Source organism: Ovis canadensis, chromosome 4 (genome assembly GCF_042477335.2).
Source record: "Ovis canadensis isolate MfBH-ARS-UI-01 breed Bighorn chromosome 4, ARS-UI_OviCan_v2, whole genome shotgun sequence".
In the NCBI taxonomy this organism is placed as follows: Eukaryota; Metazoa; Chordata; class Mammalia; order Artiodactyla; family Bovidae; genus Ovis; species Ovis canadensis.
In genome coordinates this window covers 34,886,294-34,947,241 of record NC_091248.1, presented here as the reverse complement: position 1 = coordinate 34,947,241, position 60,948 = coordinate 34,886,294, and the positions used below count along the sequence as shown (strand labels likewise).

At 37.5% G+C, this 60,948-nt stretch overlaps 1 protein-coding gene across 2 annotated transcripts; it reads right to left on the bottom strand.

Moving 5' to 3' along the window:
• Positions 1–13,326: 13,326 nt before the first annotated feature.
• On the bottom strand, positions 13,327–35,569 carry TMEM106B (transmembrane protein 106B). 2 transcript variants are annotated; one of them, XM_069586626.1, is made up of 8 exons: positions 35,226–35,569; positions 32,765–32,986; positions 29,625–29,688; positions 24,228–24,387; positions 16,800–16,940; positions 16,496–16,545; positions 15,141–15,194; positions 13,327–14,395 (listed from the first exon to the last, which is right to left on the bottom strand). In XM_069586626.1, the coding sequence occupies exons 2-8, from the start codon at positions 32,982–32,984 to the stop codon at positions 14,257–14,259; spliced, it is 828 nt and encodes a 275-aa protein (XP_069442727.1). In that variant the 5' UTR covers positions 32,985–32,986; positions 35,226–35,569; the 3' UTR covers positions 13,327–14,256. The 2 variants fall into 2 exon arrangements, with proteins under 2 accessions (XP_069442727.1, XP_069442728.1); XM_069586627.1 differs by having other exon boundaries at positions 35,084–35,433.
• Between the last annotated feature and the right edge of the window lie 25,379 nt (positions 35,570–60,948).

Genomic DNA, 60,948 nt, shown 5'->3' with positions numbered 1-60,948 from the left:
GGTAGTCCATAGGGTCACAGAGTTGGACACAACTGAAGCACGCATACGATCTTACTTGGGTTTCTCTTACCTTGGACGTGGGGTCCAAGCATCTGAATGCAGAGTTCCAAAGAATAGTAAGAAGAGATAAGAAAGCCTTCATCAGCGATCAATGCAAAGAAATAGAGGCAAACAACAGAATGGGAAAGACTAGAGATTTCTTCAAGAAAATTAGAGATACCAAGGGAACATTTCATGCAAAGATGGGCTCGATAAAGGACAGAAATGGTATGGGCCTAACAGAAGCAGAAGATATTAAGAAGAGGTGGCAAGAATACACAGAAGAACCATAAAAAAAAGATCTTCATGACCAAGATAATCACGATGGTATGATCACTCACCTAGAGCCAGACATCCTGGAATATGAAGTCAAGTAGGCCTTAGAAAGCATCGCTACAAACAAAGCTAGTGGAGGTGATGGAATTCCAGTTGAGCTATTTCAAATCCTAAAAGATGATGCTGTGAAAGTGCTGGACTCAATATGCCAGCAAATTTGGAAAACTCAGCAGTGGCCACAGGACTGGAAAAGGTCAGTTTTCATTCCAATCCCAAAGAAAGGCAATGCCAAAGAATGCTCAAACTACTGCACAGTTGCACTCATCTCACATGCTAGTAAAGGGATGCTCAAAATTCTCCAAGCCAGGCTTCAGCAATATGTGAACTGCGAGCTTCCAGATGTTCAAGCTGGTTTTAGAAAAGGCAGAGGAACCAGAGATCAAATTGCCAGCATTTTCTGGATCACGGAAAAGCAAGAGAGTGCCAGAAAAATATCTATTTCTGCTTTATTGACTATGCCAAAGCCTTTGACTGTGTGGATCACAATAAACTGTGGAAAATTCTGAAAGAGATGGGAATATCAGACCACCTGACCTGCCACTTGAGAAACCTATATGCAGGTCAGGAAGCAACAGTTAGAACTGGACATGGAAAAACAGACTGGTTCCAAATAGGAAAAGGAGGACGTCAAGGCTGTATACTGTCACCCTGCTTATTTAACTTATATGCAGAGTACATCATGAGAAATGCTGGGCTGGAAGAAGCACAAGCTGGAATCAAGATTGCTGGGAGAAATATCAATAACCTCAGATATGCAGATGATACCACCTTTATGGCAGAAAGTGAAGAGGAACTAAAAAGCCTCTTGATGAAAGTGAAAGAGGAGAGTGAAAAAGTTGGCCTACAGCTCAACATTCAGAAAACGAAGATCATGGCATCCGGTCCCATCACTTCATGGGAAATAGATGGGGAAACAGTGGAAATAGTGTCAGACTTTATTTTGGGGGGCTCCAAAATCACTGCAGATGGTGACTGCAGCCATGAAATTAAAAGATGCTTACTCCTTGGAAGAAAAGTTATGACCAAGCTAGATAGCATGTTGAAAAGCAGAGACATTACTTTGCCAACAAAGGTCCATCTAGTCAAGGCTATGGTTTTTCCTGTGGTCATATATGGATGTGAGAGTTGGACTGTGAAGAAGGCTGAGCACCGAAGAATTGATGCTTTTGAACAGTGGTGTTGGAGAAGACTCTTGAGTCCCTTGGACTGCAAGATCCAACTAGTCCATTCTAAAGGAGATCAGTCCTGAGATTTCTTTGGAAGGAATGATACTAAAGCTGAAGCTCCAGTACTTTGGCCAACTCATGCGAAGAGTTGACTCATTGGAAAAGACTCTGATGCTGGGAGGGATTGGGGGCAGGAGGAGAAGGGGACGACAGAGGATGAGATGGCTGGATGGCATCACTAACTTGATGGACGTGAGTCTGAGTGAACTCTGGGAGTTGGTGATGGACAGGGAGGCCTGGCGTGCTGCGATTCATGGGGTCACAAAGAGTCGGATGTGACTGAGAGACTGAACTGAACTGACTGAAGCACTCACGCACGCATAACTTTCCAAAAGCACAGCTCCTTGAGGGGTAGAGTAAGTTCTAGACCTGTAGTCTTCTAACAACCAGCCCAATACCCTAACTCAATTTCCCAAAGTGTGATACTTTTGCAAACAGTGGAACAGGACAGTGTTTCTCTATACATCAGTAGATTTAATGACTGTATAATTTTAAAACACTACGACTTCTCCACCAAACTGTGATGTCATGGAAATTGTTGGTTAGGAGAAGGCTAGCACAGATAGAATCTGTGGCTGAGGGTCAGTGGTGTCAACAACAAATTAATCAGTCAATTGAAGAAAGAAACAGAAAATTTTATTTGAGACAAATTGAAGATTATAACTCAAGGGTAGCATCTCAGAAAGCTCTGAGAAGCTTATACCCATTAGAAGTCAAGACAAAGTTAAATAACTTTTTGAGGCAGAGGCTGCTGCTGCTGCTGCTAAATTGCTTCAGTTGTGTCTGACTCTGTGCTACGCTATGGACTGCAGCATACAAGGCTCCTCCATCCATGGGGTTTTCCAAGCAAGAGTACTGGGATGGGTTGCCATTGGCTTCTCCATTTGAGGCAGAGGGCCCTACATTAAATGTTGTATCAACAATTTATACAATCCTGATCTGAGCTAAGCATCATCTTTGCCCCTCATAAGATAAAGAAGAAATGTTATCTTTTAAGGAATTGTCTTGATGTTGCCAGGACAATGTTGCTCTGTTTGGTGGGCAGACATTTCTGCTGATGAGGAGGTTCAGTTGATGCATAATGCACATGATGCCAAGTAGGAGAGAAGAGGCCAAAGGGCAGGGAAAATTTTTTATGTGTAGTTTTCTCATCTTTCCATAAAATATGAACTTTATTTCATAGACGGAACGATGACAATTGCCTAAAGTTCAAGAGATCTACTGTGTACCATTTTCACAGGCTTTGTTTAAAGTGGGGGCTATGGTGTAAAGGACAGTTAGAGGAAAAGAATGAAGAGAAGAAGGAGTGGTAACTCTAGCTTTAGTTTTTGTTTTATTTGCTTATTTCCTGATTTAAAAGTATTCATTTGTATAACTCACCATTTTCCTTTTCCAATGAAGTTATACTAATGCCAAAGGTAGAGTAGGAAATGATGAAAAAGTGCACTGCTTTGAAGATGATCTCCCTCTGGCAGTTTCCTTAACTGTGAGTCCCAAGATTTCTTATTCCAGGTATTGGTGTTCACTTCTTGGAAACCCTTACAGAAGGTCTGTGGCACAGTGGGCCTGGGTGCGGAGATTCACAAGTGAATTCCCAAGGGATATTCCCAACTCAGCACTGTCTTCAATGACCTTTCCTTCTCTTGTGTGTGTTACTCACTCAGTCTTGTCTGACTCTTTGCAACCCTATGGAATATAGCCCATTAGGCTTATCAATCCATGGGATTCTGCAGGCAAGAATACTGGAGTGGGTTGCCATGTCCTTCTTCAGGGAATCTTCCTGACCCAGGGATCGAACTCAGGTCTCCTGCATTGCAGATTATTTACCATCTGAGCTACCAGGGAAGCCCCGGGTGAAGGATCTATCCGTCTCTAACGTTCTTCTTTTCTTTATGTAGATCTAAGTTTTTGACCTGTACCTTCTCTTTGAAGAAATCATTTGAACATTTCTTGCAAGGCAGTTCCTATTGGCAACGAATTCTCTGTGTTTGTTTGTTTGAGCAAGTCTTTATTTCTTGTTTATCACCTTCAGTGTTGATTTCTAATTCATGGTTCCTTCATAATCTGAAAGAGCCACTAGAGTTCCTGTCCTTTAGTCTAGGTTCCATGCAATAGAAACGAGGATAGAGGAGGGCCTTTTCCTTCAAAAACTACCCATGAATCTCATATGCAGTGCTTCCACGTACATATAATTGGCCTAGATTTAGTCACGTGCCACATCTAGCCACAGGGCGGCTGGTAAAGGCAGTGTTCTCCTTGTTGGTCAGTGCAAGCTTGTGTGCTCCGTCACGTCTGACTCTTGGCAGCTGCATGGGCTGTAACCTGCCAGGTTCCTCTGTCCATGGGATTTTCCAGTCAAGATTACTGGAGTGGGTTGCTGTCTCCTCCTCCAGGGGATCTTCCCTACCCAGGGATCGAATCCACATCTCTTGTTTTTTTTTTGCATTGCAGGCGTATTCTCTATGGACTGAGACATTGGGAAAGCCTCACTTGTTGACAAGGGACCCACCTAAAACTCAGAGCTCTGTAAAAGAGGAGAGTGGATATTCTGAGGCAACAAGACGTCTCCAACAGAGGAGAGTAACATTATTTCTGTGAGGAAATGTGCCATTAGAATCATGAGTCCCAGTAGATAGATGACTAATGCATAAGGAAGCCATTCACACAAAGGGCAGCTAATTTACTAGTACTTTAGCTGCTCTGTTCTTTGAGCACACATAAATCCAAATACTATAATCACCTCTACTGTGTCAGCATGATTCACCTACATTACCCTGTTTGTATATAATTCACAAATGGCATATTTGTTCAGCAAGCATACTTCATATAAAGATTGGCTAAACAGTATCAAGATAATTTCCATAATCTTAAGTTATCTAGGAAGATTTTTGCTCCATGAAATCCACTACTATGGAAAATGAAACATTAAACTGTCTTCATTTAGAAAATAGATTTTATAATAGGTATGCTTTATGTTCTATATTGCACTGAATAAAATGAAAATGTAGAACCTAAGTTTAAGAGACATATTAAATATCTCTATTGCAAAGATAATATAGACTGTCTATATGGTACATTTTAATTTGCTCTCAAAGTAATCATTAGCGATTATAAAATTAAGTGTATAGTTCTTTTTTCTGTAATTAAATGACATCAATTGTATAATTAAAACAAGAAAGATATTCACACAGTAGGAGTCAGAATTGTACCAGAGAAAGATATCTGAAGGGTTAGGAATATCCCTTAGAGAAGGGAAAGTGTACCCACTCCAGTATTCTGGCCTAGAGAATTTCATGGACTGTACAGTCCATGGGGTCACAAAGGATAAGACATGACTGAGTGACTTTCACTTCACTTCATAAATAAAGTTGAGGAGGAAGAAATTTTCCTCTACCCATCTAGGTTCTCTCGACTTAAAAAAGTACACAATGTGGGCCTCTCTGGTGGTTCAGGGAATCCACCTGCCAATGCAGGAGATGCGAGTTTGATCCCTGGCCTGGGAAGGTCCCACATGCCAAGGAGCAGCTAAGCCCGTGTGCCACAACCACTGAGCCTGCAAGCTCTAGAGTCTGTGTTCTGCAACAAGAGAAGCCACTGCAATGAGAAGCCTGCTTACTGCAACTAGAGTATCTCCCGCTTGCTGTAACTAGAGAAAAGCCCACAGAAAACATAGACCAGCACAGCCAAAAACAAAACAAAACAAAACAAAACACCCGCCAAAATCAACAAAACGTAATGTGCAGATTGTGAGTTAAGTTTTACTGGGTGCATGAGAACTACAGCCCGGGAGACAGCACCTCAGATAGCTCTGAGAAACTTCTCCAAAGAAGCAGGGGGGAAGGTCAGTATATATCAGATTTTGGTGATGGGGGAATACATGCAATCAAGACATATTTTTCCAGAAGATTTCTGCTAGTCTCATGAAGCTTTTGCAAGTAATGACAAACAGTTGTCACCATGAAAAGGAGTTTAGTACTTTTCTAGATATGGGGCAATATAAGAATTAGGCTCATAAAATCAGCTCCTGAAAAAAAAATCCAACTATCTAAAGACGTGCTGTCAGTCCCCACCGCACCCTTTGCCCAAGCAGAGTGCCTCATTTCTGCTCTCCACCCTGAACTCCTTTCAGGGGTTGTGGAAAGTAATTGGAGTGGTAGATGAATGAGTACTACAGCAGTTAATTTAATAGGCAAGAATCCCTCTTCTCATTATACTTATACAGACAATAAGCAAATCAGTAAATATGTATAATATTTCACATAGAGATAGATGCTATGCAAGAAAGTAAAAGGCATGGAAAAAAATGGGAATTCCATGGTTCAAGGGTGTTGAAAGCGCTTCTACCTTTTTAAACCTATGCACAGCTTATCAAAGAGTCAGCAAGTATTTTAGGAAGGAAAAGATATCGAAGAAGGCAATGCTTTTAACATTGTGATAAGTAACATGAATATTCAAAATGTAATTTTAGGAAATTCCATATTACTTAACTCAAAAAACACAAGATTATCTACAAGAACAAAATTAAAATTAACATATAAACAAGTAAGAGTGTAACTTAAAAAAATTATACTTTGTATATGAACAAATAACTTCTGGAATAAAAGACTTTATTTCAAATTCATGAAAGCTTACATTTGAGTGAAAAATGAAAGTATTAAGTCACTCAGTCATGTCCAACTCTTTGTGAACCCGTGGACTGTAGCTGGCCAGGCTCCTCTGTCCATGGAATTCTCCAGGCAAGAATACTGGAGTGGGCTGCCGTTCCCTTCTCCAGGGGATCTTCCCAATCCAGGGATCGAACCCGGGTCTCCTGCATTGCAGATCGATTACCTTATTTTTAAAAATCTGACTTTAAGCTCATTCTTGACTTTTTATAAGTTTTTACAAATAACATTTAATTCTGAAGTTATTCACAAATTATTAAGACAAAAAAGTCAGTTTTATTTAGAGGGTACCCTTTAATACTTAAGAATTAAATACCTGAAACAGATTTGTTATTAGAATTCTTGGTGGTTCTAATCTCTTTGTGGAAATTTTTTTTAAATGTTATTATCAATATATTCTATTAGAATCTGAAACTCATAAAATGAAAATAAATGTTCAACTTTTCATTACAAAATCACTTTAAGGTACAGTTCCCAAACTTTTTAAAAAGTTTCCTTTGAAGACTAACCATTTGAAATATATTTTTCCCTTGTCATTTTCAAAGCTATTTTAAAAATATAAACATAAAACATAAATTTAAGGTTTTATTTACCCAGTTATGAAATATGTTTCAGTCATTAGCCAGACAGCTTTGTTGAACTGCAGTTATCATTAAAGAAGTGACTGAACATCACACTCTAGACCAATGGTTTCAGGGTCCATTGTGGAAGATGGGTAGCGAGGGATTGTGGGTCTTCCCCCAATGACATCAAAGTGGCTGTTTTGCCACTTATTCGAGTTCTACATAAGACTTTGTATAAAAAATAGGTTTTGTAACTTAAAAAATAATTCTGAAAGTCACTGAGCAAAAAACAGACATCTATCAGGGAAAAAAAAAACAAAAAAACACCTCATGAATTTGTTCTTCTTTCTTGAGAAATTGGCTAGGAAATACACATGCACATAATAAATCTTTTTTCCACCAAGATACTACAGATCACATTTCATCTAACTTCAGATCATGCGACTTGATACAAGATTTTTAAAACCTTTAAAAACACTAATTCTAAGCTAGCAAAATGCATTTGAATAATGATTAAAAGTTTAAAACACGTTTTAAGTTCAGTTCAAAACAAAAAGTTAGAGTTCATAAACAAAATAAAAAATATTCTTTTTGATTAGGCAATTCTTTTAAAAGTACACAAGTGGAAAAATGTCACCAAATATTTCAGTAAGTTTGGAGGAAAAGAAGGAGAGCACGGTAGGACATCTGAGCTGGCTGTTGGAAAATAAGTTTGGGAGACTAAAGAAATGGTTAAATCATGTTCTAGGAAAAAAGAATGAGCAATACACAATGGAGTGTTACTCAGCCGTTAAAAAGAATTCATTTGAATCAGTTCTGATGAGATGGATGAAACTGGAGCCAATTATACAGAGTGAAGTAAGCCAGAAAGAAAAACACCAATACAGTATACTAACACATATATATGGAATTTAGGAAGATGGCAATGACGACCCTGTATGCAAGACAGGAAAAAAGACACAGATGTGTATAACGGACTTTTGGACTCGGAGAGGGAGAGGGTGGGATGATTTGGGAGAATGGGAATTCTAACATGAATACTATCATGTAAGAATTGAATCGCCAGTACATGTCTGACGCAGGATGCAGCATGCTTGGGGCTGGTGCATGGGGATGACCCAGAGAGATGTTGTGGGGAGGGAGGTGGGAGGGGGGGTCATGTTTGGAAACACATGTAAGAATTAAAGATTTTAAAATTAAAAAAATAAATAAATTAAAAAAAAAAAAGAAAAAAGAATGAGCAAAGTGTGGACAAAGGAAAGGAATGTTTCCAAGGAATGGGAAATATCTCAGTTTGCCGGGGAAATAAGGGAGGGGCAATGACAGGAAATAAAGACTGAATTGTAGGTTGTGGCCAGATTAAAAAAAGATTCCCAACACCACAGTTGGGACTAGGGCTTTATTCAGTAAAAAAATTAGGGACTAATAGCAACAGAGATTTCAACTACAAGACAGATTTCAGAGATATTAGTAGACTAGACAGTATTAGGCAACAAATTAGAAGCGAGGCAGATGAAAAAAATCCATTTCAAAAGCATAACCAAGACACTTGACTGATACAAATTTTATTTTTCATGCTAAAATTTTTACAAATTTGATTTTGTCATACACAATTACAAGAGGAACAGTTACAAGTGAATTAAAAAATAGTATTTGGGGGCACTTCTATTCATTTTCCTGTCATAAGTATGTTTTGTTACAGGTACAGCAACAATAGTTATTAACTACAGAACTGCTCAACTTGGAAATTTAGTAAGTATATTATAATGGAGGCTAATACCTAATATAAACAAATAGTAAGTGCCCAAACACAGTCTCACACTCTATTATTATTTATTGCACAATTAAAATCACTGGTTAGAACCTACCCACCAATGCCAACAATTTCTGACCAAGCATGTCAAGTCAGAAAGCATTTTAAAATCATTTCCCCAAATCTTACTTAATTTAGTTCTATGAGGAAATATAAGACAAAACACACAAGACAAAGCTTCCTGATATTATATGCCTAAAATAAATCATTATACAATGAAATTATGCATCTTTTGCAATGTGGCATTTTTTCCATCTCACACAGTAACAAAAGATGAATACAGCTTACAGCATTTAGAGTCAACCGACTACAGCGGATATAGCATCTCCCAGATTTCTAGTTTCTAAAACTCTGGGTGGAGTGGGACAATTTGAACTGTAACAGTCTACACGGTAGTAACATTACCTCTTGGCCATTGGCCCAATACTAACCCCTTTTGTTTTTTAGTATACAAAATATGCTGAAAACATTTCTCTTAAACACATTTCAATTAATGTAATTAAATAGAAGGCAATAACTTCCTTCTAGAAGAATTAGATTTAGCTATGAAAAACTTGCCATATATTTAATTTATGGAATATTTTTTGGGTCAATACAGACCACAGTGTATTTTTAACTGAAAAGCCTATACTAAACATGAGTAAAAGGAACTAAAAACATAATCACACCGGTAGTTTTTTAAAAATGAAAATTACCATTTTTATCCCTATAGTATACAAATATATTACTTGCTTTCATCCTAATTAAAGTTCAATTTCAAAAAAATCCACTGTGAAATTTAAATTCTAAGCACAAAAATATACAAATATCAGTTCTAATCAGAAATTTCAGCTGACAAGTGAACATTTTTACTTTGAAATATGTAGATCTGGGATACAGTAGTGAATTTTTTGATTGAACACATCACAAATATATCTAGTTTTCATGTAAAAATAATTTTTTTAAACAAATAATGTTTAAGTCTTTTTATCCCACCTCAAACATATTTTTTCCTTAAAATAGTTTAACATCTCATTTAAAATCTGATATTACAAAAAAAGAGAAATAAAATTAATTCTTAGATGTATTTGAGCCAAGTAGTTACTGTTTTCAGATATTATGAGCTAAAATATCATAAAATGGTGAGTAACCTTTGGCTTACAATCTCACTAGTGCCAACTGGGAAGCCCAATCAAGGAAGACATATGTACTTGTAAATTTAAAATTTTTTATCTTTTAAAAGAAACCCTAACAGATAAGCATTAATTAAAGATAAACATTTTATACTAAAGATTTATAAAATAATAAAGTATCTTAATAGTATTCTTAAAAATACTATCAAAAGCCTCAGTCCTACATATCACGTGGAACATCCAATACATTTTTATGAATAAAACATTTTCAAAGGCTAGAAAGAAAATATGCTTACAGTAAGAACAATGATGCTTGAGTAAAACAGACCTGTTGTGAATCTCTAATCTGCCACTTTAAAGCTTATGTATATTTCTTAACCTCTCTAAAACCCAATTTCCTCAGAGATAAAATGGGGAAGGGGTAATGACAGTAACTACCTTAGAGGACTCTTCTGAGGGGAAGTGAGAGAAGTTAGCACAGTACAGTATGTGACACAGAAAGTAATCAATAAACATTAGCTATACTGAGAAGTGACTTACTTTGGGGTCAAGTATCTAACAAATCATTTTCTTAAATAAGACATGGCAATTACAAATAACTATTTTAAAACTAAAAAAAAAAAGTCAAATGGCATAAGAGAAAGTTTGGGACATGTACTCCAATTAAACATCCAGAATTATATTCCAATAATAAGGCTAAGAACCACAAAGATTCATCAGGCTGACGTTTGAAGTCTTTAAGTCACTTTCATTTTGTTTTGGCAATCACTTCCTATCTATTTGAACACCACACTGTATTATTCCTAAGCTACGAGTCAGAAGATCTAAAGTGAATTTTATTTTCTTGTCATGAATTCTTTGAGAAAATGTCATTTTCTTAAACAAAAAAGCATGGAAAAAATGCACACAAATAAAACCATGGTCATTTACATGTTACATGGTACAGTAAAGATGGCTATTTAGAAATTGCAAGCAGTTTATCTGGTGTCTAATATTTTCAAACTGTTATTTCAAATCTCAAATCCATTAATCTCTTCTTTATAATTAGTCTGTTATCTTTACCAGAATAATCACAGATTTAACAGAAAATTAAGCTACTTAAAAATATTAAGTTATAGATTATGCTCCAAAATATCTTACAAGTGTTCATTTCCCGTTGAAAATATTTAAGGTACTAATTTCAAGATATCCAAAACCTTAGTTCATTAGTATTAATTGGACTGTCACTATGTTACCTATGTGAACATTTTCTCTGATTTTTACTTGTACTAACCTGAGTCAACAGGGCTTTCCAATGGGTGATTTCATTGACCAAGCACAGATATGGCAGACAGAAAAGATCGGTCTGGCGTCAGTTAAAATATTTATTAAATATTCAGCAAGTCCTTCAAATTCTCCATGCCTCTTTTTCCTTTTCTAAAAGATGGGGCTCCTACCACCCTCCTTTTCTGACTCACAGGACTCTGGCAAATGACAAAACAAGAGTTCTGCAGAGGGCATGGTGCTATATAAATGTAATATCAAAACATGTAGGCTTGGTTAGAATGACCAGTCTATTAAAGGTGCAAGGAAGTTATTCTTGGAAATATCACCAAAAAAAAAAAACTAACATCTTTACCATGTTTGTTGAATAAGATCTGAGAATAGTTTTTAAAAAACCCTATTACCATGTAAGAAACTGCATTGGACAATGACCTAAAAAAGGTTAAAGCCTCATCTACTCTTTCCAGATTTTTTTTTTAATGGCTACAAGTCTGCATCACCGGAATGTGCTTTTGTAATTGTATTAATTTACAGCCTACTTTACTCTAGGGTTCTCTGGCAGTTACTTAACCCTCTGTGAAAATAGTCACAAGTGATCTTTATTTCTCTACTACTTTCTTTTTTTAACTTATTTTAAATTTCAGTTTCTTTCTGACTTGAACGCCAGAGAAAGCAGGAATAATAAGGAATTTTTCCTGTAAAGAATGAATAATATTCAGAACTAAGTCAGTAAAAGCCAATGTTCTCTAACCCTCCTGACTCTTCAGCAGATGTTCTGCATCCACTCTACAAGCATATTAGAGCCACACATCAAAAGAAAAGTCCACTTAGTTTACACTATATAGTTTTCCAAGGTTAAAAGATACAAAGTAGGAAAATAAATTACGATTGATTTTTGAAGAAGGCATATCTAAAAGGATGATTTTGAAGAAATGGGATGAAACAAAATATGACATTTTTTTTAACATTTTTTGCTTTTACACAGTCACTGAAATACTATTATCTCTAAAAGCTGTTAGTCATTCAGTTGTGTCCAACTCTTTACAACCCCATGGACTACAGCCCGCTAGGCTCCTTTGTGCATGGAATTTTCCAGGCAAAAATACTGGGGTGTGTTGCCATTCCCTTCTCCAGGGGATCTTCCCAACCCAGGGATCGAATCTGGTCTCCTACACTGCAGGCAGATTCTTTACTGTCTGAACTACCAGGGTTGTCTAACTCATTAACTAAATGAGAAACTAGATAGGTTACTGGTCAGGGATGTAGAAACAGATCTGGATGCACTAATGGAAGTGATTGTTGAAGACAAAGAAGTAGAAACTTTGAGGCAGAAGAGGGTCTGGATACTACTCATTAAAACATCAGAAGATAGTAGAGTGAAAAAATGAAATGAGAACAATATGAAAAATACAATTAGAACCCACACAGTAGTGAAGTGTGCAGTTTCAAAGAGACAAGGGGTGATCAAAAAACATGGCAGAAAAAATATTAAAGATTGGGTTGGACCACAAAATCCACAATTAATTTAAAGGGGTGATTTTAGTTTAATAGTAAGGAAAGATGAGTTAGCAATGGATTAACGGGAGACTAAGTAGTTAAAAACAAAAAAAGAAGATAGTACATTTCATCATTAAAATGGTTCATTGAGGAAAACTTAGGGAAGAGGATATGAAAGCTAAGGGGAAACCTGAGTAGGTTTAAAGGCAGAAAGGAGGGCTTCATTAGCTCTAATTACTTATAATTAAATAAAGCTCACTTTTTCGAGTTGAGAGAGTCAGACTTACAAATAAGAATGTTTCAGACCTATGTTAGGCACTTTTTGGGTAGAGAGAGGGGTAATCTGATTTTCACTAAGGAACTAAAGGAAATTAATCTCAAGCCAATGACTGTTTTTGGTATCAATAGTCAGCCCCTATGCTTAGTAGCATGTATTTAAAAGGTACTCTGAACTTGGGAAGTGAAAAGGCCAAAAGTCCAAATGCAAAATGGTATTAAAAATATAAAATAGTAAAATAATTTACACTTGAGAACAACTTTAAACAAAATCCAAACCAAAAGTAGAAAACTTAAAAAATGTAACTCCCAGAAGCCTGATATCCACAATGTGCAAAGTAATTAAATTTAAAAACAGTATAGTATAGGTTTTATTTTGCTATAGCCACCATAATTTATAACAGGATTTCCTGGATAATTTTACCAAAGTAATAATTTCACCTCTAAAACATTCATAAAATTGATGATCTGAGTACCTAACAGTTGTGAAAAGTATCTTCGTAATTCTTTAGTATGAAAAGCAACATTAAAAAAAAGTGGATCACCAAAATATTTTATTTCAAATCTATGTTATACCTGATCAAATATGTATTTGGAAACATATTCACATTCTAGAGGTTTCTAAATTTCATTTTCCTGTGTTTTTAATTTTTATGAGCAACTTACTAGATTTTAAATCTGTACCACTTTAACATTTATTACAACTATTTAGAATCCATGCATAATTTATTTACAATACTGTACATTAAATGGTTATATTTGAATATTACACAAAAGTTTCACACAACTATAACATGGAAAGACATGTGAAACACATTATATAGGAGTTTTTTAAAATTTTCAGGTACAGAATTTTGCAAACATTATTTTGGTTTATAAGTGTTAACGCAAACACTAGCTTGAAATAACACTGACAAAACCATGCAAATGAGTGGAATTTCAAAATGAAAAAGTAAAAATATTTAGCTAAAAGCTAAAATAGCATACAGTTTAAATACTACCAAGTAGCAATGGGAGTTTATAAAACAGGAAAAAAGAAAAGGTATTCTTTAAATGTCTTCATCAGTAATAGGCCCTCGGTAATTTTCTATAAAAACATTCAGAAATAAAGTTTCTCAAATTATGTTCATCACCAAAATTATGTTTGCAGTAGTGATTAGAGCTGTGAATTTTAAATAAGTATCTGTTATCCTGAAGGAGAAGTCTTAGTTTTCCCCTTTGGGAAATGAGCGAAGAACATCAATCAGTAAATTTAGGTTCAAATAAAAGATCCTGGTACAAATATCACAAACACAGAGCGGAGAGTTGTAATAAACTACAAGTCCACATATTCTTAGATATACTCTTAAAACAGAAGTGTAAACTTTAGGTTGCTCAATTTAAGATCTCCTATCACGAAGTACCTCATCCTTCAAAGTTTGGAAAATATCAATAGGTACTTTTTTTCTCCAGGTGCATCTCGAGTTTTCATTGTTGTGGCTGAAGTACATTTAGATATTCAGATTGCCCCAAATGATACGTGGTGTTTCTTCCACAATCAACATACTGGTACCTTTCCTGGGATATCTGTTCTGAATGTCCAAAGTAAGTTGTTGTTACAGTAACTCTGAAAATAAAATAAATGGAGAGAAGCACTGAATAGTTAATATATTAAAAACATCTTTTTAAAGTGGGAACACTTTATATATTAAAATTCTTTTCAGGGAGAGGTTATTTGATTAACGATAATTTAATGTTGTAGACATGGGTCTCTTAGGGAGTATTTCCCCAGTAGACAACAGGAATGCTGGCTGAGCAAACCCTATCCAATTAATTATATACAAAAAAATGTAATTTTTTTCAAAACACCTATCTTTGGCTAAAAATATCTTTAGTTCATTGCACTCTTTAAAATAATCACACAGTTCTCTCATCAGAGGAAAACGGTTAATCAGGTGTTAGCTAATGGCCTAAAGACCCAACCTATAACCTACAATGTTTTCATTGCTTAGGGAAACACCCAACTTGCAAACCAATAACATTATTTCTCATCACTACTGTTCCTGCCTTTACCACAGGGAGCAAGGAATTGGCTGTTGAGCTCATCCTTCTCTCTGTATCAACTTCTACTGTTTTCCTGAGTTCTTGGAAGGTCCAGGTTCATTATTTAGCAGCCATGTGGTCCTTCACTACTTCTCTGAGCTCCCATTTCCTCATATGTAAAGTGGGTAACTATTTACTTCACCTCACTGCACTCATGTAAGGCTTAAAATACAAATGAGACAGCATTTATAAAGATGTGTATACTCTACGCTAATGTTACACATCCAAAGTTGAAACAAAGAAATTCTTTCCAAAAAATTCATACTCACTGCATCATGAGCACTATGTTATGAACTTTGATGGTTATCAGTGTGCAGAAATCACTGTTAAAGAAAAAAGCAATGTAAATACACACAAACTATGACATTATACATTTATTAATAAAATAGTTTAATCACAATTCCTCTTCCTATGTTAAAGCCAATACAAATACTATTAAGAAGATATAATAAACAGCCATTAAATGGTTGAGCATTTTCTATATCTCAAATGATTAACATTTTCATGGCTTCTTATTCTATGCTTTCACACTACAGCAGCTGTAGAGTTGTCTACTAACTACTTCTACTTTTTTTCACCTTTTGAAATTTTAGTAACCAGATTATTACCCACTCAGAAATTCTGTATCAGGCTGATATCAAAAGAGGATAAAAAATTATCACAGATTTTTACTTAACAAGAGTTAATAATCATTTAGACCTAATTTACAAGTTTCACAACTTCAAACCAGAATAGAATATTAAACATCATTAGCATTTGTGGTCCTCCTATACAAAAACAAAACAATTACAAAATATGAGAATATGATTTTATAACATAGTAAATAAAAAGTGACATGGTATGCATGATCCTAACTGTGGAAAAAAAAACTATGTGTACAGGTGTATGTATGTTAATGTTACACGTTTTGAAAAGAGAGGATGGAGATGATCAAAAGTCAGAAGGAATATGCTAAAAATGTGGTCTTGTCTCTGCTAAAATGACGGAAAATTATACATATATATTCATTAAATGGGCTTCCCTTGTAGCTCAGTTGGTAAAGAATCTGCCTACCATACAGGAGATCTCGGTTCAATTCCTTGGTCAGGAAGATCCCCTGGAGAAGGAAATGGCAATCCACTCCAGTATTCTTGCCTGGAGAATCCTATGGACAGAGGAGCCTGGCAGGCTATAATCCATGGGGTTGCAAGAGTTGGATACGACTTAACGACTAAAGCACCACCACCACCATTCATTAAATATATATAGTCACACATGTATGTCTGACTCTTTGTGACCCCATGACCCCATGGACTGTATATGGAATTCTCAAGGCCAGAAACTGGAGTGGGTAGCCTTTCCCTTCTCCAGGGGATCTTCCCAACCCAACGATCGAACCCAGGTCTCCCGCATTGCAGGCAGATTCTTTACCAGCTGAGCTGCAAGGAAAGCCCAAAAATACTGGCGTCGGTAGCCTATCCCTTCTTCAGTGAATCTTCTTGACCCAGGAATCGAATTGGGGCCTCCTGGATTGCAGGCGGATTCTTTACCAACTGAGCTATCAGGAAAGCCCTATATATTCACACATACCCACACTTATTCCTTATAATTTAATGAGAGAAAATAATTAAAAATCAGAACTTACAACATATAACTCATTTCCTCTGCTATGACAGTAGGTACTGTATAATCAATCTGAAAGGCAAAAAATGAAAATAAACCAACAGAGAATAGTATCAAAATATCAAATATTTCAGATAGATTTCATAACTTAAAAGAGTTTGGAAATCTCTCTTTTTATGGGTTTGATTCTATGACTTTCTTTTACATATGTATGGGATACATTTCAAAGTTTAATTTTTTAGGAAAACCCCCATCTCCTGAAAGTTAATATTATATACAAAGTTGAGATGCATACTCCTCCAAAGTATTTTCTGAATGAAGCTTACTTGTTTCATATCCAGTGGACCAATACTGGTTATGTTGTTTAAGCGTGCCTTTCCAATAACTGTTTTTGAAAACTGAACTTGTGCAGTGATGTTTTCAACTTCAACAGAATAATAGTTATTGTTCGTTATATTTAGTGTATTCTGAAAAAGAAAGGAGGTAGAAAATGTGCAAGTTATTTTAGAGTAGGCATAATAAAGAAGTATTTAAAATAAATAGAGAAAATGACTCCAGCTGTGGCTATGCTTCATTTACCAGGAGGAAGTAAATTGTCCCCCAAAACATCAAAGAACATTCATTGAACCAATTATTTGGGTTTTGCATGAGTGCTACGTATATAAAATGCATACAATGAACATACACTGTTAAAGAGTAGGCCCAGGAAATGTATAGTACCAGAACATAGAAAAATCAATGTTATAAAACGCATTTGTGGCCTTAGCAAAAAGTCAATAAAAGTTGTTGTTCAGTTGCTAAGTTCTGTCCAACTAATCGCAACCCCATAGACTGCAGTATGCCAGGCTTCCCTGTCCTTCACTATCTTCTAGAGTTTGCTCAAACTCATGTCTGTTGAGTCAGTGATGCCATTTACCATCTCATCCTCTGTGGCCCTTTCTCCTCTTGCCATCAACCTTTTCCAGAATCAGGGTTTTTTCCAATGAGTCAGCTCTTGGCATCACCTGACCAAAGTACTGGAGCTTCAGCATCAGTCCTTCCAATGAATATTCTCAGTTGATTCCCTTTAGGATTGACTGGTTTGATCTCTTTGCTGTTCAAGGGACTCTTAAGAGTCTTCTGTAGTACCACAGTTTGAAAGCATTAATTCTTCAGCACTCAGCCTTCTTTATGGTCCAACTCTCACATCCATACATGACTACTGGAAAAACCATAGTTTTGACTCTACGGACATTTGTTGGCAAAATGATGTGTCTGCTTTTTAATATGCTATCTTGGTCTGTCATAGCTTTTCTTCCAAGGAACAAGTGTCTTAATTTCATGGCTGCAGTCACTGTCTGCAGTGATTTTGGAGCTCAGGAAAATAAAATCTACCATCTTTTCCATTTATTCCCCCATCTATTTGCCAGGAAGTGATGGGACCAGAGGCCGTGATCTTTAGTTTTTTGAATGTTGAGTTTTAAGTAAGCTTTTTCACTATCCTCTTTCACCTTCATCAAGAAGTTCTTTTAAGTCCTCTGCTTTCCGCCATAAGTCTGGTAACATCTGAGGTTTTTGATATTTCTCCTGGCAACCTTAATTCCAGCTTGGGATTCATCCAGCTCAGCATTTCATATGCTATACTCTGCATGTAAGTTAAATAAGCAGGGTGACAATATACAGCCTTGATGTACTCCTTTCCCCATTTTGACCAGTCCATTGTTGCATGTCCAGTTCTAACTGTTGCTTCTTCATCTTCATATAGGTTTCTTATCAGGCAGGTAAAGTGGTCTGGTATTCCTGTTTCTTTAAGAATTTCCCACAGTCTGTTGTGACCTACACAAAGGCTTTAGAGTGGTCAGTGTAGATGTTTTTCTGGAATATCCTCGCTTTTTCTATGATCCAATGGATATCTGCAATTTGACCTCTTGTTCCTCTGCCTTTCCTAAATCCAGACTGTACATTTGGATAACCACAACATATTGGTTATCCAGTTTATTAAGACCTTTTTGTATAGTTCTGCTATGTATTCTTGCTACCTCTTAATCTCTTCTGCTTTTGTCAGGTCCCTGCCATTTCTATTGTTTATTGTGCCCATATTTGTATGAAATGTTCCCTTGGTATCTTCAATTTTCTTGAAGAAATCTCTAGTCTTTCCCATTCCACATTTTCTTCTATTTCTTTGCACTGTTCACTTAAGGTTTTCTTATCTCTCTGTGCTATTCTCTGGAACTCAATATTCAGTTGGGAATATCCTTCCCTTTCTTCTTTGCCTCTTGCTTCTCTTCTTGTCTCAACTATTTGTAAGAACCCCTCAGACAACCATTTTGCCTTCTTTCATCTCTTTGGGGAATGGTTTTGGTCACTGCCTCCTATACAGTGTTATGAACCTCTGTTCATAGTTCTTCAGGTACTCTATCAGATCTAATCCCTTGAATCTATTTGTAACTTCCACTGTATAAATGTAAGGAATTTGATTTAGGTCATATGTGAATGGCCTAGTGGTTTTCCCTCCTTTCTTGAGTCTGAATTTTACAATAAGGAGCTCATGATCCCAGCCACAGTCAGTTCCAGGTCTTGTTTTAGTGGATTGTATAGAGCGTCTCCATCTTTGGCTGCAAAGAATATAATCAATCTGATTTTTGTACTGACCATCTGGTGATGCTCACGTGTAAGAGTCATCTCTTGCATTGTTGGAAGAGGTATTTGCTATGACCAGTGCATTCTCTTGGTGAAACTAGGTTAGCTTTTGCCCTGCTTCATTTTGTACTCCAAGGCCAAACTTGCCTGTTACTCCAGGTATCTCTTGACTTTCTACTTTTGCATTCCAATCCCCTATGATGAAAAGGACATCTGGTTTTGGTGTTTGTTCTAGGCCTTGTAGGTCTTCATAGAACTGTTCAACTTCAGCTTCTTCAGCATTAGTGTTTTGGGACATAGATTTGAATTGCTGTGATGCTGAATGGTTTGCCTTGGAAAGGAATAGAGACCATTCTGTGGTTTTTGAGGCTGCACCCAAGTACAGCATTTTGGACTCTTTTGTTGACTATGACAGTTACTCCATTTCTTCTAAGGGATTCTTGCCCACAGTAGTAGATATAATGGTCATCTGAATTAAATTTGCCCATTTCCATTTTTGATCACTGATTCCTAAAATATCGATGTTCACTCTTGCTATCTACTGCCTGACTACTTCAAATTTACCTTGATTTATGGACCTAACTTTCCAGGTTCCTATGCAATATTGATTTTTACAGCATTGGACTTTACTTTCACCAGCAGACACATATACAACTGGATGTTATTTCTGCTTTGGCTCAGCCTCCTCATTCTTTCTGAAACTATTTCTATACTCTTCCCCAGTAGCATATTGGACACATCAACCTGGGGAGCTCATCTTTTGGTGTCATATCTTTTTGTCTTTTCATACTCTTCATGGGTTTCTCAAGGCAAGAACATTGAAGTGGTTTGCCATTCCCTTCTCCAGTGGACCACATTTTATCAGCGCTTTCCACCATGGCCCATTCACCTTGGGTGGCCCTGCACGGCATGGCTCATAGCTTCATTGATTTACACAAGAGTATGATCCATGTGATCATTTTGGTTAGTTTTCTGTGATTCTAGTTTTCATTCTGGAAGCCATGGGACTGTAGTTCTTGCTTCTTCTGTCTGCTCTCTGATGGATGAGAATAAGAGCCTTGTGCAAGCATCCTGATGGGAAGCACTGGCTGTGGGGAAAGCTAGGTCTTGCTCAGGTGGGCAGGGCCGTGCTCACTAAATATAATTTTCAGGACCTTGCTCCCTAAATCTAATTTTCTGCTGATGGGTGGAGCTGTGCTCCCTTCCTGTTAGTTGTTTGGCCTGAGCAGCCCAGTCCTGGAGTCTGCAGGCGCTATGGTAGGGCTGGTGGCTCAGATGGTAAAGAATCTGCCTGCAGTGCCGGAGACCCAAGTTTAATCCCAGAGTGTAGAAGAACCCCTGGAGAAGGGAATGGCAACCCACTCCAGTATTCTTGCCTGGGAAATCTCATGGACAGAGAAGCCTGGCAGTCTACAGTCCGTGGGGTCACAAAGAGTCAGATGCAACTAAGTGACTCCACACACAGGCTCTATGGTGGGGCTAATGGCTATCTCCTCCAAGAGGACTTATGCCAACATGCTATGCCTCTCAGGGCTACTGCTGCCAGTGCCCATGTCCCCAAGGAAAATTACTTTTTTATTTTTCAATAAAAGTAACTCTAAAGTTCCATCCAAATTTTTCTAAATGTTAATATGTACATGTTTTCACGGGCTAAGTTATTTCTGATTCTACTGAATACAAAGACAACCTTTTAAAATGTTAAGCAAAACTTTAAACTATTTTTTACAAAACTGGTATTTTATCTTATACATGAGTAGAGCTTTCCAACAGGTCACTTTTAAGAGGAACTGGGACAGATTCAAGACTTGATGAAAAGAAATACAGTTGCATCATTTCCACACTTAATTAACAGCCGGGCTGAACTTCCGCAATTCGAACTTAAACAACGGTTTCAAATTACTTTAGAAAACAGTCAATGAAAAGAAAAACTGTTAAACTGGGAAATAACAAAACATCTAAAATAGTACTAACAAAAGAAATCATAAACAAAATCACAAAACATTAAATAAGAAATCTTGAAGAAGTATTTGTAAGGCAGATAGTAATGGTTATCACCTATACTACGAGGCCTTACAAAGTAGAAAAAAAGACATAAAGCCTCCTGTTAAAAAAAAATAAGAGCAAAGGATATGAGTAAAGAAATCAGAAGAGTATAAATATAAATGGCCAAGAAACACTATTTGTCAAATTAATTTATTGTCAAAGAAAGGCTGATTTAAATAAAAGTGGATACTGCTTTATATCCATTAAACTAGTAAAAGTTATAGAAAATGACAGATTCTATTTCTGGCAGGGATATGGACCAAAGGGTGTATTTTTGCATTCCTGGAAAATACATGAAGGATTATAGCAATATTCATTGAAATTTAAATTATGTATTATCCTTTGACCTAGCAGTTCTACATCTGAGCAATTATTCCACAGAAATAAAAACATTAGGATGTTAATGACAGTGTTATTTGTAGTGGCAAAAAACAAAACAAAACACAAATCTTGAAAATAAAGTGAATGTCCAACATAAAGTAGAATGCTTGAAAAATAATATTATGTCATTACATGGAATAATATGCAGCCATTAAAAAGAACGAATGAACTCTAAGCAGAAAATCAGGAGTGATTCCTGCGAAGTATTAACAACTGAGAAAACCAAGATGCATAAAAGTATGTACAAAATATTATTTTTAGAACTAAATAATGATTTAAGAAAAACTGAATATGTGAGTTTATAAGTTAATATGAATATGGAAAAGATATGGAATGAGGCAACATGGGATAAGTGACAAGATAGAAAATGGTCTTAGAATAAAAATGATGGGAAAAAAAAAAAGAATGTGCTAGCAACCAGCAATTTTATGATCATGTTTATGCATTCATTTTGTTAAATGTAGAGAAATGTTTTAAAATTCTATAAAATAGTAGAAATAACCTTTCTCTAAATATATAAACATCTTCACCTACTTGGCTCTTAATACCAGTATCATTTTATTTCTAGCTGCCGCTGCTGCTAAGTCACTTCAGTTATGTCTGACTTTGTGCGACCCCGTAGACGTCAGCCCACCAAGCTCCTCTGTCCCTGGGATTCTCCAGGCAAGAATACTGGAGTGGGCTGCCATATCCTTCTCCATTTATTTCTAGACACTACAGTAAAAAATTGTAAATTTAAGGTCAATGGACCCTCTGATATAGACCAAGGAACGGGATCCAGGAAAATTTTGGAGTTCTATTTAATATTGGTACACATTTTTTCTGATGAGGTGTCCATACTTTTCATTAGAATATTAAAAGGGTCAATGATGCAAAACAGGCTGGAAACAAAAATACTTATAAGAATTACAGAAAAATAAATTGGTAGTTATAAAGATAACACAAAGATGATGCAAAACAGGCTGGAAACAAAAATACTTGGAAGAATTACAGAAAGATAAACTGGTAGTTAAAAAGATAACACAAAGATAAACATCAAGAGAGACAACAAAAAATAAGACAGGACAAAATAGTATGAAAAATAAAAAATTTTACTGCTGAAAACACTGAGAATCCATTTAATTTAAAAGCAAGGGACTGCAGTCATGGCTTTTAAATAATGATGATTTATTATCAAAGGCCTTAAACTTATGATCTTTAACTGCAAATTTACTTTCAGGAATTTATCCTTAAAAAATAACCTGAAATAGACGTACAAAGTTTAAGCACAAAGATGTTTTTGGAATAAATATTTATAATATCAAAACTAAGCAACTATTAAGAAGGTTGAGTAAAAATTGTAATATGGCCATGTAAAAGACTACATACAACCACATAATATGTGTAAATGCAGTGAGATCAATTAAGTGAAAATGTGCATGTATATACACTCACATATATGTGTGTACCCTTTATATATAATTCCATTTTAAAATGTATTATGTGTAAATATATGCATGGAAATGCTTATATACAGAGTTAGCACATGTATGTTTAGTCATCTCTTGGTATCCATGGGGTATTGGTTTCAGGATCAACTATCCCATCCACTCAAGGTTCCATCATACCAAAATCTGCAGATACTCAAGTCTCTGATATAAAATGGTGTATATTTGCATATAACTTACACACATCCTCCACACAACATCTCTAAATTACTTCTAATATCTAAAATAGTGTAAATGCTACATACATAGTTGTGAATATAATGTAAATGGTATGGAAATAGTTGACAGAGTATAGCTAATTCAAGTTTCTTTTTTAAAAAGAAGAAGGATAAATGAATCCATGTGAATTCTTTTTTTCCTGTAATTAAGGAGTAATTCTACCCAACACACATTTCCTTTTCAGTCCCTATGTCTCTCAACCCCCCTCCAGCAACACAGGTGCATCTACCTCAACCTCTAGCACACCAAACAACTCTTCAAGGAAAACGAATGAAGTCTAATATTACCCTTCCAAATAAATCATTGCCACATAGATGTACCTTAAAGCCAGAAGCAATGTATCTTCCTCATTAATAATACAGTGATTTGCAAACCATGCTTACATAAATGTAGAACAGGAACAAGACCTTCTCTGAGGCTTTTGTTTGCTTGTTTTCAGGTGTGAAAGGCTGCAGAATCCTAAAAACTATTGTCCTGAGAAACAAACATTTTCACACATACTAATTTACAAGAGAAATCAATCACTTGTTCACTGCCTTTGAAAACAAAGTAATGGTCTGTTAAAGATGGCAAAAATTGTGTTTCACAAAACACAAGGACATGAAAATGTAACATGCATAACACCTATTCAATCAACTATATTAACATCTTGCTAGGAGCAACTGAGAGTCTAATGTTGAAAAGTAAACAGATTGTAAAAACTTTTCGCCCAGCAATTATTTTATTTTACCCTACCAAAGGCAACTTCAAATGTTAAGGATTCTGAATACACAGAATTTGCCATTTTCAGCAGAATCAAAGATGATAAAAAAGGTCAATACATCTTTGTTACCTTTCATGTTCTCTCAATAAGGACAAAGGTGTTGCTTAACATGATAAAGGAATGACGTCTTCATGTTGATGTATGGCAGAAACAAGCACAATACTCTAAAGCAAATTCCTCGCAACAAAAAATTTTTTAAAATAAAGGAATGAAGTCAAATATTAATATAAACATGTTCTTACCGTAATATTTAAATATATTGTGCGTTTTTGAACATCATAACTAACATATGCTGATTTGATGCCAATGTATTTCACGTCAATAGAACGAGGGAAAAGGAAAAACACAGCCAGTCCAGAAAGGAGCAGACAGACAAACACAGAAGCCATCACATACAGTTTTCTGGAAAAAAAAAAAAAGCAAAGTGAGATATTTAAACATACATGCATCAAAAATTACATAATGAAACATTCAGAGAAGACATTTTCATTTCAATTTTTTCCCTATTATACCAATAGGAAAAGATGTATGATTTTTTTCTTTTTAACCATCTTTTTACATTATAAAAGTATTGAATAGAGTAGGTTTGAATCTATTAAGCATTAAAATATTCTTCTTATTTGGAGACTAAAATTTCAGGCTTATTATAGATAGAACATTTACTGTGGTGATCCCAAAGCAGGCTGCTCATTAGAATCAAACTGCAGAGCTTTATAAATATATACATTTCAAGACTCCCTGACGAATTTACTGAAGTGGAATTTTCACATGTGTGTGAAAATCTGTGGTTATTTTATCAACCAGATATGCAGTTAGAATCAATTGTTTCAGTTTATTTCAATTTTTAGAAACTGCTTTTTTTTTTTTACTTTTAATACAATCTTTTAAGTGATATTAAAAAAAGGACATGATCTAAAGTCTAAGCAACAGAAATATATACATGTACACACAAATACCTAATTTGCTTACCTGCTTCCTCTTCAAAGCTCTGTCCCAAACTCTGAAGGTAATCAGTTTTGTTAGTCTATAGTTTATCATTCTATTGTGTCTCTCTCCTTGTGCATGCGTGTGTTTTCAAAACAAAAATGTGCTTTGGATACCATGCTATAGTAAACACAGTTCTTCCGCATTCCACTTTATCATCTAGATACAGTGTAACTTCTTCTACTAGGCCCTTACTAGTGGCCATTTACATTATTTCTAGTTTTTGGTAAAATAAATACTGGCACAGTGAATAACATGTGCAAATGCTATTCACTGTATTTGACAGTAATCCTTAGAATAAATTTTTCAAAGTAGAATTCCTGAGCCAAAAGGTAAATGTGTATGTAATTTTGACAGATAAGGCCAAATTTCCCCTTCAGTAGTAAGGCACAAGTGTGCTTGTTTTCACACAGTATTGCTAACAATATAACACTCAAAATTTTGGACTTCTGCTCATCTGATACACAAGAAATGGTACCTCAATATTGTTCCAATTTGCATTTCTCCTATGAGTGAGACTTAACATCTTTTCATATGTTTAAAAGATACTTGCTTTTCTTCCTTGTGAACTGGATATTTACAGATCTTACTTTTTGTATGGTTAGCCTTTTTCTTCTCAAACTGTGAAACTCTAGAGTAAGGATATTGGACCTTTAATAATAATTTGCAAATTCCACTTATTAGTTTGCTATTTGTACCCTGACTTGATCTGCATCTTGTTCTTGCTTTCATCTTTTAAAAGATAACCTACACTTTTATTAACTTTTTATATTTTATCCAAATTTATTAATCTGTTCTTCTATTCAGTAGAGTTCGGTTCAGTCACTCAGTCGTGTCCGACTCTTTGCAACCCCATGAATTGAAGCACACCAGGCCTCCCTGTCCTTCACTAACTCCAGGAGTTCACTCAAACTCACGTTCATCGAGTCGGTGATACCATCCAGCCATCTCATCCTCTGTCGTCCCCTTCTCCTCCTGCCCCCAATCCCTCCCAGCATCAGAGTCTTTTCCAATGAGTCAACTCTTTGCATGAGGTGGCCAAAGTACTGGAGTTTCAGCTTTAGCATCATTCCTTCCAAAGAACACCCAGGACCGATGTCCTTTAGAATGGACTGGTTGGATCTCCTTGCAGTCCAAGGAACTCTCAAGAGTCTTCTCCAACACAATAGTTCAAAAGCGTCGATTCTTTGGCACTCAGCTTTCTTCACAGTCCAACTCTCACATCCATACATGACCACAGGAAAAACCATAGCCTTGACTAGACGGGCCTTTGTTGGCAAAGTAATGTCTCTGCTTTTGAATATGCTATCTAGGTTGGTCATAACCTTCTTTCCAAGGAGTAAGCGTCTTTTAATTTCATGGCTGTAATCACCATCTGCAAACATCACAGTAATCCAAGTCTATGCCCAACCAGTAACGCTGAAGAAGCTGAAGTTGAACGGTTCTATGACCTACAAGACCTTTTAGAACTAACACCCCCAAAAGATGTCTTTTTCATTATAGGGGACTGGAATGCAAAAATAGGAAGTCAAGAAACACCTGGAGTAACAGGCAAATTTGGCCTTGGAATATGGAATGAAGCAGGGCAAAGGCTAATAGAGTTTTGCCAAGAGCACACACTGGTCATAGCAGACACCCTCTTCCAACAACACAAGAAAAGATTCTACACATGGACATCACCAGATGGTCAACACCGAAATCAGATTGATTATATTCTTTGCAGCCAAAGATGGAAAAGCTTTATAGAGTTAGCAAAAACAAGACTGGGAGCTGACTGTGGCTCAGATCGTGAACTCCTTATTGCCAAATTCTTCTATTACTGGATTCTAAACCAGTTAGGAAAGCTGCTCCACTCTCAGGTTATTAAGAAATTAAATCTAATTTCTTGACATTCTTAACTATCTAGAAGTTATATAATAAAGGGTCAGACTGACTGTGTATAAGTCCTAGTTGCATTTTTCTTTCCATGAAGACTTGGCATGCTGTTTTACTGCTTATCTGTATAAAGCATTGTGGTCAAGAAGGAACATGCCAATCTGATTTTCTATCTCTTATAAATTAATCAATCCTTTGCTTGGGCATTCAAAGGGACTATTGAGTTTTTTGTTATTACCTTTGAAGTCCAGTAATTTCACCAAGATTGGTTATTTCCAAAATTATGGTATGTCTTTTCAGTGTGTAGATTCATGTCTTGTTTTATTTCAAGGAAGTGATCTTGAGTTAAGCATTTTCTCTTTCTTCAGTTTGCCTCCTTTGATATTCTTCAAGAACTCCAGTTACATTTATGCTTGATCTCCTTGGCTTGTGTTCTATACCATTTTCTCTCAAATACTTTTCATTAATTTTTGTTTCTGTGTGTGCACACATGGGTGAATGTTTTCACTTCGTCCTTTGTATCTGCTCTGTCTTCTAAGTGCACTTTCCAAGGTATCTCTTTGTACTGTGTTCTGTTTGTCTTCATCGCCAGAATTATTTTTCTCTAATTCTTTCCAGGGCCCTGTAGACTCTCTTTTCATATCCTTCTATTGTTTAGTCACTGTATTTCTGAGCTCCTCAACTTTTGACTTTTCTGTTTTAGTGTCATAGTTTCTATAGTTTCCTTAATCTCTTTCAGAATACGGGAAGTATTAAGTTACAGTTCTCATCTGCTTTTCTGATAATGCTTTATCATCTGTTAGTATTTTGATCAGTTTTTCTTTTATAAGTTTTATTACCTGTATGCAGGTCAGGAAGGAATGGTTAGAACTGGACATGGAAAAACAGATTGGTTCCAAATAGGAAAAGGAGTACGTCAAGGCTGTATATTGTCACCCTGCTTATTTAACTTACATGCAGAGTACATCATGAGAAACATTGGGCTGGATGACGCACAAGCTGGAATCAAGATTGCTGGGAGAAATAGCAATAACCTCAGATATGCAGATGACACCACTCTTATGGCAGAAAGTGAAGAAGAACTAATGGCAGAAAGTGAAGAAGAACTAAAGAGCCTCTTGATGAAAGTGCAAGAGGAGAGTGAAAAAGTTGGCATACAGCTCAACATTTAGAAAACTAAGATCATGGCATCCGGTCCTATCACTTCATGGCAAATAGATGGGGAAACAGTGGAAACAGTAGCTGACTTTATTTTATCTGCAATCAGATAGTGATTGCAGCCATGAAATTGAAAGATGCTTACTCCTTCGAAGGCAAGTTCTGATCAACCTAGACAGCATATTAAAAAGCAGAGACATTACTTGATCAACAAAGGTCCGTCTAGTCAAGGCTATGGTTTTTCCAGTGGTCATGTATGGACGTGAGAGTTGGACTATAAAGAGGACTGAGCACAGAAGAACTGATGCTTTTGAACTGTGGTGTTGAGGACTCTTGAGAGTCCCTTGGACTGCAAGGAGATCCAACCAGTCCATCCTAAGGGAAATCGGTCCTGGGTGTTCATTGGAAGGACTGATGTTGAAGCTGAAACTCCAGTGTTTTGGCCACCTGATGCGAAGAGCTGACTCATTTGAAAAGACCCTGATGTTGGGAAAGATTGAAGGCAGGAGGAGAAGGGGACAACAGAGGATGAGATAGTTGGATGGCATCACCAACTTCATGGACATGGGTTTGGGTAGACTCCAGGAGTTGGTGATGGACAGGGAAGCCTGGCATGCTGCGGTTCATGGAGTCACAAAGAGTCGGACACAACTGAGCGACTGAACTGAACTTCTGTATGATGCTTGATTGTAATCTGGTGTGTTTTTTTTATGATCATATTTAAATTAGATACATTTTTATACTTTTAAGAGAAGTTGCCATTTTGTGTGGGGAGGATGGGCCAGGATTGCTTTCATAGCTTCACTCTTCAAGGACTCCATGCTCTGTTGTTACACAAAGTATTAGATAGTCTCTATGTATATCCACTTCTATAGTTTTGAGACTATCTGTATAGTTTCTGAACCTCTTCTTTTATCACTATTCTTGTTCTATACAACCTGGATTCTACTGTCAGTAATTTTTTTCCTTAGGTTGTATCTTCCTTTTTGTAGTTTATGTTGAGTTTCCTTAAGGTCTTTGAGGACTTAGGATGGCCCAGTTCCTTTAGATTTTCTCAAGGCCTCTCTGTGTATCTCTGTGGACTTTTGTGCGTTCTCTCCAAGTTAAAGAATTTTTAGATTTTCTATGTTAACAGAATATTCTCAGAGGAAATTCACTGGAAGTCTTCTGAGTGAGGGCCTCTTCTCTTGGGATAAAGTATTTACTTTGTCCAAGGGCTCTTAGGAACTCTCCTTTTGCATTTCACCACAACTTGCACAAAGCTGCCAAGCACTTTTGGGTCCTTATGTCATCATGGTATGAACAACCATATTTATTCTGAAGTTAGTGGGAATACCTTAACACCCATTTTTGATGAAAACGTTGTCTCTGTGTAACTGAAACCTAATTGCTCTTTAAGGTCTATCTGTTTTAACAGATTTAAGAAGATTTAGATACTACACTGCTTCTAAGGACTTATGCAATCAGGAATCATTTTTATTTTCTAATGACATAATGGATATGATGGCATAATTTAACCTGATACTATTTTTCCTTTTAATAGTTTTAACTAAAATACCTATTTATACATATTTGAAAAGCAAAATATTTTTTTTAATTGCCATTTTCTTATGATTACTTACGTTCTTCTTGGCCTTAATCTCTGATCACTGTATGGAATCAACGCTACCAGCTGGTTTTCTTGTCCTAAAAGAATTAGATTTAGAAATGTATTAACATGATTAATTAAAAGTATAATGGCTCCTCATCAAAGTCTGGTTTGGAAAGAATACAATACCATCTGGCTCTCATCTCATTCCTTTATTAAATTCTCTCAAAATCTTCAAAAATTATCCAGTAGCAGCTGAGTTCCAAAGCAGACCCTGTGTTTTTTTCATATCTGAATTTCTAGCTATTCAAATACTATGAAGAATGAGAAAGAGTAATTCTTTCTGCTATTGGGGGATAAAAATCACAAAGTCCAGGCTTTCAGATCTGAATTTACCAGGCTTTCCTTCACCCAGTTTTCCATTAAGATTTCAATTGGGTTATCTGAACGAGAGCAGAAGCAGCATATTGTTACCACTGTGTACTGAAACCCCTATAACTACAAAGGTTCTTAAAGTATTCCCCTTGAAAACCAAAACTGACATATATTAACTCTCAGGCTTTAAGAACCCAAACCTATACATACCCTTCCAGGAAGGACTCTTTCAGGTCACACCTCTCTCTGTATTAGGTTACTTCAAAATTCAGTATTTCTTTCTTGGGGTGGTGGGTCAGATGGTAAAGAACGTGCCTTCAGTGCAGGAGACCTGGGTTCAATCCCTGATTTGGGATGATCCCCTGGAGAAGGGAATGGCTATCCACTCCAGTATTCTTTCCTGCATAATTCCATGAACAGAGGATTCTGGCAGGCTACAGTCCATGGGGTCACCAAAGCATCAAACATGACTGAGAGGCTAACACTTTAACTTAATGAATAAATGGACCTCTAAATGCCAATTTTCCAACTTATGAAAACTTGGTTCTTCATATTAACTATTAAAGCCCCACAGTCAAATTCTCTTTAAAAGCTTTCCATAATACTTTTGTTATACCTCCCTGCCCCCTTCACAAGTCTCCCCTCATCCATACTTCCCCTACCATATTCACATATAAATATGTATCTGTGTATGTGTGTGTACGCGTATCCTATTTGGTGCTATTTATCTGTTTAAATGACTACTGATTAAAACTAACCCTTTAGCTACTATGCCTGTATCTACACAGCTAAAAGTAGATAGAGAAAAGCAGTCTCATTTTAGATCACTAATTTCAAGTGGCCTTTAATAATGCCAACACTTTCACTATATTTCCCAAGTTCATACTCTCAACCTGACTCTCCCAAACTACAATTTCGTAACTTCAACTTTCTCTTCAAACCTCCAATATCTTCTCCCCTGTCCTTACGCTCACTTCATGATGTGGCAAAGACGCAAGGATTGCCACCAAGCTGCTGCCACCACCACATCCACCCAGCCACCCGCTTGTGCATCCAGGCACTCTACGGCCCTTTCTCCTGCTGGGAGTAAACTGGCTGTGCTCCTCTGGAGGGGCCCGTTGTGCTTGTGCACTGTAATACTCCTTGCCACCTGCATTATCAGTGTTCTACGGATCAAGCTCATCAGAGGACAAACACATTATCAATTCCATCTTCAAAAAATTCTTCTCCTGACCTTACAGTCCCCTCTAGCTATCACTTTTCTCTCCTCTCCTGTACAGCAAAACTCAAAGAAAAGCTATGTTTTGACTATACAACTTTGCGCCTCCTATGCAGTCCTGATCCCACTCTACACACATTATGCATTCCTTTGCTACCAAAACTGCTCTTTTAAAAGGTCTCTGGCCTCTAAATTACCAAATCCCAAGGCCAGTTCTAAGTCCTCACATTATCTGATCAGCAGTATATAACATAGTTGACTGACTTCTCCTCCACCAAGGGGTACATTTTTCTCATTTATCTTCAAGGATACCACAGACAAAGGGATTTCCTGTTTCTGCTCTAGCTGCTATTTTTAGTGTCCTTTGCTAATTCTTTCTCATGTCACTGACCTCAAAATGTTGCAATGCTTCAAGGTTCAGTGCTAAAGTCTCTTCTGTTTCCTATTCACACTGACAACCTTGGTGCTCTCATTGAATTCAGCTTTAAGTATCATCTCTACATGGATATGACTCCATGCTAGGCCTTGCATTTGAATTCCTGGCCGTTAGTAACTAACTTCTTACTGAACATACCCACTCAGATGTCAAAAGTGCATTTCCAGTTTTGTATATCTAAAACTGAACTCCTGCTCTCTCCCCTGACACATATACTCAAACCTTTTCTCTATATTAGTAAGTGGCTACTCCATTCCTCCAGCTGCTCAGACAAAAACATCTTCAAGATCATTCTTCACCTTACTATCCACAATGCACATCCACACAGCCAAAAGTGCCTACTGGCTATACTTTGAAAATATATCTAGATTGCAAAAATGAGACTTCAGCCCTCCCCAGAGCCCCAGTCTGGTGCATTAATACCTTTAACTACAATAATCCTTTAATTCTCAAATAGCTACTACCTCTGCAAAGGTATTGTCATTCTGGCCTTCCCTCAGCTTCTCTCCAGGGCCAAAAATTGACTTCAATCAAGCAGTAAATGAGAACAGTACAAGGTTTTTAAAATTATTTCTCTTTACTTCCATTGCTACTAAAGTAACCTACAAATAGCACATGAGGATTACTCCCTACTGACTTCCCCTATGACAAGGCACAAATTGACTTTTTTTTCCTAAATGGCTCATCTTCATGTATCATCCCTCTTCATGTAGTTCCTTTAAAAAAGAACTAATTAGCTCATGACCAGCTTATTATTATTCTTTAAACAACAAATTAAAAATATTCGGTCACCACATTACTTATCCTAACACCCACTATAGCAAAGCAACTGTGACCTGATCTTTATCGATACCAAATAGGACTAAAAGTTTACAGTCAAGACACGCTGTTTATCTGCAATAATTTCAGGTGGGAAAGAAAAAAATATTGGAGGTAGAAGGGTGGTTTTCATTACTGCTTTAGGATCCCTAATTAAAATCTTTAGGTTTGTGTCCTTTTTGACAGAAGATAACTGATAGGAAGTTTTAACTTTAATTCTGTCTTTTAAAACATAAACAGTTGTGCTTAGACCCATGAGTTTCAAAGTAATTGTGAAAATTCCTGAAATTATTCTTTAATGGAGAAACAGTGCAATAACACATACCCCTAGGAATTCTTCCTGTTCCTTGACAAGTGGGGCAAGTGACACTATCTCTTCCTGTAAATTCCACATATGGAAACTGAGAGACATCTCCACTTCTTCCATCTTCATTATGGACTTCACCATTAACCAATCCATTCCTTATATTTTCAGTTGATGTAATGCCATCATAACCATCTTCTTTATTTGAATGTAAAGGCAAATGAGAAAAAGACTTTCCCATGTCTAAGAAAAAGAAAAAAATCTTACAGTAAACTTCAGTTTAAAAAAAAGTATACTTAAAAACATTACAGGATATTTATACTCATCAAATTAATTAAAATAACCTTCAAGGGAGTATTCAAACTACTATTTGGGTTGGAATTATATTCAATCAAAATAATGTCTCAAATAAAGCAGCCATTTACTAGAGTCCAAAAGTGCTTTTCTAACAAAATATCATGAAATGATATCATATCAAACTTGTGATGAGAAAGGGCTTTCAAACAACAGTAAAATTTGACAGAAGTCTACACTTCAAGAGTTCTCTGAAAAGAAACACATGTGCTTCACTCTTCTTAGAATAAAACAAAAACACGTTTTACCTTTAAAACAGCAGCAAAGCAAAAGTTGCTTTGGGCAGATTACAGCTAGGTATTACCAGGTAATGTCAAAGTAGTATTTTTCACCCTTTTAAAATTCATGCCCTTATGTGATAGACAAAATCCACAATCTTTCTCATGCTCACATTTCTAGCTTTAAACATTTGCAACAACAAAAAAATACAAAAAACAAACCTCCAGATTTTTTCTTTCATTCAACAGTTGGTGAAAGTTAAAATTAAGAAATTAATATTCCAAAATATTGACTATAATTCATCAACACAAAACAGCAAAATTTAGAACATTAATTTCAAATTTTTAGGATAACAGTATCAAAAATGCAGGTGGGAAATTAAAGTTTAAAGACAAATAAAAATAGGAAGTGCCAGTACCTATATCAAAAGAACATCCACAGGTAAGTAATGCAGGAAGACTGAAGTTGAAGTCACACAAGTTTTAGTATTAAAAAAAATTTTTTAAGCCATTTATTTTAATCTGTTGATATTCTGAGCACAAATTAACAGAGGGAGAAAGCAGAACTGAAAAACAATCCACTTCTGTTTCTAAACGTGACCATATATTTTCTATCATTTTCTAAAACAGATTATTAAAGGCATTCATATAAAAAATATGTCTTTAAAAATGCTCATTGTTTTTAATAAGAAAAACTGACCCTCAAACTAATTCAACTTATTTTATTCTATGAAGAAAAGTCTACTTTTTAAAAAGTCTACTTTTTACTTGTATGCGATCCATGTGTTGGGGGTCACTCAAACACAGGGTAAACAGTAGGATAAAAAACTAGTGGACAAACTTAAAATTACAGAATGATGAATAAAATGCTTGTTTTCAATATTAAAAATATGTACACACTGCCCATTAAGTTCAAAAACATAAATAACTTATGACTTCTAAGAACGCATATATTTCTCTGGATTTTGCTCAAAGACATTTAACGCAAGCCAAACCAATATTTGCCAGTCACAGGTGGTTAGGGGAGAATTAACATCACTGACCTCACACACTTTGACCCTGGGCTTATGTGGAATACTAGATGACCGGGGATCAGGGCGCCAAACCCACCCTTTTAGGATCTCAGTTAACACAACAGAGGTATAGGGTGCCTCCCATTGTAATGCCTTAAAGGGAAAAGACACAGAAGGCAAAAAAATAAAACTAGAGGCTCTCAGTCGGAGTCTGTTTTCTATCCTTACGTAACAGCTGCCTTAGAGTCGGCGTGGGACTGGTGTTTGTTTCATCAAGGTTAATGGACAAGGGCCAGGCTTTGTCAGGTACTGCCCATTCCTGCCCTCCCTACTGGATTTTCCTCAAAGCGCTGCTAAGTTTAACCACTTTTATTCTTGGAGACTTATAAAGAGGTACTAGGCCCCTGTGCTCAATACATTTGTTTTTAAATCAAAACCCCTTCATTTACTTAAGAGCAACACGAATCTTAGGCTTATTATGGAAGAGGGGAGAAAAAGTACAGGACTCCATCCAATTTAAATAGGTCGTGAGCTTCTAAACGAAGGAAGTCGGCGCCTTTCGTAAGCCTGCCGACTCTGAAAAGGTTAAAGATGAAATACAGGCAGTCGGACAAGAATACTGAAAAAGAGCAGAACTAAGGGCTACCGGCCGCTCAAGGCGTGGGGGCCTGGTATCTTTCCCGTGCGCCGGGCTTGCACCGAAGCCCGGAATCCCCTGGCAGAAGGCTGGGCCGGGGGAAGAGGAGCTGACACACCTCCATCGCCCGGCCCGCAGCGCCTCTCTGCCCCGCAGCCTCCCCTCCGCCACCTCCTCCTCCGGCTCGGCTCTTTCTGGGGCACCCGCTCGGCCCCCGCTGGTGAAGGGGACCTGGGGGCTGCGCGTCCCGGGTCGCTCACCGGCACGCGGGGTGCTGCGCAGTCCCGAGCAGCTCCGGCTCGGACAGGCCCGAGGGCAGGGTTACGGAGTCCGCAGTCCCGGGTGCTGGGCCGGGCGCGACGGGCCTGCAGCGCTGGGTCGCCGCGGGGTCGGGGTGGGGGTGGGGCAGCACCACCACGGCATCAGCTGAGGCCCGCCGCTGTCGCTGCAACCTGCGCCCGCGCCTGCGCAGAGCGCTCCTGGTGGAGCCGTGGTGGTGGTGATTGGGCTGGGGGGGGGGGGGGGGAGGGCAGTGTGTGTGTGTGTGTGTGTGTGTGTGTGTGTGTGTGTGTGTGTGCGCGCGCGCTGTGGCCCGGAAGCGCGCACTACGCGTGCGTCCTGCCTCAGTCTTTTTAAAGCTTTGAAGGCTGCTGCGGTTCTTGTGTGCGGTCTCCCAGTTTCATTTCCTTCGTGTCCCAAGCACTAGCGGTAAAATCTGACCGCTCTCGCCCTGGAAGATTTGAAAAGATTAGTACTCCCTCCGTTTTCCCCTGTCAGGCTGTTTCCCTTTGCAGAGGGGAAAGACGTTGCCCTGAGCTGAGCAGCCTCTCGTCCAAGCTCTTCAAGTGGTCCCTGACACTTGCGACGCTGGGAGTGACATAAACCGGTTGGTAGACGCGTGTCTGGTAGCTGAGAAGTCACATCTGTTTTAATTTAGAACCTCTTAATTATAGAAAGGAATAGTAAGTGGGTGGAAACCGGATTTGGTTTTGTTTTTGCACCTTATGTCTCCCTCCTCTCCATAAGTGCTTAGTTACCAGAGTGTGAGATCCCCGCCCAAATCCCCGTGTTTCAACTCATCCCTGTGACTTGGGGCTACTCTCCCCAATATTTCAAAGGGTAGTTTATCTCATGTGAAAAATGAGAATAACCATACAGAGTTGTTTTGAGAGTTAAATGAGGTATTGGCAATGCCTGTCAACCACGGACTGGACTCATTGCCTGCAGAGAACTTCACGTTTAATGAATGAAACCTACTTTTATAATCACGGTCACAATGTACCTCATAACCAAGGAAGTAAGTGATAGTAATCTATTGTATTTTTGTGTTCTGACAGGATAGGTGGCCAATAGAATATGAAGATATGTAAAAGTAAGAAATGCAAATAAAAAACATACAATTTAATATCTTAAATTCCTATTTGCACGTGTAAGATAATTAGCCTGCTTACATAATGTTGGTAAAGATATAAATAACCTGGCAAGCAGTTAGACAATATGTAGCAAGAGTATTAAAACTAAATTTTCACATCCTTTAACCCCACAGACCCACCTTTTGGAATTTATCCTAAACCTAAGGGCTTCCATTGTGACTCAGCTGGTAAAAAATCCGCCTGCAATGCAGGAGACCTGGGTTCGATCTCTGAGTTAGGAAGATCCCTGGAGAAGGAACAGCTACCCACCCACTCCAAATTCTGGCCTCAGTCCATGGGGTCGCAAAGAATCGGAAACGCCTGGGCAACTTTCACTTTCGAGGAGAACTCTAATAAGTTTTCAGTACAAAGTGCATGCATGCTAAGTCACTTCAGTCTTGCGGGGCTTTTTGCGACCCCATGTACTGTATGTCCATGTTCTTTTTGAGAATCCCATGTCCTCCAGGCTCCTCTGCCCATGGGATTCTCCAGGCAAAAATACTGGAGTGGGTTGCCATTTCCTTCTCCAGGGGATCTTTCTAACCCAGTAATCGAACCCAGGTCTCCTGTATTGCAGGCAGATTCTTTACCAACTGAGCTAGGAGGGAAGCCCTCAAAGTGACAGTTGTTCAGTTGTGCCCAACTCTGCGACCCTATGGACTATGCAGTATGGAATTCTCCACTCCAGTATATTGGAGTGGGTAGCCTATCCCTTCCCCAGGGGATCTTCCCAACACAGGGATAAAACCCAGGTTTCCCTCATTGCAGACGGATTCTTTACCAGCTGAGTCACCAGGGAAGCCCAAGAATACTGGAGTGGTTGGCCTATCCCTTCTCGGGATCTTCCGCACTCAGGAATCAAGGCGGAGTCTCCTGCATTGCAGGCGGATTCTTTACCAGCTGAGCTAGTAGGGAAGACCAAGAATGCTGGAGTGGGTTGTTATTCCCTTCTTCAGGGGATCTTACCGACCCAGAGATCCAACCTGGTATTGGCAGATGGGTTCTTTACCACTAGCACCACGTGGGAAGCCCTCACTTAACCTAAATGTCCAACAATGTGAGGTTAGTTAAATCATTACTCACCTCCCCTTTTAGCTCATGTCTTCCCTTGGAAGCATTGATTCAATTATTTAAGCCCTTATATTTAGCCCAGGCCTTCCAAAGGTGAGGAGAGGGGTGAGCATCTTTCACTAATATTGTTTGAAATTTCAAAATAAGTATTATGGCTAAAAGAAATCAGAATCATGGAGAAAAAAAGATAACTTGCAAATCTATTGTAATGGCCTACCTGTATGACCCTACACTTATAGAATTAAAGGGTTACCTAAATATAGAATAGCCATACAGTTAGATCTTATAAAATCTGTAAAAATTATGTTGTAAATGTTTTATTACATGAGAAGTGATGATAATATACCACTAAATAAAAGCAATATGCAATAGATAATGTATGAAATATTATAAAGGCTGTAAAGTCTGTTCACGTTTAGGACATATGGGTATAAATGGAAGGAACTATAAGTTAGCAGTCATTTGTAGTTTGAGGCTATGCTTTTTTTTTTTTAAATTTTGGGAAGTGAGGCATCTGCTTATTTATTTTAATTTGATTGGCTGTGCTGCATGGCACGTGGGAACTTAGTTTCCTGACCAGGGATCAAATGGACCCTCCTTGCATTGGAAGCAGAGTCTTAACCACTGGACCACCAGGGAATTCCCTCATTTTTGAATTAACAAATGTTTCTTTAACATATACTGCTTTTCAGTTAAAAGGTATTATTTTTAAATTCTCAAGGCAATACTTAGTCATTATTCTATCAACTGTTCATGGGAGTGTAACTTAGTTCAGCCACTGTGAAAAACATTATGGAGGTTCCTTAAAAAGTTAAACCTAGAAGTACCATATGACCCAGCAATCGCACTATCATAGTATATATCTGAAGGAGATGAAAATGAGGTCTTGAGATAGCTGCACTTGCATGTTCATTGTAGCATGGTTCACAGTAGCCAAAATATTGAAACAAAGTAACAGTCAGTTCAGTTCAGTCGCTCAGTCATGTCCGACTCTTTGTGTCCCCATGAACCACAGCATGCCAGGCCTCCCTGTCCATCACCAACCCCCGGAGTCCACCCAAACCCATGTCCATCGAGTCGATGATGCCATCCCACCGTCTCATCCTCTGTCGTCCCCTTCTCCTCCTGCCTTTAATCTTTCCCAACATCACGGTCTTCTCCAATGAGTCATCTCTTTGCATTAGGTGGCCAAAGTATTGGAGTTCAGCTTCAACATCAGTCCTTCCAATGAGCACGCAGGACTGATCTCCTTTAGGATGGACTGGTTGGATCTCCTTGCAGCCCAAGGGACTCTCAAGAGTCTTCTCCAACACCACAGTCAGTAGATGAATCAATAAATAAGATGTGCATATATATTGATATATATATGATATATACATATATACATATGTGTATACATACACACATACACAAACATATAGGAATATTATTTGCCAGTGTGAGAAAAGGACATCCAGTTGTTTGTGGCAACGCAGAATTTGAGGGCATTGTACTAAGTGAAGAAAGTCAAGCAGAGAAAGAAATACCATATGATACAGCTTGTACATGGAATTTTACAAAGCTGACCTCATAAAAACAGAAGCTAGGATTGTGGTTAAAAAAGGAGTTGGAGAAAAAGGAAATGGTGTACAAACTTCCAGTTACAAGATTAATAAGTTCTGGGGACTCTAATATATAGCATAGTGACTATAATAAACAATACAGTATCATACACTTGAAAAACTAGATTGTAAATGTTCTAACTGCAAAAAGAAATGGTAATTATGTGACATGATGCAGGTCTTAGATAATGAATGTTATGGTGGCATCATTTTACAATATATAAGAGTATCAAATCAACATGTTGTACTCCTTAAGCTTACACAATGTTATATGTCAATTTTATGTCAGTAAACCACAATTACACTCATCTCACACGCTAGTAAAGTGATTCTCAAAATTCTCCAAGCCAGGCTTCAGCAATACGTGAACCATGAACTTCCAGATGTTCAAGCTGGTTAGAGAAAAGGCAGAGGAAGCAGATCAAATTGCCAACGTCCACTGGATCATCGAAAAAGCAAGAGAGTTCCAGAAAAACATCTATTTCTGCTTTATTGACAATACCAAAGCCTTTGACTCTGTGGATCACAATAAACTCTGGAAAATTCTGAAAGAGATGGGAATATCAGACCACCTTACCTGCCTCTTGGGAAACCTATATGCAGGTCAGGAAGCCACAGTTAGAACTGGACATGGAAAAACAGACTGGTTCCAAATAGGAAAAGGGGTACATCAAGGCTGTATACTGTCACCCTGCTTATTTAACTTATATGCAGAGTACATCACGAGAAACGCTGGGCTGGAAGAAGCACAAGCTGGAATCAAGATTGTCGGGAGAAATATCAATAACCTCAGATATGCAGATGATACCACCTTTATGGCAGAAAGTGAAGAGGAACTAAAAAGCCTCTTGATGAAAGTAAAAGGGGAGAGTGAAAAAGTTGGCTTAAAGCTCAACATTCAGAAAACGAAGATCATGCCATCTGGTCCCATCATTTCATGGGAAATAGATGGGGAAACAGTGGAAACAGTGTCAGACTTTATTTTGGGGGAGCTCCAAAATCACTGCAGATGGTGATTGCAGCCATGAAATTAAAGGACGCTTACTCCTTGGAAGGAAAGTTATGACCAACCTAGATAGCATATTCAAAAGCAGAGACATTACTTTGCCAACAAAGGTCCGTCTAGTCAAGGCTATGGTTTTTCCAGTGGTCATGTAGGGATGTGAGAGTTGGACTGTGAAGAAGGCTGAGCGCTGAAGAATTGACACTTTTGAACTGTGGTGTTGGAGAAGACTCTTGAGAGTCCCTTGGATGGCAAGGCGATCCAACCAATCCATTCTAAAGGAGATCAACCCTGGATGTTCTTTGGAAGGAATGATGCTAAAGCTGAAACTCCAGTACTTTGGCCATCTCATGAGAAGAGTTGACTCATTGGAAAAGACTCTGTTGCTGGGAGGGATTGGGGACAGGAGGAGAAGCGGACGACAGAGGATGAAATGGCTGGATGGCATCACTGACTCGATGGCTGTGAGTCTGAGTGAATTCCAGGAGTTGGTGAAGGATGGGGAGGCCTGGCGTGCTGCGATTCATGGCGTCTCAAAGAGTTGGACACGACTCAGTAACTGAACTGAACTGAAAGCTGGAAAACAGTAAAAATAATTAAAACTAGTTAGTGACTTGAATTATCTGAATTTTTTACAGCATCTTAGTAATAATCTCTAATGAGAATAATTTTAAGAGTTTGAGAAAGCTGTGCTGGATGAATGAATCTATTGTACCAGGCATTCTTCATATCACCTCATTTAAATGTAATAGGTTCTATTATTATCCCACATCTTTTTTTTAAATTAGAAGAAGTAGAGGATTTGAGGTATTATGACTTATTCATGGCCACAGAACTAGCAAATAGCAGAACTGGAACTCAAATATTCTGGTTTCAAAGGCTAAAGTATTATCCACTGTAGCAGAGGTGTCTGTATCTAATTTTAATGATGAACTTTTGTCTGAAAAAAGGCTAAAATACATGAAGACTAATATAAAAAGTAATTCTTAAACTTCATAGCAGAGAATGTGAAGGGAATGAAACTGCTCTGGGTTTTCATGGAAGAGAATGCTGAAAGCAGCAACAAGAATAATTTTTTTTTTTTAATTTGTTGGACTATAAGGAAAGCTGAGCACTGAAGAACTGATGCTTTTGAACTGTGATGTTGGAGAAGACTCTTGAGAGGTCCTTGCACTGCAAGGAGATGCAACCAGTCCATCCTAAAGGCAATCATCCCTGAATAGTCATTGGAAGGACTGATGTTGAAGCTGAAATTCTGATACTTTGGCCACCTGATGCAAAGACCTGACTCATTGGAAAAGACCCTGATGCTGGGAAAGATTGAAAGTGGGAGAAGAAGGGTATGACAGAGGATGAGATGGTTGGATGGCATCACTGACTCAAAGGACATGAGTTTGAATTAACTGTGGGAGTTGGTGATGGACAGGGAGGCCTGGCATGCTGCAGTCAATGGGATCTCAAAGAGTCAGACATGACTGAGAGATTGAACTGAACTGATGGAGGTAGAATCTTAAATACGCTCATAATATTTTTTCAGATATTCTTCCCCAAAAGATAGTTTTACTACTCTTTGCTACTCTTTGTGTTTTCAAATCTTAGTCTAATACTTACAAATGAGATGATAATTTTCTTCTGTTTTTGTTTCCTTGTTTTTGCCACACGTATAGCTTACAGCGTATAGCTTACAGCTTGTAAGATCTTAGTTTCCTGACCATGGATCAAACCAAGGGCCTCATGAAAATGCCAAGTGCTAACCACAATCCCCACAAAAGGTTTTCTTTAAGAGATAACAGGATACATCAAATCAAAGTTCATTTATTTATTTGACTTGCTGTGTCTTAGTTGTGGCACACAAGATCTTTGATCTTTGTTGCGGCATGTGGGATCATTTCATTGTGGCATCTGGGATCTAGTTCCCTGACCTGGGATTGAACCTGGGCCCCCTGCATTGGGAGTGTGGATTCTTAGTCAGTGGACCACCAGGGAAATCACCTAGAGTTCACTTAAAAGACATTCCAAATCAGTGCTTTTTAAATTATTTTCATAAATCTCTTTAGGAATCTGAAATATGATATGAAACTACTCTCCCAAGGTGGGAGAAAAGAAACAAAACATTTTGTGTACATTCTCAAGGGAGTCACAGACTTCCCTGATGTCTGGCCATGTGGGCCAGATTAAAAACCCTTGCTGTAAAAATCATTAAGGATTAATGTGGCAAGAAAATGGATTATAAAACCCAATTAGATAAAGATGGCTGTATTTAGACCTCAGTCATTACAACAATGGTGCTATATTTGCTAGCCGTTATTTGTTCTAATTTTCAAAGGGGGCTTTGGGAAATAGTAATTATGAATTAGCTACAGAGACAGGATTCCATTGTGGCATATCAGCACTAGATGACCCCACATTTCTTTTCAAAATACCCTGAAAAGATTCATCTTTCTTTCTTCCTCTTTTTTTTTCTTTATAGTTTTTCTACTTTCAGTATTGCCATACTTTAAATTGCAGTTTAACCTTAAAAAGGCCTAAGTTTTAGTTTTTATTTATAAGTGGGACATAGCTTGGACACCCTGGATTCTGGCTTTGTGGTCTTCAAATTTGCCTCAGTGATCACCACGGTACTATCTAAATAGACTCATTGTTTTATGGATTGTCATTTTAAAATAGCCTGGTCATAAGGAAATGTTACATGTTCTATGAATACCCTAATCATAGAAATAATATTCAAAAATATAATAAATTTAAATTAAGAGTGAATTAGTAAGAATCAAATTAATTAAAACTTTAAAGTCTTAAGGGAGCTTATAAATATTGAGATCTTACTACTTTGACACCTAGTATCCCCCAAGCTCAAAGTGATGTTTTAAAAATCTAGTTAGAGCTTGTAATTAAATGAATTGTTCTTTTTCATTAAATATTAAATCTAAAATAGGAAGTGAAAGTAGATGAGAAACTGGAAATACCTGAATAGAGATTTCATATGTATAAATTATTCATTGTGTCTCCCTAGTTCCTCAGTATTCCAGAGTCACCCTTTCCATTAGTAGACAAATAAAATACCATGAACCCTCTTTCCTAGAGGCATGTGTTGCTGTTGTTGTGTGGTGTTGTTGTTGTTGTATTCGACTCTTTGCAACCCCATGGACTGCAGTATGCCAGGTTTCCCTGTCCTTCACCATCTCCTGGAGTTTTCTCAAGCTCATGTCCATTGAGTCAGTGATGCCATCCAGCCATCTAATCCTCTGGCCCCTTCTCCTCCTGCCTGGGGCATGTACTCCCCAGTTTTTCTAAAAATATCTGCAAAGGAAGGCTTACAACATTTTGCTGAAAGTTGACTGTCATTATTTTCCATGCTCTGCTCCTGGCTGAAGTCTTGATCACTTTGTGGTGTCTTGTCACTACTTCTGGATTCTTCATTGCACTCTCTGAATCCTTTTGCCATGCATTTAAACATGGTTCCTTTCTGTCAGACCACGAGTCCTCATAAACAGAAAGCTGTATGTATAATAGCTAAAGTGGTTTAAGCATACAAAAAGCAAACAACTTAAAACTGTATCCAACACTGGTTTTTATTAAAGTTCAAAGTTCATTTTCTGCCACGAGTCATATTGTAGTGATCCTCCTTGCATCTGAGCCCAGTCCATCAGTTACCCAGGAGCCCATTCTGATTCTCCAGCAAGATTTTTCCCAAATGCTTTCCTGTCAGTCCAAGGGCCCAGACTCTCCTTTTCTCAAGATACTGCAGTGAAAATAGAAAATTCCTTTTATAGAGGCCAGTTTGGCTATACCTTTACCTTAATGTCCCAATTCATCCCACCTCCATTTACCTCTCATCTTAATGCCTATTTAGACTTGTGCTAACTTCAAACTTTCTTTTAATTTTCATTATATTTGTTCTCTCTTCCTGTTCACTAGAAAATATATCTTCTAGAATTTTACATTAATGAAATCAAACATTATGTACTCTTCTTTGTCTGGCTTTTTCATTCAGCCTACTTGATTCATCCATCTTGTAAGTATTCACAGTCCATCCCTTTTTCCTGTTGAGGAGTTTTCTCTTATAAGGAAAGAGCACATGGATGTGGGTCATGGTCCTGTAGCACAATCTATATTGTCTCTATGGTTTTAATCCTGAACGTATAAATGGAACCACATGGGGGAAAAAGCTTGGTATGGTCATTCTTTTTCATTTTAGCCACTAAATAGATGAGTAGTGGCCTATTCCTGTGGTTTCAATTGGCATTTCCCTAATAGTTACTGATGTTGAACATTTTTTCAGATCCATATTAGCCATTCTCATAGACTGTTCGGTGAAGTGTCTGTTCAAAACTTTGCCCAGTTTTTCCTATTATTTTGTTTTCTTTTTATTGAGTTTTGGGAGGGTTTTAAAAATATATTCTGGATACAAGCATTTATCAGATATATGATGTGCAGAATTTTTTCCCTTCAATCTCATTCTTTTAACTTTGTCTTTCAAAGAGCAGAAGTTCTTAGTTTCGATAAATTTGAATTTATCAACATTACCTAAAGCCAAGTAGGTAAGAGAGTTAAGTAAATCAACAATTACAATATAATATGATAAGTCCTATGATAAGGATTTGCACAGGATGCATGAAGAGATGGTGTTTGACTCAGACTTAAGATTAATAAGGGATTCCCTGGTGGTTCAGATGATAAAGCATCTGCCTGCAATGCTGGAGACCCGGGTTCGATCCCTGGGTCGGGAAAATCCAAAGACTTTGTGAAGGAGGAGATACCTGAGGAGGAGCTAATTGAGTACAGCTGGAAATGGAGTTCCAGGCAAGATAAGAACATGGGCACAGAGAATTATATTTTTAATTATGAAATCTGTATAAGTGGAGCATAGTATATATATGAGGGCAAAATAGAAAATGAAATTAGGCTGAAAACTGAGAAAATAGTCATGAAGGATCCTGTGCATTAAGGGGTTATGACTTTATGCTAATAATTATGGTCATATGTGCATTTTTAAAAGATCTTTCAGTAGTTGTTGCTGAAAATGCACGGGGAATGGATGGGATGAATACTGGGGGCTAAGAGACCAAATAAGAAGTATGAGAAGGACCTAGGACAAAAGTAATGATTCCTGGGGGACAGAGAAGGTTCAGTTCAGTCATTCAGTCATGTCCAGCTCTTTGTGATCCCATGGACTGCAGCACACCAGGCCTCCCTGTCCATCACCAACTCCAGGAGTTTATTCAAACTCGTGTCCATTGAGTTGGTGATGGCATCCAACTATCTCATCCTATGTTGTCTCCTTCTCCTCCTGCCTTCAATCTTTCCTAGCACTAGGGTCTTTTCAAAAGTGTCAATTCTTTGCATCAGGTGGCTGAAGTATTGGAGGTTCAGCTTCCAAATCAGTCCTTCCAATGAATATTCAGGACTGATCTCCTTTAGGATAGACTGGTTGGATCTCCTTGCAGTTCAAGGGCCTCTCAAGAGTCTTCTCCAACACCACAGTTCAAAAACATCAATTCTTAAGTGCTCAGCTTTCTTTATAGTCCAACTCTCACATCCATACATGACCACTGGAAAAACCACAGCTTTGACTAGACAGACCCTTGTTGGCAAAGGAATGTCTTCGCTTTTTAATATGCTTTCTAGGTTGGTCATAACTTTTCTTCCAAGGAGCAAGTGTATTTTAATTTCATGGCTGCAGTCACCATCTGTAGTGATTTTGGAGCCCCCCAAAAAGAAGTGTGTCACTGTTTCCACTATTTCCCCATCTATTTGCCATGAAGTGATGGGACCAGATGCCATGATCTTAGTTTCTGAACGTTGAGTTTTAAGCCAGAGAAGATGGACAACTATAAATAATTGGAAGATAGACTAAGAAAGATTTGACTATCGCTGAATATTTCCTATGAGACTGTGGAAGGAGCTAAATGTGAAATTTGAAAAGAACATTTTTAAGCATAAATGACCTAAATGGTGTAGCCAAGAAACAGGGATGCATAATTTGAAATTTCATTATTTGTTTTATATATTTTGTTCTCTGAGAAACTAGCGGAATGGGATTGACGAGATGGCTGGTAGATCAACATGGTCATTAGCTTAGTAATGGACACTAGTAGTCAAGGAATAGGTGGAGCCACATACTCAAGGGCTTCCCTGGTGACTCAGAGATATAAAGAATCTGCCTGTAGTGCAGTAGCCTCAGAAGACATGGGTTCAATCCCTGGGTGGGGAACATCCCTTAGAGGAAGGCATGGCAACCCATTCCGGTATTCTTGCCTGGAGAATCCCATTGACAGAGGAGACTGGCAGGCTTCAATTTGTAGGGCTGCAAAGAGTTGGACATGACTGAAGCGACTTAGCACACACACATTATATTCAAAATACGTCCCCATATGTTTTGCAAGTTGAAGATTATTTGGGATTCAAATCTTTATAGAATAATCAAATCTTTCCAGGGGAATAATATAATTAATACCCCCTATGTTTGTATTTTAAGATTAATTATTAAATAGTCAGAACAATCTCAGATGAGACAACAAATTTGCTAAGTGACTTGGGAGACAATTAGACTATTCAGGTTGGAGTTCAAGTGAACGGCAGGAAGTGGAACTGACAGATTTTTTTTTTTTTTCTGTTCAGAGTTCGTAACTATAGAGATCAGTGAAGTCAGAGAATGATAGGCAAGTTTTATGTGTTTAGTTGGGCAACTGACCAAATCCAAAAGGTCAGCCCAGATTGGAAGTAGTACTTTCCTGTTCCAGGCTAAGACAAGTTGGTTAGTATTAAAGAAACAAGAGCTTTCAGGACAAGGCTATCCTTATACAGTGGGAGAATCCTGAGCAAAGAGCCAACCAATGCAAATTAATGATTCAGGCAAAATGTCTGAGCAGTGATACATCTGTGGTGGAAACCAAGCTAAGAATATAGCTTAATAGTAAACCAAGGTCTGTAGCTTCCCTGGTGGCTCAGCTGTAAAGGATCAGCCTGCCAATCCTGATCTGGGAAGATCCCACATGCCGTGGAACAACTAAGTCTGAGCGCCACAACTATTGAGTCTGTGCTTTAGAGCCCAGGAGCACAACTACTGAGCCCATATGCCTCAACTACTGAAGCTCATACTCCCTAGAGCCCGTGCTCTGCAACAGAAGAAGCCACTTCAATGAGAAGCCCACACACTGCAATGAAGAATAACCCCCTCTTGCTGCAACTAGAGAAAAGCCCACACAGCAATGAAGACCCAGCACAGCCAAAAAAAAAAAAAATCTAGAAAACCGAGATCTGAATTGTTCTCAACATATTGGAAGGTCCAACAATGCACAGGTAGAGAAGGAAATGTGACCAGAGTCAGAGACTCAGGGAATGAGAAACATGGTCAGATAATAACAGTCACAAGGGGATCGAATCAAGTACTTTTAAACTACATGAACAAGTACAGTTAAGTGGTTAGGAGAGGAAGAAGGAAGTATGTCACTTTAACTAGTGATCATCACTCCTGCTGAAAGGAGAACTCTTGAGGCAGTGTTTTGAAAGTGATGTAAAATAGAATTACAGAATTCACTCAGATTACAAAGTAGGACTTCCCTGGTTGAGACTCTGCCTGCAAATGCAGGGCACATGGATTTAAACCCTGGTTCAGGAGGATCCCACATGCCTCAGGGCAACTGAGCCCATGTGCCACAACTCCCAACTTGTGCTCTGGAGCCCACGTGCTGCAATTACTCGAGTCCAAGCTCCTAGAGTCCATGCTTCACAACAAGAGAAGCCACCACGAGAAGTCTGAGCGCTGCATTGAAGAGTAGCCCCTGCTCACTAAAGCTAGAGAAAAGCCTGTGCAGCAGCAAAGACGTTGTGCAGCCAAAGAAAAAAAAGCCAGTGTATTTTAAAATATTACAAAGTACTAAAAGATTTATTCCACTTCACAAAAATTCAGTTATGTACCATAAACTTATGCTTCCCCCCACCCCCCGCAAAGAAAAGCACAAGCCAGAGAAGGTTAAAAACAAACAAAGAAGTTAAAAAAACAACAACAACAACTTAGAGAGCTGAGGACACAGGTAAACTTTAATAAACTGAAATCCAAAAGGTAATGACTTCCTGAGAGGGAATGACAACTGCTTTCCTTTCTTACAGAACAGTTAATGGTGTTTATGTGCCTCAAGTAGCTTTTACTACATGAGTGCACTAAAAACAGGAGTAAAGGGAGGCCAGCCAAATGTTTAATGGCTGTGTGTGGGCTGCAATTATATAATAGATCATAATCTCATAGCACTTCAATCATCAGGGGCGTCTGTGCCCACCCTCTAACTCTTTCCCAAGGCCTGAACTAAATACTCAAAAGTAATATGTGAAAGGCCATGAGTAAGGCAGGATTACTGGGAAAAATCCCTTTAAGGCTGCTAAGCTGTCTTCAAATGCACTGCAGCAATGCTCTGAAGACTAGGGGCAGGCAGCAAGATGGAGGAAGTTCAGCTCAGGCAGCAGAAGGCAGGCAAGACTGGGTTGTAAAGAGAACAACCCACAGACATACTGGAAGCTAAGCTTCTGAGCCAAGAGTTAACAATTCAGTGGATGGGCTGTCAGGTACAAAGTCATCTCCAGAGTTTTGCCAGTGCTTAACACCCAAGCACTTTTAAAGGACATAGTGAGCTGAATCGAATTAATTTCAAAAAGCCCAGACTCAGCAAATTTAAAGATTCAGTTTATGCAGGCTTCCAAACAAGAAGCCTAGTTAGAAAAAAAAAATGTGGTAAGATACTTTTTAGGGTAAATATTACTTATTGTTCTGTTTTATATAATATCTAGCACATAATAAAAATTGTGAAATAAGTGAAGGCACAAGAAAATGTGAGCCATAGTCAAAAGAGAAAATAGTTAAGAGAGGCAAACACAGAAATGGCCCACATATTGTTAATGGCCCACATAGCTGAAAGGGAAAGGAACTTTAAAATCACTATAATAAATGTTAGAATCTGTAGGAAAAGTGAACAACATGAATTAATAGGATATTATGATGAAGCAAAGGGAACTGTTTAAAAAAGCAAATGAAAATGATAGAAATAAAACAGATAAAATATCAGGCATAAAAAGTCCACTTGGTAGGATTATTAGCAAACTGGATACAGCAGAAAAATAATTCATAAATTTGAGACAGTTCAATAGAAATTATACAAATTTAAAAAGCAAAAAAAAAAAAAAGGGGGTGGCGGGGACAGATGGAAGTGTCTGACGTTTGCAGGACAATATCAAATGGTCTAGCATACATGTAGCTTAGAATTCAAGGAGAAGAAAAAAGAGGCCAGAAGAAGTATTTGAAGAGCGAAAAACTAAGAAATCTCCAAAACAAATGAAGATATCAATCCAGAAATCTCGGTGTAATCCTAAAAAACATAATATTGAAAGAAAAGCAAACTTAAGAGATCATAGCAAAAAAATCTTAAAACCAGTCACAGAAAAATGATATGCCATACATGCAGGGAAAAAAATGTTTTTAAAAATCATTAGTGATTTTTTAATGTCAATAACAACAGATGCCATAGAAAATGAAATGGAATTTTTGAAGTGTCTTAAGACTATAAAAAACATACATCAATTTAAATTTTATGTCTAGCAAAAAAAAGCCCCAAATATTTCAGCCAAAGCAAAGCTTTTTTTCAGACAGATAAAAGCTGAGCAAATTCATCTCCAGAACATTTCCAGCAGAAATTCCAGAAGTTCTTCAGGCTAATGTGAAATGATATCAGATGAAAGTTTTGATATATAACAAATATATAGAGAAATTTTCTTTTTCTAAAGCTACACATACCTTTAAAAGATTATTGACTAAAATAGAACAAAGTGGTGGAGGAGTATGTGGACGTGGAGTACGTCCCTCTCCATGGATACATCAGGAATACACCTTCAGACTCAGAAAACCAGCTGAGAGCAGACAAGAATACCTGATCTGAACCATGCAAAACTCAGTAGGAGGAAGGAACTAGCAGGGAAAACAGGAGTGTTAGTAGGACTGGACCTGCCTTTGGCAGGTGGGGGAACTGAAACAGGGATCCGAGCTCCACACTGTGGCAATTGTCTGAATCAGAGGAGAAATGTTTAAGGCTGAGAGTGAAACAGCTGATCTGTGGCAGCCTAAATGGAATGAGAATCAGACAGTCCTTGCTGCAGCCATACATACCTGGCACAGGGACATGGATCAGCTAGAAGGCGCAGCAGCTGTGAGCTGGAGTTTGGGGACTGTGGAGCGATCCCAGGGTGAGGGCTGCTGTTGACGGTGGAGAGACAGATTGAGGGGAGGTGAGGAGGGAGATTGTGATGGGAAATGCCTGTGGAGGAAAGCTGGGCAGCCATGGAAGCAAGGTGATACTTCTGGGTCATGCATAGGGGGTTGAGCTGGTACCATAGCCCCTCTCTCCCCACACGCCAGCATCAGCAGCTGAACAATAGAGAGGCTGGTCCACCAAATGCCTGATGCACTGAACTACAGAGCAGGACCCCACCCAGGGTGCCCCTTTAAATGCCTGATGTGCCAATACACAGAGTAGGACCCCAGCCAAGGGGGCCCCTCTATGTGCCTGACTCGCTGAACAACAGAGAAGGACCTCAGGTAAGGGAGAGCTGTAAGTGCCTTATATCAACTACAAGAAAAAAAACTAAGAGACACAAACACATGGAGATTAAATAACAGGTTATTAAATAATCAACAGGATACTGAATAAATCAAAAAGGAAAACAAAAAAATTCTAGAAACAGATGACAGTGAAAACACTGTTTTGAAAACTCAAAACTTTGGGGATGCAACAAAAGGAGTCCTAAGAGGGACGTTTATAGCAATACAATCCTACCTCAAGAAATAAGAAAAACATCGAATAGACAACCTAACTTTACTCCTAAAACAACTGGAAAAAGAAGAACAAAACACCCCCAAAATTAGTAGAAGGAAAGAAATCATAAAGATCTGAACAAAAATAAATGAAAAGGAAATGAAATAGTAAAGATAAATAAAACTTTGACAAGCCTTTAGCCAGACTCATCAAGAAAAAAAGAAGAATCAAATCAACAAAATTAGAAATGAAAAAGGAGAGGTTACAACAGACAGTGCAGAAATACAAAGGATTATAAGAGACTATTGTGAACAACTGCTGCTGCTGCTGCTGCTGCTAAGTCGCTTCAGTCGTGTCGGACTCTGTGTGACCCCATAGATGGCAGCTCACCAGGCTCCCCCTTCCCTGGGATTCTCCAGGCAAGAACACGGGAGTGGGTTGCCATTGCCTTCTCCATTATGAACAACAGTATGGCAATAAAATGGATAACCTGGAAGAAATGGACAGATTCTTAGAAAAATGCAATCTTCCAAGCCTGCCAGGCTCCTCAGTCCCTGGGATTCTCCAGGCAAGAACACTGGAGTGGGTTGCCATTGCCTTCTCCAGTGCATGAAAGTGAAAAGTGAAAGGGAAGTCGCTCAGTCGTGTTGGACTCTTAAGCGACCCCATGGACTGCAGTCCACCAGGCTCCTCTGACCATAAGCTGTTACTATTGTGTAAACTGTTGTACATAGGACTCTGTCCTATGGTGAACATGTGAAGCAACTAAAATGCTCATAAATTGCTAATGAAAATTGAAAAGTAAATTCTTTGGAGAACCATCTGGCAGCTTCTTATTAAGTTAAACATACATCTATACTATGACCCACATACTTGAAGGAATATCAAACATGCCCATAAAAAGACTTATACAGGAATATTCATGTCAGTCTTATTCTTCCTACATCAAAACTTGAAGAAAAAACCCAACAAATATCCATCAACAGGGTAAAGCAAATGATATATATTTGTATATTCAGATAATAGATTACTACTCAGTAATTTTTAAAAAAGAAAATTACTGATAAAAACAGTGTGAAAGACTCCCAAGAATATTTTGATGTGCAAAATAATCTAGATTTTTTTTTTTAGTCTGTCATAAATGGCTTTTATTAGGTTGAGGAGGGTCTCCTCTACACTGACTCTGTTAAAAGATTCTATCATAAATAGATGTTGAATTTTGCTAGAAGTTATTCTTTTGTCCTCTTAACTTGTGATTTATTATTTTTACTGTTATGTTTGGAATTTCTTTTTAAAATTTATTTATTTTTAACTGAAGGATAATTACAGAATTTTGTTGTTTTCTGTCAAACCTCAATATGTGTGTGTGTATATATATATATATATATATGTGTATATATATATATATATATATCCCCTCCCTTTTGAAACTCCCTTCCATCTCCCTCCCCATCTCACACTTCTTGGTTGTCACAGAGCCCCTGTTTGAGTTTCCTGAGCCATACAGCAAATCCTCATTGGCTACCTATTTTACATATGGTAATGTAAGTTTCCATGTTACTCTTTCCATACATCTCACCCTCTCCTCCTTCTCCCCATGTCCATAAGCATGTTCTGTATATCTGTTTCTCAATTGCTGCCCTTTAAATAAATTCTTCAGTACCATTTTTCTAGATTCCATATATATGTTAGAATATGACATTTATCTCTCTCTTTCTGACTTACTTCACTCTGTATAATAGGTTCTAGGTTCATCCACATCATTAGAACTGACTCAAATCCATTTCTTTTTATGACTGAGTAATATTCCATTGAGTATATGTACCACAACTTCTTTAGCCAATCATCTGTTGATGGGCATCTAGGTTGCTTCCATGTTCTAGTTATTGAAAATAGTGCAGCAATTAACAGTGGGATTACATGTGTCTTTCTCAGTTTTGGTTTCCTCAGGGTATATGCTTGGGAGTGGAATTGTGGGGTCATATGGTGGTTTTATTCCTAAGTTTTTAAGGACTCTCCATACTGTCCTCCATAGTGGCTGTATCAATTTACATTCCCACCAACAGTGCAAGAGTGTTCCCTTTTCTCCACACCCTCTCCAGTATGTATTGTTTGTAGTTTTTGATGATGGCCATTCTGACCCGTGTGAGGTGATACCTCACTGTAGTTTTAACTTGCATTTCTCTAATCATGAGTGATTTTGAGCATCTTTTCACGTGTTTGTTCATCATCTATATGTCTTCTTTGGATAAATGTCTGTTTAGGTCATTTCCCACTTTTTGATTAGGTTGTTTGCTTTCCTGGCATTGAGTTGTATGAGCTGCTTATATATTTTGGAAATTAATCCTTTGTCAGTTGTTTCACTTGCTATTATTTTCTCCCATTCTGAAGGTTTTCTTGTCACATTGCTTATGGTGTCCTTTGCTGTGCAAATCTTTGAAGTTTAATCAGGTCCCACTTGTTTACTTTTGTTTTTATTTCCATTACTCTAGGAGGTGGGTCATAGAGGATCTTGCTTTGATTTATGTCATCGAGTGTTTTGCGGTCTTACATTTAGGTCTTTAATCCATTTTGAGTTTATCTTTGTGTGTGGTGTTAGGAAGTGCTCTAATTTCATTCTTTTACATGTAGCTGTCCAGCTTCCCCAGCATCATCTATTAAAGAGGCTGTCTTTGCCCCCATTGTATATTCTTGCCTCCTTTGTCAAAAAATAAGCTACCCATAGGTGCATGGGTTTATTTCTGGGCTTTCTATCTTGTTGCATTGGTCTATATTTCTGTTTTTGTGCAAGTACCACACTGTCTTGATGACTGTAGCTTTATAACAATCTGAAGTTGGGAAGGTTGATTCCTCCAGCTCCATTCTTCTTTCTCAAGACTGCTTTGGCTATTTGGGGTCTTTTGTGTTTCCAAATGAATTGTGAACTTTTTTGTTCTAGTTCTGTGAAAAATGCCATTGGTAATTTAATAGGGATCGCATTGAACCTGTACATTGTGTTTGGTAGTATAGTTGTTTTCACAATATTGATTCTTCCTACCCAAGGACATGGACTATCTCTCCATCTGTTTATGTCATCTTTGATTTCTTTCATCAGTGTCTTATAATTTTCTGTGTACAGTTCTTTTGTCTCCTTCAGTTCAGTTCAGTTCAGTTGCTCAGTCGTGTCCAACTCTTTGCGACCTCATGAATTGCAGCACGCCAGGCCTCCCTGTCCATCACCAACTCCCGGAGTTCACTCAGACTCATGTCCATCGAATCAGTGAGGCCATCCAGCCATCTCATCCTTTGTCGTCCCCTTCTCCTCCCGCCCTCAATCCCTCCCAGCATCAAAGTCCTTTCCAATGAGTCAACTCTTCTCATGAGGTGGCCAAAGTACTGGAGTTTCAGCTTTAGCATCATTCCTTCCAAAGAAATCCCAGGGCTGATCTCCCTCAGAATGGACTGGTTGGATCTCCTTGCAGTCCAAGGGACTCTCAAGAGTGTTCTCCAACACCGCAGTTCAAAAGCATCAATTCTTCGGCACTCAGCCTTCTTCACAGTCCAACTCTCACATCCATACCTGACCACTGGAAAAACCATAGCCTTGACTAGACGGACCTTAGTCGGCAAAGTAATGTCTCTGCTTTTGAATATGCTATCTAGGTTTGTCTCAGGTAAGTTAATTCCTAGATATTTAATTCTTTTTGTTGCAGTGGTGAATGGGATTGGTTCCTTAATTCCTATTTCTGATTTTTCAGTTAGTATGTAGAAATGCAAGTGATTTCTGTGTATTAATTTTGTATCCTGCAACTTTGCTAAATTCACTGATTAGCTCCAGTAATTTTCTGATACTATCTTAGGGTTTTTTATGTACAGTTTCATGTCATCTGCAAACAGTGAGCACTTTACTTCTTATTTTCTGATCTGGATGCCTTTTATTTCTTTTTCTTCTCTGATTGCTGTAGCTAAGACTTCCAGAACTATGTTGAATAACAGTGGTGAAAGTGGACACCCCTGTCTTGTTCCTGATCTTAGGGAGAACGCTTTCAGTTTTTCACTAATGAGAATGATGTTTGCTGCAGGCTTATCATATATGGCCATTACTTTGTTGAGGTAGGTTCTTTCTATGGCCACTTTCTGAAGAGTTTTAATCATAAATGGGTGCTGAATTTTGTCAAAGGCTTTTTCTGCATCTATTGAGATGATCATATGGTTTTATCTTTCAATTTGTTAATATGTTGTATCACATTGATTGATTTGCATATATTGAAGAATCCTTTCATTCCTGGAATAAACCCAACTTGATCATGGTGTATGAGCTTTCTGATGTGTTGCTGAATTCTGTTTGCTAAAATTCTGTTGAGGATTTTTGCATCTATGTTCATCAGTGATATTGGCCTATAGTTTACTTTTATTGTGTTGTTTTTGTCTGGTTTTGGTATCAGGGTGATGGTGGTCTCATAAAATGAGTTTGGAAGTGTTCCTTCTCTGCAATTTTTTGAAGGAGTTTTAGAAGGATAGGCATTAGCTATTCTCTACGTGTTTGATAGAATTCTCCCATGAAGCCATCTAGTCCTGGGCTTTTGCTTTTGGGGGGATTTTTGATTACAGCTTCTATTTCAGTGCTTGTAATTGGGTTGTTCATAATTTCTGTTCTTCCTCATTCAGACTTGGCAGATTGAGTTTTTCTAAGAATCTGTCCATTTCTTCCAGGTTATCCATTTTATTGCCATATAGTTGTTCATAATAGTCTCTTATAATCCTTTGTATTTCTGCATTGTCTGTTGTAACCTCTCCTTTTTGATTTCTAAATTTGTTGATTTGATTCTTCTCTTTTTTCTTGATGAGTCCAGTTAAAGGCTTGTCAATATTGTTTATCTTTTCAAAGAACTAGGTTTTAGTTTTATTTATTTTTACTATTGTTTCTTTCATTTTTTTTCATTTATTTCTGCTTGGATATTTATGATTTCTTTCCTTCTACTAATTTTGAGTTTGTTTTCTTTTTGTTCTTTTTCCAGTTGTTTTAGGAGTAAAGTTAGGTTGTCTATTCGATGTTTTTCTTATTTCTTGAGGTAGGATTGTATTGCTATAAACTTCCCTCTTAGAATTTCTTTTGCTGCATCACATAGGTTTTGAGTTGTGTGTTTTCATTGTCATCTGTTTCCAGAAATTTTTTTATTTCCCTTTTGATTTCTTTAGTAAGCTGTCAGTTATTTTGAAACATGTTTAATCTCTATATCCTTGTGTTTCTTACCCTTTTTTTCTTGTAGTTGATATCTAGTCTCATAGTGTTGTGGTCACCAAAGATGGTTGATGTGATTTCAGTTTTCTTAAATTTACTGAGGTTTGATTTGTGACCGAAGATGTGGTCTATCCTGGACAGTGTTCCATGTGCACTTGAGGATAAGGTGTATTCTTCTGCATTTGGATGGGATGTCCTGAAGATATCAATGAAATACATCTCATCTAATGTATCATTTAAGACTTGTGTTTCCTTATTCATTTTCTGCTTTGATGATCTGTCCAATGGTGTGAGTGGGGTGTTATCATCTTCTACTATTATTGTGTTATTGTCAATTTCTCCTTTTATGTCTGTTAGTGTTTATCTTATGTATTGAGGTGCTCCTGTGTTGGGTGCATAGATACTTAAAATCGTTATGTCTTCCTCTTGGATTGATCATTATGTAATGTCCTTCCTTATCTCTTGAAATTTCCTTTATTTTAAGGTCTCTTTGGTTTGATATGAGGATTGCTACCCCAGATTTCTTTTGCTTCCTGTTTGTATTTTCCCATCCTCTCACTTTCAGTCTATATGTGTTTTTAGGTCTAAAGTGGGTTTCTTGTAGACAGCATGTATATGGATCTTGATTTTGTATCCATTCAGCCAGTCTTTGTCTTTTGTTGGATCATTTAATCCATTTACATTTAAAGTAATTATTGATATATATGTTCCTATTGCCATTTTCTTAATTGTTTGGGGTTGATTTTTCTTAATTGTTTGGGGTAGATCTTCTTCTTCTCTTGTATTTCTTGACTATGTAAGTCCCTATAACATTTGTTGTAAAGCTGGTTTGATGGTTCTGAGTTGTCTTAATTTTTGCTTGTCTGAAAAGCTTTTTATTTCTCCATCAATTTTGAATGAGATCCTTGCCGGGTACTGTAATCTTAGTTGCAGATTTTTTCCTTTCAATACTTTAAGTATATCCTGCCATTCCCTTCTGGTCTGCTGAAAGATCAGCTGTTAAGCGTATGGGGTTTCCCTTGTATGTTACTTGTTGCTTCTCCCTTGCTATTTTTAGTATTCTTTCTTTGCATTTAGTCTTTGTTAGTTTGATTAGTATGTGTCTTGCTGTGTTTCTCCTTGGGTTTATCCTGTATGGGACTCTTTGTACCTCTGGATTTGATTGACTTATTTCCTTTTCCATGTTGGGGAAGTTTTCAACTATAATCTCTTTAAAAATTTTCTCATACCCTTTCTTTTTCTCTTCTTCTTCTGTGACCCCTATAATTCAAATGTTTGTGCATTTGATATTGTCCCAGTGGTCTCTGAGACTATCCTCAGGTCTATTCATTCTTTTTTACTTTATTCTACTCTTCAGATGTTATTTCCCCCATTTTTTCTTCCAGCTCACTGTTTCATTCTTTTGCTTCAGATATTCTGCTATTGATTCCTTCTAGAGTATTTTTAATTTCAGTAATTGTGTTGTTTGTCTCTGTATGTTTATTCCTTAATTCTTCTAGGTCTTTGTTAATTGATACTTGCATATTCTCCATTTTATTTTCAAGGTTTTTGATCATCTTTACTATCATTATTCTGAATTCTTTTTCAGGTAGTTTTCCTATTTCCTCTTCGTTTATTTGGACTTCTGTGTTTCTAGTTTGTCCCTTCATTTGTATGTTATTTTTCTGCCTTTTCATTATTTTTTTTAACTTAGTTTTGTTTGAGGTCTCCTTTTCCCAGTCTTCAAGGTTGAATCTTTCTTCCTTTTGATTTCTGCCGTCCTAAGGTTGGTCCAGTGGTTTGTTTAACCTTCGTATAGGGTGAGATTTGTGCTGAGTTTTTGTTTGTTTGTCTGTTTGTTTTTCTTCTGATGGGCAAGGCTGAGTGAGGTGGTAATTCTGTCTGTTGATATTTGGGCTTGTATTTTTGTTTTTCGTTTAGATGAGGCTTCCTGCACAGGGTACTACTGGTGGTTGGGTGATGCCAGGTCTTGTATTCAGTAAGCTTCCTTTGTGTGAGTTCTCAATTTTTAATACTCCCTAGGGTTAGTTCTCCTGCAGTCTAGGGTCTTGGGGTCAGTGCTCCCACTCCAAAGGCTCAGAACTTGATCTCTGCACCACCATGCACCAGCCCAGCTCCCAGATCCTAGTCCCAGCCAAAATAATCTAGATTTTAAAAAATGTATACAATGTAATTCTGTTTACATGCATCTCAAGAAAAGGCAAAGCTAATATATGATTATAGAGGTTAGAAAGTGATTGTCTCGGGTAGAGGTAGAAATGGATAAAAGTGGCATAAAGAAACTTTCTGGGATTATATAAATGTTCTTTTATTTTAATTTTGAGAAAAAAGTGTTGCATGCAATTACACAAACTCTTTGAACTGAACACTGTAGATCTTTCTTGTATTATATGAAAATTATACTTCAATAAAAAAAATTTTAATTTATACCTTAGGTGTACTTTTCTTTATCTTACTTCGTCTTCCATCCTGGAGGTTTCTGTTTGTCTTGACGTTTCATTGTAGAGGCTTATTATTCCATACTTTTTCCCCATGAGACAATAAGGTCATATTCATTAGTTTGGAGCTCTATTTGATGTTTATATCTTGTTACTCTCATTAATATTTAGTTGGGCTCTAAATTCCTGTTGTATTGAGGGTGTGCCTTTGTCTGGCCTGTGTTGCCCAGTCTTTTTGCTGCTTTATTTCCTTACCTTGAATTTTTCTTGAATTTTGAACTTATTACCAATTCTGACCTTCAATACCTGTATAAACTTTAAAGTTCCTCCTTGTGTCTATGTTTTGTTTTCATTCATTGTACTATCTCTATAATGCTGTCCCATGAATTGGAGGAATGAAATACTTTTTTTGAAATAAATGTTAGCATTGCATACAGTACATTTGAAATTACTTTTAAGAAAAGTAAATTAAAATAATGAAACAGCAATAAATGAGTTGATTCTTTGACTGTATTTGAATAGATGTATTTTCTTCTGTATATCTAGCCTGATTTGATCATAAATAATTTGGATGAAATTTTAAAATTCAATACATGTATTGTGTCATGGAAATCACTTTGTATTATATATCTTAAATTATTTTTTAATATTTGCTATTAAATAATTGTTTTGTGCTTTATTTTTAAGGCTTTTCTGGTCAAAAACTAGGAAGAAAGTGAAGATAGGCACAATTAATTATATGTATTGATTATTAATAATAAATCTTGTTAAATAATTAAAATTAAATAATGAATACTATTCAGAATTTTGAAATGGACAATAGATACAGGTTGAATACTCTAAACCAAAGAGGCAAAGTTGACAGTAGCTTTGAAGAGCTGTTATCAGATAATAATAGTGAAATGCTATTTGCATTTTAATCTAGAGAAAGAGTTAGGGAAGGTTGTCAGATACTGGAAAAAAGAAATGAAAATTGTGTCCTGCAGAACTGGCTCATTAATTCCACTCAAGTGTGCCCTTTTGTACATCTAGTCACATTTGAGCAGCTTAGCCCCTCCGTGTCTGACCCCAGACGTGGGCTTGAGTATTTGATAGGATGGCTGTTGAACAGGATACTGGTGCCTTCTGCAAGGGAATTCAAGTGTAAACACTGCCAGGAGTCTGCAGTCAGTCCTTGGTCTTCTGCCTTTCCTGTCGTGTTCTTTCTGTCACCTTGATTTCATTCCTGCTCTGCTTCTAATGTACTCATCACCTTGCAATCGAAATTTTATATGTTTTTACGGCTTAATCATTATTTCCCAGCTAATGTTAAATGCTTAGTATATCATCAGTGCCTTACTTTTATTATTCTCATTATATTAAGAATTAATGATCTACATGGAAGTACTTCCCCCTACCCCAACTCCCCAGCAGATGTATTTAACCTTTTCCCCTAATATAATCATTCCTATGACATTTGCCAACCTATTTTCATTGAATTATTTTGGAGAGTTCATAGAATACTTGGCAGCAATACTTTGAGTCACAAATACAAAACTAAACAGCAAACAGGGAACATTTGAACAGGCTTTGGCACCAGCTAAATAAACCAGTTGGAAGACACAATCTGTTGCTTGAATCTAGTACTTGATGACTAATGGAAAATTACAGAGCCTCACTTCTAACCTTGACATTGTTATAGGATGTGTTTCACAAGAGATCAGGCGTGTATATGCAATAAGTAGAACACCCAAAGACAAGCTCTGTTAAAGACAGCATCTATGAGAACATTCTACTTATTTTGCTTCTCCTATCATGGCACTAGAACTTGACTAGAATAATTACGTAGAGGTCACTGTCGCAAATATGCCTGCAATAATTCTTTTATTAGGACTCTAAATTATTATGTGCTTGTCTAGAATCACTGAACTCACTATGGAGTGAGAACTATATGAACTTTACTATTCAGTCAACTGGGAACATAATTATGTGTAACAAACAGTGGATTTCCGTATTCCTTTTTCACTGAGAAATTGCCATAAAATTTATCCTGAAGTATGAAAAGACATCACCTTCTTTTAAATCAAGCTTTGGTTCACTTCTTCTGTTCTCTAATTATGGTAGGTATGCTGTTGTGTCTCTATGCTTATGTTTCCTGTTTGTTTTGTAAATTTTTCTAATTCTTACTCCAACTCTTCAAAGTTTAATTGTCTTTAATAGTTATATTTTTTAAAGGTTGACATCTTTCTTATCTTTTTCATAAAATACGTAATGCCAGTTTTATATTTCCAGGTACAGTGTGTTTTCCTTTTTAGAGAGAATGTGAGAATGTGTTGCACCTCTTTTTTTTTTTTAGGGATATCCATGTTCTTTGGGTAGCTGACTAAGTGGTTTCTTCAAAAGAGAGGAGTGGGGTGGGATACAGAATTCTGATTTTGAAGAGAAGAATCCAAGTTGGAAAG

Excerpts from the sequence above, each read along its gene's own strand:
- TMEM106B (XM_069586626.1), bottom strand. The coding sequence starts at position 32,984 with ATGGGAAAGTCTTTTTCTCATTTGCCTTTACATTCAAATAAAGAAGAT. Across the intron at positions 16,546-16,799 it reads GTCCACTGGATATGAAACAA|ATTGATTATACAGTACCTAC; the intron begins GTAAGCTTCATT and ends TTTGCCTTTCAG. Across the intron at positions 15,195-16,495 it reads GAGGAAATGAGTTATATGTT|TGATTTCTGCACACTGATAA; the intron begins GTAAGTTCTGAT and ends TTTCTTTAACAG.